We start from the raw sequence: 60948 nt of genomic DNA on the forward strand, positions 1-60948 counted from the left end.
TGCTCCCTTCAGTGTGGTTCAAGGTCCAGCACAGGTGAAACTTGTTAGAAATGCAAATTCTCAGCACCCACCCCAGATCTACCGAATCAGAAATTTCAGGGGTAGACCATAGCCATCTATGGTTTAACAAGCCCTCCAGGTGACTCTGCTGCCAAATAAGATTTGAGAACTGCTGCTGTAGAACCCGCTCCCAATTGCTGGTCCACAGCTGGTCTGTATCAGAATCACCTGGGGAACACTGACAATTTCACCCCCAGAGATTTTGATTCAGTAGGTCTAGGTAGGAATCACATATAAGATACAAGACACCCAGTTTAATTTGAATTTCAGATAAACAATGAATAATTTTCTTTTAGTATAAGGATGTCCCAAATATGAAATTCATGAAATTCAAACTAATTTAACTGTACATCCTGTATTTTTATTTGCCAAATCTGGCAACCCAACCTACTTCTCTTTTTTTTAATAAATTTATTTATTTATTTATTTTTGGCTGTGTTGGGTCTTCGTTGCTGCGTGCGGGCTTTCTCTAGTTGCAGCGAGCGGGGGCTACTCTTTCATTGTGGTGCGCAGGCTTCTCATTGCGGTGGCTTCTCTTGTTGCGGAGCACGGGCTGTAGGCACGCGGGCTTCAGTAGTTGTGGCACACGGGCTCAGTAGTTGTGGCTCATGGGATTAGTTGCTCTGCGGCATGTGGGATCTTCCCGGACCAGGGCTTGAACCCGTGTCCCCTGCATTGGCAGGCGGATTCTTAACCACTGCACCACCAGGGAAGCCCAGCCCAACCTACTTCTAACAAGTTTCCCAACAGATTCAGCCAGGTTTGGCCCAAATCCTCTACAATCCTTCAAGTATCTGAAGATTGGGATTCTGACCGCTTGTATATTCTTATCACCTCACCATTCTAGACATATTTTTGTTGATGTAGCCTAAGATAGCATGTACTTTTGGCAGCCACATCATGATACTGACTCAAATTGAGCCTGTGACCGCTGAAAACCCCTAAATCCTTCCTAAGTATGCTGCTTCTAAAGTATGTCTACCTCATTCCAATTTTAGAAAGTTAATTTGGGACCCAGCTTCAGGATGTGGCATTTCTCACTATCCTGTTTCACCTTCTTAGACTCCTTCCATCTTTTCAGTCTGTTGAGTCCTTTCACATTCTGACTCTGAATTTATGAGCCTTCTCAAGTGGTGTCCTCAGTGAATCTGATCATCAGGTTATCAGAGTTCCATCCAGTCAATGGTGAACATATCGGATCAGATGTGGGTGAGGACAGAGCCCTGTGGTCTTCCACTAGATACCCCCATCTAATGTGACGACCCATTAATCAGCTCCCTTTGAGCATAGGTTAATCTATCCACCAAATAAAACAGTACAGAATGTTAGTTCCCACCAGCACAATGTCTCTTTCTTCTTATGAAATCTCACAAGGATTCTGTAATAGATAATATCAGATACCCCACAGAGAGACTCGGTGCCTGCAGTAACTAACTCCCTGGTCTGCTGGTCCAGCAACCCTGACTTGGAAAGAAGTGGGCTCAGTGTGCAATGACTTGTTCTTAGGGTCCTGGGCTCTCCTCTAGGGGTTCAGGGGTCATTCTTTCAATAACGTGCCTCTGATTCCTGCCTGGCACCCTCCATCACCAGGTGAAGTTGCTAGAATCCACCGTCTGTCCTAGTGAGAATCCAGACAGCATCTGCCCTCTGTCTTCACATTCCTCTCCTTTTCTTCAGTCACTCCTGAAAGATTGCCTTCAGCAGCCTAGCCATTTAACCCAGGCATTCTCCCAGTGTCAGGGATAGGATTTCTCAGGGTCTGGAGATCTGAGTGCATTCAGAACTGCTCCCACCAGCTTCCCCTCCCCTGCCAAGGAGCTCAGGCCAAGTTCTAGGCTGGGCAGCCTCAGAGGGAAAGCATGCAGAGCAGCATTACTCAGAACCTGGCTCCACGGGCTCTCGCTGGGACCCAAGCACTTTGCACCCACACCCTCAGTGCACCTCCTGAGTTGCCAGGTGCTGGGTAGGCTCTGGGGAGCCAGAATGAAGGGATGGTCCCCTCCACTCAAAGGGCTAGAACAGGGGTCAGATGCAAACAATAAATTGAGCCTCAGTATCTAAAGAGGTGAGGACAAAAGCTGTGGGGGCACAAGGAGGGAATGACTCATCCTTCCTCAAAAGCAGGGAAGGCTTCCCAGAGGAGGTGACATTTGAGCTGGGCCCAGAAGGATGTGCCGGAGTTCCCCAGGTGGAGAGAAGAGGAAATGGAATTCCAGCACAGGGGAACCGCATGGGCAAAGGCACAAAGGAGTAAGAGCACATGTTTGGGGACAGATGACCCAGGCTGAGGGGCTGGGTGTTGGCTACAGGATGAGGTGTGGCACAGGATGAAGTTGCAAGATAGCGTAAGGCAAAATGCAAAGGGGTCTTGCAGGCTGTATCAAGGACTGCCCAGCATTCCTCTGTCCCACCTCCCTTTTTGCCTCCTCCTTGTTCCACCCCAGGGCGCTGGGCTCCACATGTTTCAGGCACTTTGCTGGCCCTAGGAGTTGAGGCTAAACTGCCCTCAGCCCTCAGGGGGAGCCAGACCTGTGTGCCCACAGTGACACAGTGAGTGGCTAGAGCTCCAGGAGGGTCGCACCAGCCAGAGAGCGGGGGGGGGCTTCCAGAAAGTGGGGAGGCCTGTGAGCAGTGACTTTGAGGTCATGCAGGAGTCAGGTGCAGAGCATCCCAGGGAAAGGGAGCAGCAGGGGGAAAGGGCTGGATGCAAGAGGGATGGAGAATCTGTGTGGGCGCAGCAGGGGGACAGCTAGTCCAGGAGACAGGCCATGTCACGACTTGAAGCCAGAGTGACAGGAAGCCACTAGAGGCTGTTAATCAGGGCATGATTTGCTGATTTGCTCCTGGACCAATCTCCCAGGTTGCTGATGGAAGATGAACAGAAAGAGGTCGGGGATGGGGGGACAGACAGGATGCTGAGGCCAGAGTGGACCAGAGGGAGAGGCTTGAACTGAGGCGGTAATGAGAGAGGAGGAGATGGATAAATGTGAGCAATGTTGAGAAGAGGGAATGAGGGACCAAACTTGATGTTGGTGAGCTGTGGTGGGCCAGGACAATGGGGTTCTCCAAGCTCCATGCGTGTCCCTGGCTGGAGGCCATAAGCTATGCACCGGAGCCAAGGCAGGTAGCAAGCAGGGATCCCAGAGCTTTGTGTGGCGCTTGGTGAGTGGGTGATGCCTGTGGGGTACCCTAGGAGAAGGCCTGGTGGAGCTGGGGTGCAGGGCTGGGCTAGGGACAGACGGGAAGCAGGGTTAGAAGAACAGCTTTGTTCTGTAAATCCCCAAGAGCCCTCCTCTTCTGAAGAATCTGGATGATGCTCCCAGGCACAGGTTGGGAACAAAGGCTCAGAGAGGAGCAGTGACATCGTCAGGGTCACAAAGCAAGGAGTAGAGAAGCCTGACCTAGAACTCAGACATGTGGGGGGATGGACGTATGAAAGGAGCTTGTGTTCCCATTACCACTGTCACCTCCTGCCACTGTCCCCTTCAGAGCCTTTTTTCTCTCACAGCTCCCCTCTCTTCTCGGCCTTTCAGACTCCATGTCTCTGAACACCCCTCACCCCCCATCACTTTGAGGCCAGTGAGGGGAGTATGTGTTTGGGCGGGGGGGTTGTACCGAAGGAGGGCCCCATCTGGGATGTCCAGACATGCCCAGTTCCTTCTCTTCTCACCTCCCTCCACCCCTTCCCTCCCTCCCATCCCACTCCCTGGGAAGGAGGCCTCCCTGTTGCTTAGCAACTAGCAGAGCCTTGGAGAAAGGAAATGGAAATAGCTCAGGAGGTGCCTCCCCTCTGCTAAGATAAGTCCTCGGCGTGTGTGTATGTGTGTGTGTGTGTGTGTGTGTGTGTGCGTGTACATGCGCAGGGTGCATGCAGGCACATGCTCTACTTTGGGTCTAGCATGAAGCCACAGCTTCTCACCTCCCAAGCCATGCTGACTCCTACCCCATCCCAAGCCGGCAGGAGGATGTGGCTGCCTGGAGAGTTAATGTCAGTGCCACTTTTGGTCACATCCTCAGAAGCAGTGTTCCCAGAACAAAGGAGGGGACAGTCCTGTGGGCTTCAATCAGGCTCCTACCTGGAATGGACTTTGGAAAAGTTAGCCAAATCCAAGTGGGAACTGAAAACTGCATCTGAGGTGGGAATGGAGTTGAGCCTGGAGAAGGTTCCATCTTCCCGTCTCGGCAGGGCTGTCCCAGAGCAGCCTGGGAGGGGGGAGCACATGTGGTCTGTGACTCCAGGGGCCAGAGCCAGGAGAATGGGTACTGGGGAGTGAGAGGGGGGTGTTAAACTGAGCCTGAAGGAAAAACAAGAATAAAACCAACAAATTTTCCCAGAGACCGACTTGGCTGCCTGGGGAGCTGCCAGCAGGCGCGCAGGCAGGGGCCAGGCAGGCAGGCCCAGGCATTGGTACAAGGCAGAGACGGTTGTCCTGAGTGGTTACTAGGTCCCTGGAGATGAGAAGGTTCCTTAGGGGCCATCTAGTCCGGCCTGAATCCACCCACCTTACAGACGGGGAAAGCCCAGTGTCCGATTCCCCCTCATGCCCTGGGGTGTGACCCAAAGGTGCAAACCTGCCACCAGCCCGGCTCTGCAGCATGTGGGGAAGCGGATTAGAGCCGTGAGCGGTCCTTTAAATCTCCAGGATTAACCCGCGCCGAGAGGAGCTTAGCAGGTGGCCGAGAAGTGACCATCCCGCCGGGTGTCTGTGTCTACCCCGCAGGGCCGAGGCCAGCAGCTCCGGGAGCAGCCACCATGTCCTCCACAGTGAACAACGGGGCGGCCAGCATGCCGTCCCCGCCCGACGCGGCGAACGGCTTTCCGCAGCCGGGCGCTTCGTCGGGGGCCTGGCCGCGGGCGGAGGAGGAGCTGCGCGCCGCGGAGCCCGGCCTAGTGAAACGCGCGCACCGCGAGATCCTGGACCACGAGCGCAAGCGGCGCGTGGAGCTCAAGTGCATGGAGCTGCAGGAGATGATGGAGGAGCAGGGGTGAGTCGGCAGGGGGCGGGGCCGGGGTGGGGCACTGGGGGCGTGGAGGGAACCAAGGGCGGTGCCGGGGCGGAGCCAGCGTTGGGACCCGGGAGCCTGTAAGGTCAGAATCTGAACCATTGCAAGCCCAGCCGAACTTTCATTCATTTATTAGTTTATTCTACCAATAAGTCGTCTGGAACTCCTGCTCTATGTCAAGCTCTGACCTGGGCTTAGATTCGCAGAAGCCAAGGAGACACAGTCCATGCCTTCCAGAAATATCCAGCCCAGTGCAGGAGAGAGGCCTGTAAACATCAATGATAAATCAAGGCCTCAGTTTCCCCTTCTATAAAATGGGTGGATCGAGCTGTCTGGTCTCTGCCAAGCAGATGCTGCAGCCAGGCAAGAAAGCACAGTGGGCCCCTACTATGTGTGAGGGCTGCCTGTGGTTTCAGCAAAGGAATCCCACCCAGCAGCCACATCCGGAAGCTTAGGTTTCACCCTATCTAGTTCAGAACCAGTCGCAGGGGCACACAAGTGTGCCAGGCACTGTGCTGGGCAACGCTGGACCCCAGAGCCGAATCGGAGTCACTTCCTCAAAGACCGCCCTCCCAACCTCTATTCCTTCCCCATCTCAGGAGGGAAACAGACATGTTAACAACCAACTCCACCATAAGACAGATTAGAATCATGGTTATAGGACAGGACAGGAGAGGGTCAAGTGCTTCAGGAGCTCAGAGGGGAGATTATGAGAGAAGACATTTGAATGGGCCTTGAAGGACGTGTAGGAGTTCGTCAGGCTGAGAAGGAGGGGGTGTGCATTAATCAGTAAGGATTTAGGGACCTCCCCCTGAAAATCCAGTGGAGACAGGACAGCCCTCACACGTGGAGCTGGAGGCAAAGAAACAGAGAACAAAGCCATTCCCATCTGTGCAGCTCGAAGGAAAGCTGGTACTCCCAAGCCTCCCTTTTGCATCTGCCCTGAGTACTTTGAAACTACTGGGCCGGCTGTTGAGGGAGTCAAAGTGGGGAGCAGGGCCTGCCCATCAGGCTTGCACTGTCAGTGAGCTGAGAAATCAGAAATGCCCAGTGCATTAGGGCCTGGAGCCACATGGGGACAGACAGCCTGTGTACAGCAGTCCTTCCAAACCACATCTTTGTCTGTTCATCCAGGCCTCCTGGGCTCCCTAAGAGGCAGCCAAGACAAGGCTCACTGTCCCGTTGGAGCCCAGAAGACACTGAGGCTCAGAAAGAGATAGTCACCACCACCCAAGGCCCTCAGGAAGGCAGGGCCAAGGCTGCCAGGCAGGGCCACTTGTAGGAAAAGAAAGGGGCACGGGCACTTGGCGTTCACCTCCAGGTGGGGACCAGGTGGGGGTGGGGAGGGTCCCTGCAGAGAGGGACGGATGGGTGGAAGGCTGCTGAAGACAGACAGAAAGGAGGCTTCCAGCTGGCAATGAAAACAGGTTTGAGGAGCTGTGGATGTGGCCAAAGAAAAGAGCTCCCCAGGGGCAGAGTGGAGTAGCGGGTGGGAATGGAGTATCCTTCTGCAGAGAGAGTCCCAGACCTTAATTAAACCTGCAAATCCTGCTGAATTGGAAGACTCGAGGAGTGGAGGGAGTGTGGGCGTGGCTGGGGAACAGGGTGACTGGGACAGTAGAGAACCAGCCTTCTGTGCTTCATTCTAGGAAAACACCCCTTTCCCCTCCCAGAGCCCCGCCCCTTCCCCTCCCAGAGCCCCGCCCCTTCCCCTCCCAGAGCCCCGCCCCTTCCCCGTCACAGGGCCCCGCCCCCTCCCTCTCACAAAGCCCCGACCCTTCCCCTCACAGAGCCCCGCCCCCTTCCTAAGCCCCTTCCTCTTCACTGAACCTTCCCCTTCGGAAAGCCCTCCCCCTCACAGAGCCCCAACCTTTCGGGGGCCTTCCCTCCCCAACCGCCCCACCCCGCCGGTTGAATCTCCCCCTGCACTGGGAGGCTTATTATCCGACGAGGGCAGCCTCAGGTGGAGGGGGACAGCATTTGGCCGTGTCCCTGGTGTCCGTCCCCTGGCATCAAGGACTTACGCCTCTCTAGGAAGCACCCATCAGGCCTCCAGATGTTCCGTCAGGGGCCCTTCCCCCACCCAAGCTCTCACTCCAAGTGGTCCTTAGACTGGAGTCTCCCACAAAGCTCCAGCCCTGGCCTGTGACCTTGGGCAAGTCACAGCTACTGGCCTGTTAAATAGGAAGTTGTTCTGGGAATTCCTTGGCCGTCCAATGGTTAGGACTCCACGCTTTCACTGCTGAGGGCCCGGGTTTCCATCCCTGTTCGGGGAACTAAGATCCCGCAAGCCGGGCCGGGGGGGTGGTGGTGGTGGGGATAAATAAATAAACAAAAATAAGAATAAAAAGTTAAAAAAAAATTTTTTAAAGGTGGGGGGGGGAGTTGTTCCAAGTGTCCTGTGGACTAAGGGACATGCAGGGCTCCCGCACGCGGAGCCAATCCCCAGAAAGTGCTCCACAAACACTAGAGACCTTTGCTCTGTTATAAAATCCAGCCATTAATATCCATTTCTAGAAACGCTGGGTCATTCGCATTTATTTACCAGCTTCTCAGGCATTTGACAAATATTCCCATTAGTCACAGGAACACATATTCTTTGGCCCTGTTAAAAAGAAATCCCTTCCTTAATGTTGATGGATGGCGGCTAATTCACTGGTGATTGACGCTGCCTTCGGAGTCATCTTCCTGGGCAGCCTCCACGTGCAGCCGCAACCACCTTGGGGGTGGGGACAGCGCCCCCAGCCTTTGTGACGTGATGCTCCAGCTCCGGCCCCAAACATCCTCCCACATCCTACCCATGCCCCTTCCCATGAGGACACTGGAGGTGGACAGAGCAAGGCTCTGCCCCTAGCTGGGTCTGGAGCTTTGAATCCTCCCCTCTCCCTGTTCTGTTTCCTCATCTGTAAAATGGGAATAGTAAGGCCACCCACCCCCCCTCAGAGCTGTGGTGAAGATCAAATTAATGACCGAGGAAGTAATTATCTAGGAAATGCCGGATCTGAGCAAAGACAGGCAGAATGAAACATTTTCAACGCTGGGACCCTCTTTTAAAATGCATTGTGTGTCGGGCTTCCCTGGTGGCGCAGTGGTTGAGAATCTGCCTGCCAATGCAGGAGACACGGGTTCGTGCCCTGGTCTGGGAGGATCCCACATGCCGCGGAGCGACTGGGCCCGTGAGCCGCAATTACTGAGCCTGCGCGTCTGGAGCCTGTGCTCCGCAACGAGAGAGGCCGCGATGGTGAGAGGCCCGCGCACCGCGATGAAGAGTGGCCCCCGCTTGCCGCAACTAGAGAGGGCCCTCGCACAGAGGCGAAGACCCAACACAGCCATAAATAAATAAAATAAATAAAAATTAAAAAAAAAAAAAAAAAAAAAAGTGTTAAAATGCATTGTGTGGACTTCCCTGGTGGCGCAGTGGTTAAGCGTCCGCCTGCCAATGCAGGGAACAAGGGTTCGAGTCCTGGTCCGGGAAGATCCCACATGCCGCGGAGCAACTAAGCCCGTGCGCCGCAACTACTGAGCCTGCGCTCTACAGCCCGCGAACCACAACTACTGAGCCCACGCGCCACAACTACTGAAGCCCGCGTGCCTAGAGCCCGTGCTCTGCAACAAGAGAAGCCACCACAATGAGAAGCCCGCGCACCGCAACGAAGAGTAGCCGCCGCTCGCGCGACTGGAGAAAGCCCGTGTGCAGCAGTGAAGACCCGACGCAGCCAAATTAAAAAAAAAAAAGAAATGCATTGTCCCCTCCCCCCGCCCCAGCCCCAGAGGGCAACCCAGGAAGTCCCCAAGCAAAAATGAATTTGGCACATCCTTCCCGAAGAGTGAAGCGGCAATGAGGGAGCCAGACCGGCTTGGGAAGCAGCGGAGCCAGTAGGCTGTGGCGCTGAGACAGGCAGCCTTGCCCTGCCTACCCGCTTCCCCTGTCCAAGCCCTTGACTTTTAGCCAGCCAGGCCTCCTGCGTGGCCTTAAGTTGGCAGGTGCTGCCACATCCGCAGGGAGTGGATGATTTGGATACCAGCCTCCCTCTCCTCAGCCTTTGCCTCCTGGGAGAGCAGAGGGGAGAGGCCCAGGTGACTCCTGACCCGGAACCACGCTGACCTGGGAGGGGTCTAGGGTAGAAAAAGGCAGGGAGCCTGGGACGACTAGACCCTTTGTCCCCACAGCTCTGGGACAAATAATCCTCAATCAACTCCATTTATGGAGCACCTACTACGTGCCACGCACTGCGCAAAGTGCTTTATATGCATCATCTCCCTTAATCCTGTGACGACCTTGAAAGGCAGGTTACTAGCCCGTTTCACAGATGTAGAGGCTCAGGCTAAAAGAAGTATGCAGACTTGTCCAAGGTCACAGAGCTAGAAAGTGGGGGTGCTGGGATTCGAAAACAGGATGGCCTGGCTCTTCTGCCTCTCCTCGTAATGCCTATGGCCTCAGCTGAGAGGTGTGAGGGGAGAGGAGACTCCAGGTGGTGGTCACACTTGAGACCACTTCGCCCAATAACCAGATGTCCGCCCTGGGTCCTAGCTTCTCCCAGCAAGAAACCCCGGCGCGTAGAGGGGTCTTCCTGAGTCAGGTCAGTCCAGCAACAGCGGCCCCCCAACAGCAGGTGCTGGCGTTAGTCACCTCGCCTTACACCTGCCGGCTCTGGGATGAGCCCTAAGTCCCTGCACACGTCCTGCTCCAGGGCTTCATGAAATCCTGGGCTTCGCTCCCACCTCCCAGCCTTCACATGCTCTGTAGATCCCCAGGCATGCGGCTTGGACCCTGGCCTGAAGCCCCTCCCATACAGCTGGGGGTCTGGCCCAGTCTTGCTCTTGGTCCACCTCCTTCCGGACCCTGCCAGGTCCCAGGCCCCCTGCCGATGGCCCGGCCAGCTGGTGTCTCCCTCCCAGGGGTCTCTGAGTTGGGGGCTTGGCAGTGCTGAAGGGCCGATACTGTTTTTCTCTGTGCTGGTGACAATGACAAGCTGGTCTCCTGAGGAGAAGGTGAGATGGAAGCAGTTCCCCTGAGCCTCCACTGCTCAGAAAAGGACCAAGGATGTGACTCAGGGGATGTTTACAGTAGGAGGGATTCCCTCCTTCAGAGCCCGGTGACCGAGGGCTCTGTCCTGCCCAGCAAGCAAGGCCTAGGGACCTCCGGCTGAATGCTAAACAGGGACCAAGGTGGACACTTACAAGCCAAGGCCCAGCGCTGGTGAAGCTGGGTCAGTGGTGTCAGCACAGCAGGACCTGAGACACACACACTCCTGCGGAAACGGTGGGGGGTTGGAAGAGACGGGCTCCTCCCCCTGCCAGGCTGGACTCCATCCTCCCCATGGGGAGGGGTAAATTAGGAGATTGGGATTAACATATACACACTACTATATATAAAATAGATAACCAAGAAGGACCTGCTGTATAGCACAGGGAACTCGACTCAATATTTTGTAATAATCTATAAGGGAAAAGAAGCTGAAAAAGAATATACATGTGTGTACATATAACTGAATCACTTTGCTGTACACCTGAAACTAACACAACATTGTAAATCAACAACACGTCAATTAAAAAAAAGAAAAGAAAAAAATGGTTAAAATGGTGAAAAAAAATCCTCCCTATAGTGGGCCACAGAGGTGGCCAAACCTATAGAGGGTGACACCCCAGCTGGGGGTCAGGGGACACATGGTTAAGAAGTAGGTATTGCTCCCCTCCTAACCGCCCCCCCCCGACATATTCAATCGGTTCCTGAGTCCCAGCCATTCTCCCTACCAGATGGTATTTCGTCCACTTCTCCCCCTCCATCTTCACGCCCACTCTCTAGCTCTGACCTCAGCACCTCCCCCCTGAACCCCTGCCGTAGCCCAGGGCCAGCCTCCCTCTCCTCCAGCCACATGGCCACCAGAGCCATCTTTCCAAAATGAAAATTCCACCTTCGAACTCTTCAATCCTCTCCATCACCATCTACTCATTTATCAAATATTTTTGGATGCCACGTGTGGCAGGCAAGGTGCCAGGTGCTGGGGACACAGCAGCAATTCAGACAGACAAGGTCCCTGCCCTCAGGGAACTCCCAGGCCAGTGCAGGCTGCAGAGGAGTCAACGGATGATGACTAGCACACGAACCACCTGCCGGGAACCGGGAAGCTCAGTTTGCTATGGAAACACAAACGTTGACACCTAACCTGGTGGGGGGGTGGGAATCCATCCTGCTGTAAACATGCCATGAGTCACATCTTTGTGCTTAGCCACGGTTACTTCCGCAGAGTAAACCTGGAAGTTAATTTATGAATCAAAAGCTGTATTCATTTTTCTTTAAGCCTTTTGAAAAGAATTGCCAAATTGCTCTCCAAAAAGGCGGGGTCAATCCCAAATGCTTGCTGAAGGAGAGGAAGGAAGGAGAAAAGAGATGGGGTCCCTGAGAGGGAACAATGTACCATTTTCATGGACAGGCTGAGTGGGGCGGGCTGGGCCTGCTGTGTGCACAGAGGGTGGATGGTCAGATGACAAAGAAGATGGGACCCCGGTTCCTATTTGGTCACCATATTTTCTGTCCAGGACAATGACTTGTAGCCCAGGAAGGGGAGAGGGTGGGAGCCTGGGGCGCCAAGACTCAATCAGCAGCATCCACTGGGCAGCTGTGTGTGCTGGGCACAGGGCCGGGGGCTGGGTGAGCACAGAACCCCCCCACCCCGGGAGCAGCATGGACATGGGCTGAGAGACCAGGGCAGCTGTCACAGTGGTGGTGTGAGAGAGGTTACAACCAAGCCCAGGGTGTGGGAACAAGGATGAGGGGTAGATAATTCTGGGCTTTGGTCCCTAGCCTCAGGGAGGGAGGGAGAGCGGAGTAGAGAAGTCGGGAGCTTCCATCCAAGGCCCAGACTTCATCCACCCCCCATCCCAAGCTGGGAAGCAATGGATCTACCCCTGGGATCCTGGGCCAGCCACCTGGCAGCCTAGACCTTGCAGAGGCGGGGATGCCCTGAGGATCTCCCCAGGCTATTGTGAGGATCAGAGGTCCTTGAGGCCAGGAAAGCAGAAAAGGCCATGTATGTGTCAAGGCCAGGGGTCTCACTTGTCCCCTAAAATGTCTCCAGAGAGTGACTGCAGCCTGGACGTGGGAGGGAGGCCTGCCCTGGGGTGGGGGAGGGCCAGGAGGAAGGGCCCCGTCTCCCCTGGTGGGTCTCCCCACTTCTGGGAACAACACTTCCTTTAGTTTATGTGTTTGTTTGGCTGGTAGTTTGTTTGTTTAGTTGATTGGTTGGCTGAGTTGGTGCAAAACGGGTAGGCCTTGAGCACTGAGAATCTTGGTGGTGGTGTGACCTAGGACAGGTCGTTGCAAGCTGGAAGGTGCCCACATGACTGAGGGCTGGGGGGATGGGCTGGGGGGCGGGCAGGTGGGGAGGAAACCAAAGCCAAGACAGCAGTTCTCATCTTCCCTGTGCCCCACAGGTACTCAGAGGAGGAGACCCGGCAGAAGGTCAGGACTTTCCGGCAGATGCTGATGGAGAAGGAGGGGATGCTCACCAGGGAGGACCGGCCTGGGGGCCACGTGTGAGTGCTGCCTGGGTGGGGGCAGGGCACAGGGAGAGTGCAGGCTCAGGCAGCCGCTGGGGGCCAGAGGGGCCTTTCCCAGGGCTCCCTAAGTTGGTCGGGGCTGGAGCGGGGGAGAAAGAGGAGGAGGAGGAGAGGGCATGGGTCTTGTCCACTGGAAGCTCTGGCCTGGCCCAGGGCGCTAGCAGGAGCTGCTGGGCATCCCCGAGGCCCTCTCCCTGTGCCCTGGGTTCTATCTATCGCCCAGCGGTAGGGGAGGCACCCCAGATCTCAGCTCTGGGAATCCTGGGCTGCGAATCAGGAACTTGAGAAATGTTCTCACCCTGGTGTTGTCAGTGACGGAGAGGCTAGTCCCTCTGCCCCAACTACTACCGCCTAGGAAGCGGCCTCCAGAGCAAGCACAGACTCTGGAGAATAAGAACTAATGCACCAAATGCCATTGCTGGCTTAGCCAAAGGCTTATCGGGTACAGAGAGCATGGGCTCTGCGGCGGTCACATCTCTGCAGCTGTCACAGGACAGGAGGAGCATTGGGGTGCTGTGGCCCCCCGGGTGGGCTTGGGATCAAACAGGGAAGTTATAGGGAGGCCGACTTTGTCTCAGATTACAGGAGAACCGTCAACCACTCAAAACCATATGAAATGGCGCAGCTGCTGTAGGAGGGCGGGGACTGCAAGTGTCCAGGCATGGCTGGCTGATGGCCTCTTGCTGGGTCCCTAAGTCCCTGTGCACCTTTACTGGCACAAAAATAAAACGACAGCAGCATCTTCTGAGCGACTTTCCTGTTGCCGTTGTCTTGAGGGCAAACAGCATGGCAGGAGTAGATGGACCTCGATGGGCAGCGGGGAAGCCCTTTCTGCAGAAATTCTAGACTGCTGGGGGCTCCCGGGGTGGGGGGGTTCCCCTCCTAACCCCACTTAACCTCACCTCTCTGGCTTGAGTAGGAGCAGAAGCTGTCAGGGGGGCTTCCCTGGAGGTCTGGTGGTTAGGACTCTGCGCTTCCACTGCAGGGGGCGGGGGTTCGATCCCTGGTCAGGGAACTAAGGTCCCACGTGCTGCACAGCGCGGCCAAAAAGAAAAAAGAAAAAAAGAAGAAGCAGAGTCACGGCAGCCTCGGGTTTGTGGGGGGCTCATGGGTGATCTGGGGGAGCCTGGCTCAGCGGGGCTGCTCTCTCCTCCCCGGAGGTGGGAAGAAGTCATACCACCACCACCTCCTTCTCTCCAGCTTCCCAGAACCCACAGCACCCCTCAGCAACTGCTGTGCCCACCTCACTGATGCCCGAAGGTCCCCACCACCACCAAACAGGGCGAGCCCCTCCCTCCCTTCCCTTCTCAAACCTCCTGACAACCAGATGCTCCCGCTGCTGCCCGCACCACCTCCAAACCCACCAGGTCCTGCCTTTCTGACCTGTGTCCCCCCAATTCCCCCCAGGGCTCTTCTGGAAAGTCAGCCACGCTTTCCTCTTCCATCCAGTGTGAGGGCGGGAGGCCTCATCCGGAAGCTACCTTTGCCACCTTCTCTGGGCCCTTCCAGCGATAACCGCCCCTCCAGCCCAAACCTGCCATCCTGCCTGCCCTCTCCTGGGCGCCTTCTTAATCTACTCCGTGTCCTTCCTCAATTCTGCCGTCTCCTCCAGCTTCCAGCCCACATGTTTCTCTCCTATTTCCACCACATTTCTGCAGAGCATGTGGTACACGTTGTCTCCACTTCCTTAAGCCATGGAGCTCTGGCTTCTTGCCCCCATGACTCCGGTGACCTGCTTGGGCTGTGGCTGCCTGAGCCCTACTTAGCACGGCCCGGGCTCCTCTGCAGGCCTGGCCTCTCTCTGGCACATGCCACCACTGTACTTCCCCAGTGGAAACCTGCTTTTCCCCCTGGCTTCCAAGATTCAGTTCTTTGGGAGTTTCCTCCTACCCCTCTGATGGCTTCTGCTCCTCCCTGACTCCTGCCCACTTCTCAGATGTTGGCTCCCCGCAAGGATCTGTCATGTCCTCAGGTCTCTTCCCCAGGTCTGCCTTCCCTCTTCTTCCTGGGGAATCTCATCCATCCCCCAGCTGGAACGCTCTCCTGTTAGTGGATGACTCCCAAGTCTTTTCCAGAAGTCCTGATCTTCTCTTTCCTGGAATGAATGAATGAATGATGCAATTAAGAACTGGGACACATTGGGAAGGATGTCATGGAGAGGTTGCAGTGTCCATCATCAGAAGGAATGTCCTTGAGGGTCTGTGCTGTATGCCGAACCCTGCGCTAGTGCTATGAGGGGGGCGGGGGTGGGGGGAGGGAAAGACTGCCCCTGCTCCCTGGGTGGAAACACAAACCTCCAACCTGAAACCAGGAATTACTGGCAGCCACGGACAAGAAGCAACAATGTGGCCACTTGAACAACTTAGTCTCAAGCTCTGTGCGTGTTTGGTGGGGGAAGAGAGACAGGCTAGGGTGGTCGGTCAGGAAGGGTTCCTCGGAAGAGGCAGTGTCAGGAAGACTTGACAGTCAAGGAGGACTCCTGCTCTGGAAGCAGAGGAGAATATAGACTTGGCAGGGTCCTGGGATCCTACTAGAATATTAGAAGACATTGAGGACAAGTTCGTTATCAGTTTTGTTTACTGCTGTATCCCTGGTGCCTAAAATAGTGTGGTTTGCCCAATCTCCCCCAAAGCCTCAGTTTCCTCCTTTACACAGGGAAGGGGTGAGACCAGAAGCCTTCTTCTAGCTCAGGCAGCCAAAATGGTATGAAAATAGCGTTGCAAACAGTGACTGCAGCAGTGACGGTGGCCTGGATTACTCCCGGGCTGGGAAGAGTTGTTTGTGGTGCTGAACCCAAGGCCAGAGGCAGAGAGGTGACAGAGGGCTAGCAACAGATTGGTCATATGCCTTCCTGTGGACCTGCCATCCGACCAGGTCTTCAGTTCTTAGTTCAGAGTACAGGCTAGTGGAGGGAGAGTGTGTGCTCTGGCATCAGACACCCCACCTGTCTTAACCTCTAAGTTCAGTATTAACCCCCTGAGCTCTGTATCCCAGCTCCACCACACCCCAGCTGTGTGACTTGGGTAGGTCCTTGATTTCTGTGGGCCTTCAGTTCTTTATTTATAAAATGCAGATATTAGTACCATCCTCAAAGGATTGTAGAGGAAATTAACTGAAACAGTGACTGTAAGTGTGAGGAGTAGTGGCTGGCACACAGCAGACGTACATCACCACTGGATGATCACCACCACTGTCTTAGGCACCTCGGGCTGCTATAACACAGTACCGTAAACTGGGTGCCTTGATCTACAACAGAAACTTATTTTTCACTGTTCTGGAGGCCGGAAGTCTGAGATCATGGAGTAGTCCCCTCCAGTCTACTCTCCACACTGGACACCAGAACATCATACCGCGGTGTTCTGGGTGTGATCCCATAGATGGTAAGAGCCAGTGGAAGGCTTTTGAGAGGTGTGATGTGGTCAGACAGGTGTTTAGGGGCTTTCTCCTTTGGCAGATGGATCAGATGGGTGAAACTACAAGGAGAACAGTGGGGCAGCTGGCACTCTAATCTGGGAGAGAAGTGATGGAGAGTGTGGTCCCAGAGACACTGAGAGAGGACATGCTTTTGTCTGGAAACTGATTCATGTGGGGAGTCCTATTTTGCCCCAGAAAACTTCTGTGGTTCCCCACCCTCCAGGCAATCAAATTTGGATTCTCTGGCCTGGCACTCAAGGCTCTCCACACTCTAGACCCAGCCTGGCTTCCCACTCCCAGTATCACGCAGTAGCCAGCCCGACCTGCTGGCAGCTCGCAGCCATGTCCTGCACATTCTCACTTCCACGCCTTTGCTCATCCTGGGCCCTCAGCCGGAAACACCCTTGTGCACGGGTTCGAATATACCCCATCATTCAAGGCTGCCTCTAGAAACCACTTTATTCCTGGGATAAAAGTAAAATCTTCTTCTCTTTGGGATATATACAATGTTTTCTTTACTTCTATGTCTGTTATCGGTTCTTTGTTCTTTTTTTCACTTTAATAGACAACCTTTAAGAATAATTGTTTTCATCACTATATAATGCACATCCCGTATATGGACATAAGATTATATTGCATCTTGGTTTGTAAGAGCGCAGAACCATTAAAGTTTACTCTGGATACTTTAAAAAAAGATTAATTGTTTTCATAGTTATGTAATATAACACAATGTTTGGGAGAGAGGGTTTCTGGAAAACGATATTCATATGCTACTTCCTAAAACAATGAGCAAATGCCAGTGTTTTTTTTTTCCCATGTGTCTAATTTTATACATAGTGTGACCTCTCCATGCCTCATATTTTTGCTATGAGGATATCAATGATGATACCCACATCAGAGGCTTGTTGAGTATTAAATGACTGAATGAGATAAATATATGTAAAGTGTTCAGAACAGCACGCGGCACCTGCCTTAGATTAGTGTCATATGCACTTGTCATATTTTTGCCCTGTGCTGTGAGGCGCTACAGGAGAGGCCCCAGGCCTGATGAGGCAGGAGAGGCCCTTGTTCCCGCCACCCCTGCCCCCTCCCCCCAGCCCCGGGGAAGGCCTGGCACACAGGCTGAATGAGTGAACGGAGAGGGCAGCCCCTTTGCCTGGAATCCTCCTCCTCTTCTGTCTGGATTCATTCATCTGTCAATGGGCCATTAGGCTCCTGGCAAATGGGAAACAGAAGCAGTTAATTAGCGAAACTGCTGTCAGGAGGAAGAGCCTGTGACTGGCAGTCTCTTCCCAGGTCAGAGCCCTTCCTGGGAAGCCTGTCCAACAGGCGTTCCATGCGGTGCTGGGTTCAACCTCGATTTGCCCTTGGTCCCTCTGCAGTGGGCTCCAGCTGGGCTTACTTTGGTCAGCTCTGTGGGGTTCAGTTCGTTCCGTCACAGGGGAGGAATGCCTCCCCTGCCTATTCCACAGTCGTGGTGAGGAGTAAACTAACTAACAAACGTGAACTTAAGAGCAGGAAATGCTAAACAAATCTAGAATTCAGTGCGCACACCCACAGCTGTGTCTACAGAGCAGGGAGGGGACTGCTGAGCTAACATCCACAGCAGGGAAGCCCAGCCAGCAGAGTCGAGGGCCGTCCTGTTTGCACATGAATTCTCAAAGCCAATTGCATAGGTGAACTTACATTCTTAATCAAAGGTCCCCCACAATAGGAGATGTTCCTTTCCCTCTCCGGGCCTCAGTTTTCTCATCTATGAAGTGGGGGCGTGCAAATTTCTCTAAATCAGGAACTGGTTCTAAGTGGGATTTGAACTGTGGAGAGCCATCTAAACATTAGAGAACATTCTTATTAGTGATATTATCAACCAGGAAGGTCAGGACAGGAGAACCCAGTGTTCTAGCCCTGGGAGAGCCTGCAAAGTGGACATAATGGTACCAGCCGCATAAAACCAGCAAGAGAGGCCTCAGCATAGGCCCATTTATACCCCTGGAACTGCCAGGGAAAGTCTTACCAGAAGGTTCTGAAACCTTGTGCATCTCCCTGAGCCTGGATCTCCCCACGCCTGTCTTCCAGTGCTCCCAGCAGACAAGATCAACCTCCCAGAAAGGACTGGAAAGTGAGAGAGGTCAAATGATAAGGTCCCAGGGAGGGAGGATGGGGCAGAGGGGAGGGAGCTCTGTCCCTGGGACAGAGGTAGAAAGGAAAGATGTCTCTAGGGGTGCAGCCAGCACAATGAGGAGGGCCCAGTGAGGGCCTGTATTCAGTGGCTAACCCACCTCGGATATTAGGAGGCAAGGAAGGATTCCTGCAGAAGGCAGGGCCCAAACTGAGCTGTTTCATTTTGTAAATAACCTTCATCATTTTTGTGTTAGGATAAACGGAAGCTCCCTCCTCCCACTGGCTCACCCACACGATGTTTGTGGTACCCTTCAGTTTTGCTAAAGACTGCGTTTTATGTGTCAGGCATTTGTGTGGCTGAGGGCTGTGTGGGGGGCAATGGGCCCTGGGACAGGCCCAGGAGTTGGAGATTTCAGGGACAGGAAGTAGGAGGCCACTGGCTTCAGGAAGAGGAGCACGGGGAAGAGTAGAGAGGTTTGAATGAAGGGATGTGCGGGTGTTTGGCTCTGCAGGGGCAGGGGAATGACGTGAGCCTCCATCACCCCAGAAACACCTCCCATCACACCAGGGCCAGGATAGTGTTTGGGATCCAAATGACATTCTTGACACGAGCCTCAAGGCTAGCTAACCCTGTCAGATATGGGTTACATTCTTTTTTTTTCAAATACAAAAATCAGTCTTCAAAGAGCTGCTTAGTGGGTGCTCTGCCGGAGATGTGTCCCTGAAAATTCTTTCACCTTGTGGCTGTGATCTACCTTCCTTGCTCTGTTTCTCTTTCATGTGTCAAAACTGCTTTTCTCCCTGGAAGAGCAGGTGTTGGTGTGTGAGTGTCTGACAGAGGTCCCTCCATCTAGCAATGGTGACCGTGTGTGCAGGACAACAGTCGCGGGCCAGGCCTCATGTCAGGAGCTTCATAGAATCTTACTTAATCCTCTCCTCAAAGCTGGGATATTCTTTTCCTCGTTGTATAGATAAGGAGCTGGAGGCGCAGTGAGCGTGGTCATGCCTGAATTCAGACCTGTCTGTGTGAATCCAAAGCTTATGTCACGTCCTTAATGCTCTGCCATCCAAGCCCTGGACTCCCTCGCTCTGGGCAGGAAAAAGATGAGCCCGGTGAAACCAGGCCTGAGCCTCCATCTGGGAGGGGCACTGTCTGAGCCAGCACGGAGTGAAAAATGGAAGATGGGGTGGGGGCATCACCCTGGAGCTGGGCCTTTGGAGGGTTATTTCCAGGCGTGTTCAATAAAAAACAAAGTTACACAGCATCTGGGACCTCAGTGAACTGTCCCAACAACGCTATGACGTAATTAGCATTCTTATCTTGGAGAAGAGGCTCAGAGAGGGAGCATGACAGGCACTGGGTCACACAGTGACTCAGGGACAGCACATAATGAGGGCACATCTGCAGCTTCAAAGTTCCTGCTCTTGCCTTAAGCCCAGTGGCCTTTAGGAAGAATCTCCACTCTTCCAAGTGCCCGCAGGGAGCAAACATCTGTGGCAGAAGATGGCTGGGGGCTCCTAAGCCGGTAGCAGGGACGAGATGACGCGGTCCCCGCTGAGCGAAGCGGAGAGCTCGGCAAGATGGATGGGGAGCATGGGGGGCGGGCAGAGTGCAGAGGCCTGTGCCGACTGCCACTGGGCAGTGATTGATGACAGCCTGGCAGCGGGAGAAGAGCCGCCAGGCCTCCAGAGGCTGCAGAGAGGAGGGCAAGGAGAGGCTATGAATATTTCAGAGATGCAGAAGGGGCTGGAGGGAGGCACTCCGGCAGGGGAGGGGGCTCAGGGACCGCGGGATTAAGGATGGACAGATATCAGAGAGGGGGCAGCTAAGAAAGGGGGAAGGGGCTCTCTGAGAAAGCGGGGCTCAGTGAGGGAAAAGGGGAGCTGGGGAGGGGACAGGGGCTCTGAAATAGGACGCTGGGGTTAAGGCTGCAGGGATCAGTGAAAGGGGCTCAACGAGGGAAGAGGGGGCTCAGTGGGGGGGACTGGGGCGCATTGGATGGGACTGAGGGACAAAGAATCAGTGTCGGGAGGGGCCTCGGCGAGGGGAGGGGCCTCACTAAGGAGGAGGGGGCTCCCAGAGGGTGAGAACTTAGAAGGAGGAGGGCTAAGTGAGGGGGCAGGGCTCCGTACTCTTCTTTCTCTTTTGCAAAATATGGCATCGTTGAGAATGGGGACAAAATATAGCATCGTTGAGGCTGGGGCCCTGTAAGGGAGGCTCCCGGTCGGGTTACCCAGATCCCCGCCTGACCCTCTAAAGGTCGGGGCCGCAGACCCGGGTGCCGGCGCATTCCGACCTTGCCGCCCGGCCAGGCCCCGGTGCGCCGCGCGGAGAAAGGGGCCGCCGGAAGGCCGGGCCGCGGTGGCGGGTGCTGAGCGTCCCTGTCGCCGGCAGCGTGGCGGAGACCCCGCGGCTGATCGAGGGCACCGAGCCGGGCCTGGAGTACGCGCCCTTCGACGAGGACGACGGCCCGGTGGACTGCGGCTGCCCGGCCGCCTGCTACCGGGGGCACCGGGGGTACAGGTCAGCGCCCGCCGCGGCGGGGGGGGGGCAGATGGGGCCACCCCTCTCCCCTCACCTCTGCCCCACCCCCACCCCCCGCCCCTTCTCACCCAGGACCAAGCACTGGTCCAGCAGCTCGGCGTCGCCCCCTCCCAAGAAGAAGAAGAAAAAGAAAGGCGGCCACCGGAGAAGCCGGTGAGAGCTGCCACCGGCCAGCGGGGACGGGAGGAGAACGGTGGGGCCCCCAGGTGCCCATCCCTCGGCTGGCAAGGCGCCAACGCCTCACTGTGGGCCCCGCCCCTCGCTGAACCCCTCTGCCCTTACTGAATCCCTCCCCCTCACTGCGCTGCCCCCCCAAGAGCCCCTCCCCTTCACCAGGCCCCTCCCCCCACTGAGTACCCACCCCCACCACTGGCACTCACCTGCCCCAGAACTGGACACACTGACCCAGCCCCCCCCGCCTCGGTCCACCTGCTCTTCATCCCCCAGCGCCCTCTCCAGGGCTCCTGCCTCCACCACCAGCTTGAGTGGCCAGGGGAGGAGGGGTTTGGCTGGTGTCCTCTGGTTCCCCGTCTCTATGTGCCTTCTCCCCTGTGCTAAGTGAGACCCTGGCCAATGTCTGGGGCCCCAGCTAACCCCGCCCAATTGTCTGTCTCCCCTTCTTTCTCCCCCCGCCCTCAGCAAAAAGAGGAGACTAGACTCCGAGTGCAGGTCAGTAATGAAGGCGGGTCAGGGATGGACGGGCTGGGCCTGGAGAGGATGTCTGTGGGTGGGAGAGAGTCCAAGGCCATCCCCCAGAGGCTGGAGACCTGCCACCTCAGGGCCTGGACCCTGGACACGGCCAACATGCCAGCTTTTCCCCACAGAGGCCAGAAATTCCATCATTGGAGCCTCTAACCTTTGGGTTTGAAACAGTCCTCGCTCACAATGCCCAGAAGGCTGGAAAGGTGATGAGGGGACAACACAGGCAGCTCCATCAACTACCCTTAGGGACCTTGTGGACCTTCAGGGCCTCGGTTCATTCTGTACAATGGCAGTTGGCTTCAAGCCCTGGAATCCCCTTTCCAGCTTTGAGGCCCCAGGCACCCAGGGTTCCCCAGCCATTTCCACCGCCCCTCATCCCAGGGCCCCAGTTCACTAGACCCCCACCTCCACTGTGTCCGCAGCTGTGGGAGCTCCTCACCCCTGCGCAAGAGGAAGAAGAATGTGAAGAAACACCGCCGAGACAGGTACCCTCCCTCCCCGGGGGCCTCCTCTCACTTCCGCCGCCCCCGCCGTGACCAAGGCTGTGCAGATCCTGTCCTCAGGCCACCCCAGGCATGCTCAAGAGAACACTTTTATGGCCCTACAGGTCTGATTCTGGGTCCCGGAGGAAGAGACGGCACAGGTGAGTGGCGCCCTTTGGAGGCGGGACAGGAGGATGTGGACAGAGGCCAGTGCCCCCCTGCAGGGACCAAGGAAGCCATGATGGGAGGGGTGTTGCCAGGGTCCCGTCCTGCTCCCTCTTCCCACTCCAGGGACTCCTCCCCAGAGCCAGACAGGGGACTGGAGGGTGGGGGGCGGAGGGGGAAGGCCAACTGCAACCCTTGCCTGCCCCATGAGTCAGCCTTGCCTTGGGGGCCCCAAGAATTTCCAGACAACACAGTATACTGGTCCAGTGTGCAAGGGGTGCAGCCGTGGAGGTGCCAGTCGGGAAGGCAGAAGCATCAGGACCCCAAGTTTGCAGGGAAAGGGCATGACAGGCAGAAGGACGTTCTCGAGCTAGGAGGGCTCAGCGGACAGGAGACGGGGTGAGCGGGCTGTGCCTGCAGGTGGCGTTTCTGGGGGGCAGGTATCAGCCCCCAACAAGCCTGGCTGCCAGGCTATGAAGCCTCCACTCAGGTGGGGCTGGGAGCCAGCAGGGGTCTCTGAGCAGGACAGCGGCTTGCTCAGGATGGATTGCAGAGGGGAGAGGAGGTGTAAGGCCGGAACCGGGCAGAGGTAGGGGTGTGGAAAGGAGTGGAAAACTCAGCATGGAGGAAAGGACGATGTGGGGCAGTCACATCCCCACTGTTGGCGCTGGAGCCAGACCCCCTCCCAGCAGCCCTGGGGAGGGGCAGAGTCCCTGGTCCCATTCCCGCAGTGAGAATTTGCCCACGGCCACTTGCAAGGTGGGGGAGGAGCCTAAACAAACACCTCCTCCTGTCCCTCCAATTTCCCGTCTCTCCCCCTTGTGCCCCCGCTCCGGTCCTTCAGGGTCAGTGTGGGCCCCTTACCGCCCCCCAGTGGTCACCAACCGCTTGCACAGATCCTCTGTCCCGCTCCCATCGGTCCTGGGAAAGACCTAGAGGTGAGCTAGGGCCAGACCAGCTCCAGAGGGGGAGACTGAGGCCCGAAGCAGGCAGCACGAGTTCTAGAACCCAAACCTCTGGACTCTTAGGCCTGCCCCCCACCCAACTCTGCTCTTGTGTGAAACACATTCTGGCGTTTCTTAGCATCACCTCATTGTTTGGTCAGAAGGAGGCATCGGTTCAGGACTAGAGGGACTGAGCAGGAATCTGGTGGCATCAGGGAGGGTGAGGCTGAGAGACCTACAGGGTGAGACCTTAGAAGCCTGATCAGAAACTTCTCAGTCCATTTGTCAAAGGCAGAAGGAGGTGGGCTGTGGGGCTAACCCCAGAGAGCTGGATGAGATGAGATGGGGTTTGAGTAGCCCCAAAGCAGGAAGATCATCATGTCCAAGGGAAATCATTTCTTTCCTAAACCCCGAGGCTGGGCCACAGTCTGAGGGGACAGAGAGGCAGGAGGCCTGGACCCTACCCTAGAGAGCCCCATCTGAGGGAACCTGGGGCACGGGGGACGCAAATGAGGTGTGGAGGGGCCACCCCCACCATGGCAACACATCAGAGGGGCCTATCCCAAGACCAATGCCAGAAGGAAAGGGCAGGTCACCCCTCCTTCTGGGGCCATAGCCACATCTCCTATGGCACTGCCAGAGGGAACAGCAGTTGGGGCCCAGGCAGGAGGTGATCCAAGCCAGGACTTACAGGAGAAGGAGGGAATAAGGCCTGGCACAGTAAAAGGGACAAAAGCAGTGGGGTGGGGTGGGCAAGCCCACGCCAGCCAGGGAGTCTCAGGTACGGGAGAGGAACACATCTCAGATCCACACCTGGACACAGCCAGCTCCAGAGCTCGAAGGCCCCGCCCTCCCCCGGCCAGCTCAGGGCTCAGGCTGTGCTGTCACGGTAGCCTCTGCTTTCTGTAGATCTCGAAGCCCCAAGAGCAAAAGAAAAGAAAAGAACAAAGAAAGGAAGAGGTGAGTACCCTCCACCCCTCTCCAGCCCCTCAGCCCGCTCCCCTCCCCGACCCGCACAGAAAACCTGGCCTTCTACAATCACAGAATCAGGCCCTTGAAGATAGCTCATGTTGTCCCCGCTGCCCAGAAGGAAAAATTCAGACCCAGAGAGGAAGCCAAGAGCCCCCATGAGTCGGTGGCAGAGCTGGAAGTGGAACCCAGACCTGTGGCCTCCCAGGCCAGGGTCCTTTCAAGTTCAGTCCTTGTGACTCCCCTGCATCCCCCCCCCATCCCAGTCACAAGAACACCAACTGAGGGGCGAGTGAGGTCTTGGGGGGCCGGGACTGTCTACAGAAAAGGATGCCTTTTTCCTAATTCTGACAAATGACCACATGGACTAGCTCGCAGGGTTTGTGTTATTTTCGTATGAGGCTATTTTTGTAAGAGACTATTGTGGGGGGCTGGGGGGGAGACTATGGGGGCAGCAGCGGGGGGCAGGGAGGTCAGCAGAGGCTTCCATCAGGCCTTCACAGGGATCCCCCCTGGGGAGGTGGGGCAGAACTCGAGTACAGCCTGATTTCTTTCCCAGGCCACATGCAGAGTCCCCAGGCCGGAGGTCCCATCGCCACAGCAGCGGCAGCCCCCACAGTCCCTCACTGTCCTCCCATTACAGTGATTCCAGATCACCCAGCAGGTAGGCCGCGGGCCACTGGGAGCGCTCAGGTGTGGCTGAGCTCCCTTTCCGCTGGAGGGAGGGGACCTGCAGTTTAAACACTCCCCCATCCCCAGGGCTGGGGAGCGGGGCTGACAGACTGCAGCCCAGCAGTGGGTAGAAATTTACCAGGGCTGAGCTGCGGCCCACGCCCAAGGGCGCCCCAGACCCTGAATGGAAACCGAGGCAGTGTGCGGGCTGGGGCCTTGCTCTCTCCATGCCAGGGTTTCCCGGCGCAGTGAGGGGACGGGGGTGGGGGTAGGGCTGCCTTTCGAGCCTGGCACCGGCCGCTTGCACACGGGGCGTCCCAAGCCGGCTCCCCCCATGTAGGCTGAGTCCCAAGCACCGAGACGACGGGCGGAAGACGGGCAGCCAGCGGTCCAGCGGGAGCCGGTCTCCTTCCCCGTCCGGCGGCAGCGGATGGGGGTCACCGCAGCAGAACGGCGGCAGCAGGCAGCGGAGCGGAGCTCACGGGGGCCGCCCCGGCTCGGCGCACAGCTCGCTCGATGTACGTACGCTTGGCTTTGCAGAGGGTTCCCGCGCCGCGCGGGCTGCGCCGAGCTGGGTCGGGGCGGAGCTGGGTCGGGCCGGGTCGCCGCGGGGCAGGGGCCAGTGAGTGCGTCACGGGGGCGGGGCCGGCCGCTCCCCCCTCCCAGGCGCCCTCCCCGCACCCGAGCGGCCAGGAATGCTGGTGTCAGGGTGAGGGGGGCCTGCACCCTTGACCTTGGCCAACTGAAGGCCAGAGAAGGTTGACCACAGGGGCGCTCAGCCAGTTGGGTAAAGAGCTGGAAAGGAAACAAGGCCTCCTGCCTCCCTTCCCCCAGGCATATTGGGGTGGGAGGGAGCATGGACATTGGTAGGGATCGCAATCGGGAACAGGATTCAAGAGTCAGGACCTCCCTGGGGCATCACTTGGGCCCTGAGCCTCCCTCTCCCCACAAAGTCCTTTACCCCCGTGGAAAGCCCGCCCTCCCTCAAGCCCCTTATAGCCCCTCTCCTCCTCCCAGATCCCTCCCCCATCTCAGTCCCCTTGCTGCCACAGAGCTGCATTTCTAAAGTCCCTGCTCCAAGAAAAATCTGTCCTTTCCCGGGCACTGCCCACACGTGGACAGGTGTCTCAAACCTGTGGGCTCCACTTCCCATGGCCCATCCTTCCTAAGGCATCTCCCAGCGCACTCACTGCTGCCTCAGAGATACTGTCCCCACCCCCCCACCCCCCCAGGAGGCGAACAAACTCCTGGAGAGCCACAGGCAGGTGTGGTGACGGTAGGAGCTGGCGGAGCCTTTCCCAGGTAGATGAGCTGGGCCAGGGTGAGAGGCGGGGGAGGCCCACATCCCCTTTTGTCTGTCAGTCTTAGAGTCCAGGGTAGAGTCCCCTCAGGGAGAGGGGACTGCAGTGCTGGCAGGGACACTGGATGGGCACAGGGGAATGGGGGTGAGCAGGCCTGCAGGTCCCCCCCCAGACCTCCAGGCTGCCCCAGGAGCCTCAGCAGGAAGGGGGGAGTCTGCCCCTCCCCAGACCTCAGGTCTCAGCAGCAAACATGTACGTGTTGGTCAGTTTCATTTTGATTTCTGGCTGTTTCCTTTCACTCCCTTTCTTTTCTCAAACACCCTTACTCTCAAGGCCTCAGGGAGGAAAGTCAAGGGCAGCTGACAAAAAGCTCTGAGTCTCGAGATCAATTTTTGTTTAAGGACATTACCTGTCTTGAGACTGCCCCACCTGGACAGGGCGCCAGGCACCTGAGCTCCAAGGGACCTCGTTGGGCCACATGGGGAGGATCCTTCCCATATCCCTGGACCTGTCCTGGGAGTGGGAGAGGGCTCACAGAGGTAGCTGAAGGCGGCCCGGACAGGGACTGGTGCCACAGGCCACAGAGTGGGCAAACCTAGAAGACATCGTCCCCAACCCCAACCCCATGGGCACAGAGCCGGAAGAGCACAATGCCCCAAACACCTTCTCATGGGAACTCCACATCCTCTGAGAGGCACAGAAATGCAGGTTCTCTCGATCAGGGCCCTCCCCCCACAACCCCGCCTCTGCCCTGGAGGCCTGAGCAGTACCTCCCAAGGGCCCAGGGCCTGCAGGCAGAACGGCATAGCGACTAAGTAAACCGCAGTAGAGAGCAGCCAGGGAAGGCGGCCTAGCTTCCGGCCTCGGGGAGGAAGCCTCGGCAGCCATCTTGTCTCCCTCCCAAAAATGGGACCAAATTGGGCATCGCCCTGGGAGTTTTCTAGAAGACAGCACTTTGTCCCTCTTCTCACAAAGCATGCTCCCCAAATCCTCTCCCTACCCTTTGGGCCCTTAGAGGTCTGGGACTTCAGAACATCCCAGGCCTCTCACCCGCACCTGATCCCCTCTTGGCCTGCAGGTCCTTTCTGAGGAGCAAAATGAGACTAGTTCTCATTCCAGGGAGGTGAGATAGGGGCTGGGGTCACAGACTTGGCCGTTAACCAAAAATGTCTTTGGGAAAAAGTACTGGAGGGTGGGGTGCTATTCTTGGACGCTACCATTAAAAAAAGAAAAAGAGAGAGAGAAACAAACGGGAAAAGAAAAAGCTCACCGTTTTTTAACCCCGTCTATGTTTTTGTTTGTTTTTTTTAGCCTCCCATTTGAAACGTGGTAATATTGTGATTCCATTTCTTGTTTAGCCGGAAGGGAAGAGGGTGGGGAAGTTTATGTAACTTTTCCTGTTATTTTGTTTCTGTTTGTATTTCCTTTTTTTGGTTTCTTTTCTTTTTTTATTCCCTTTTGTAACGTACAGAAATGCAAAGTATCTCTCTGTTTTTTGTCTTTTCTATCTTCTATGTTGTTCTAGAATTTTGCTTTTGTGCGTGTTACTGTGGGAACTTCTCCTAATGCAGAGATGGTTTTTGAATCTCAAGTGAACATTAGTCATATACATGTCTCTCTATATTTTTTTTCCTTTGTAATCAGAATTTAAAAGGGAAGATAACTTTAAAAACACGACTCCCACACCAATAGCTCCTGCCAAATCTTCGGCAGCAGCCAGCCCTCTCCTCAACACTGGGGCATGAGCTGGGACTGCTTCAGCCTTTAAATTAACAGGAGTGGTGCAGATGGTGCGTCTGTGTCTCAGTCTATGAGGAACCTTGGAGAGAAGCTGAGAGACCCAGGGAAGGGGAGAGACTTGTCCCAGGTCACCCAGGTTGCTTCCCAGAGCCCTGAGCTTCCTCAGTTCCAGCTAGAATAAGATGGCTGCTCAGCCCCTTCCTGCCAGGCCTCAGATCCTTGGGAGGCCCCAGAGGAGGGAGCTGAAGGCACCTGATAGAGTTTAACTCACTTGAGGGCTTCAAAGCCAGATACCCCCCGGGCAAGAGAAAAAGTCCATCCTGGGCTTGAGACTGAGGCCAGCGGGGTGCTAGCTCCCAACACATCTCTTAGATGTCCCATCCCAGGCCAGGGCTGAGCCCCAAAGGGATTTCTGGGTTCTGCTGCTTACTGCTGTCTGTGGCTCAGAGAGGTCAAGTGACAAGCTCAAGGTCACACAGCTTTTTAGAGGTAGATCCCAAGATGTGGGAGGGTTGTCAATAGAAAACACACTCCAGGAGCCCTGAGCAAGGGGAGGAGGACGTGGGAGGTGGCTGCTGGTTGTCTCAGCTCCTAGGTTCCCCCTGAGGACACCGCCAGATGTCAAGGGCATGCTCCCAACTCTCCCAATTCTACACGATTGCTGCCTCAGAGACCCAGGGAGCCCTGCGCCCTCACAGTTCACACACATGTAGGGAAATAAATAGTGAGGCACAGAGAGGAAAGGGAGTGGCTCAAAGTCACACAACGTGGGACGGAAGAGTAAGATGACCTCACGGGACAAGCCCTTCCATCCCGTCTCACCTGCCTCCCCCCACCCCCAAGAACACAGACTGGTGCTAGCTTTGCCCTCCCAGCACATAGGCCAGAAAGGCTGTGCAGGGTTTGCACCTGCTTGGCTGCACCTGCCCCTAGCATCCGAAGTGTTGAAGGAAGCCTCATTGTTTGGTGAGGATGGCCCCCGAGCAAGGCCCCCGGGCTCTCTCTGGCGGCTGCCTTGGGCTCAAATCTCATCACTTAATGGGGAGCCTAGAATGACCCCAAGAAGAGGTGCCTGTGACTCTCCCTGACCTGCCTCATCCCAGCCTCCCCCTTCCCGACCCCCAGGAAAGAGCAGTGACCACGGCTGCGGTGGGGCAGTCAGGATAGGAAGGGACATCTTGGCATTTCTTCCAGGATGAAGCCAGAAGACAGGAGGGATAAATTTTGCTAAAATGATGCTGAAGCCAGGGGGAAAGGGGAGTTGACTTGAGGCTGAGCCAATCCTCCAAATTCAATCTGTGGTTGCCTTCCCTTTTAAATGCATGATTCCCTTTCACCCCATCTGTCCACTCTGATGGCCCTTGTTTAAACAGCTTTTCTCTCTTCTGTCTGGGTCCACCTTCCCCTCTGTCTTCCTGCCTCTCTCTTTGTTTCCTTCTGCCTCTGTTTCTTTGTTTCTCTGTCGTCTGTCTGTCTCTCTCCCCGTGTCTCTCTGTCTCTTTCTGGCCATCTCTCTCCCCTGACTTGGGCCTCTCTCCCCCTGCTGCCAGCCCCTCCTTCACCCATGCTGTGGTTCTGTTTCCATCAGCTGCTTCCTGCATGCCCTCTGGAGGTTTTCTGTTGTTTGAAGGTTAAGGAAAGGTTGGCTCTTGGAGCCTGTGGGTTTAAAAAAAAAAAAAAGAAGCAAACAGAAATGGCTGGGCAGGAGCCCCCTCCCATCCCGGGGACTAGACCGAAAGCCGCATGGCTGCCCTGTGCTGATTCAGAGGGGGAGCGCAGCTTAGAGACACTGTCTTCCCCCGATTCTGCATTCCCAATGCGGAGACCTTCTTTTCTTTTTTATTATCGCATTCCCGTCCCTGACCACTGAGAAGGTAGGTATCCCGGCTCCGCTGTGCGCCGCTCCCATCTCCAGATAAGCCCCGCCACTCTGCTTGGTTTGAATGTGGTTTTCTTTCAATCTCAATCTCTCAATCTCGCTCTGGTTGGTTTTCTCCCCCTCCCTTTTTCTTTCTTTATTTTAATGACTACTCATTTGTAACTTGCATTTTCTCCAAATGAGCTACAAAGCTGTGTTTCCTGGTTTGTCGTTTAGTTTTCTTGACTTTTCCTGACAACTTTTCTGGTTCATTCTTCCCCCCTTCCCCACCTTCCCCTTCTCCTTCTTCTTCCTCTCCATCCCCGCCCCCATCCCCCAGGCCTCCCTCACGCCCTCTCTTTCTCATTTTGTTGTCCGAATGCATTTCTGTGTGGTTTAGCATTCCGAGTTTGTGTTCCCTTCCTGACCTGTATGCTGCGGTGAAGCCAATTTGATTTCTGTCGTCTGGAGTAGCTGCTAAGCCCCTCACCCTCACGCCTGCCGGTCCCCGGGGCCACCTTGGGCAATAAGCAATGGTGGAAGGGCCTGTGCTGGGCCTCTTGGCCTCCAGATCTTGGAAGAAGTTCTGGCTGAGGTCAGACCTGAGGAAAGAGCTCTGTCCCACCTCCAGGGCCTGCTGGGCTCCCACGGTGCTGCCCTGGTGGCAGGTGCAGCAGCTGGCACCAGGACTGAACCTCACCGCTCCATCTTTTGGGCGTAATCGTAGTTGAACTTCAGGGGTGACGTGAGCTGGCCAGGAACAGGTACTGGATGTAGATGACCTACTTAGGAAAGTCTCTGTGGGGGCAATTTGAGAGATGGAGGGGATGCTTAGCTCTCCCTCCCCCTGCCTGGACCACAACCCAACCCAGTCAGGGGCTCCCTCAGTCCCCCCAGCATCCTTCCATCTTCCAAATGTGGGCTAAATGTGGTCCCTCAGTGCAGATGGTCCAGAAGGGACAGTCAGTAGGGGCCAGGGTCCCTCAAGATGTTGATGGAGAACCAGACCTAGATCCTGAGACTTGTGACTCCCAGCCCAGAGCTCATCCAGCCACACTGAGGATACACATCAGGAGTAGGTCCTCAGGGACCCCATCTCCCCATGCTTGCCCTTTAAACCATTTCCTGTCCCACTTGGGAGCCGCTGCAGAAGTTTGACACCCCAACCCTCGTGAGGCCTCAGTGGGCCTCCATCCTCAGCTTTGAAAAGAGAAAACCTGGCTATTCATCCTCTCTTCTCCCCAATGCTGGTCCCAGGAGCAGGTCCTGGGGAGCTCACCCACCAGAGCATCCCTCATCCCTGGGTGGTGCTGGAGGGCAGACAAGAAAATTGTTCAGGGAGGGAGAAAGTGCTGCCGGTCTGATGGAGGAGACTCCGTCCCAGCCTGATGCGGGAGTGGAGGCCTCGCCTTCAAGGAGTACCTGATGTGACCAGGGCCCCCAAAATAGGATTTTCAGATGCTGAGTTAGAGGGCGTAGCTGTTCCAGATGCTCACTTGTTCTTGTCCTTAAGGATACCAGGACTGGGCAAGCACCCCGTCCCTTGCTACTCTTATCTTTCCCCTCAAAAATGTCTTACATAAGCAGAAGATGTCAGGTAGCAGGTGGTACCAAGGAGCAGAGGGGCTCCTGGGAGCAGGGCTCAGAGGCAGGCGAGGTCCTTCATTCACTCACTCACTCATTCATTCATACATGCACACACTAGGCCAGCACATGCTGGCACTCCTCCGTACCAGGCCCCATCTTGGTGTCCATGCCAGGGGAGAGGCAGGCAGACCTGGGTTCACAGCCCCCGCCTGTCAGGCTGGAGGACTGATGAAGATCACTCAGAACGATGAGAGGGAAGAGCTGAACCATGGATGGGGAGCTCCTGCTGGTCACGGTAGCCCCAGCCCTGGCACAGCCTGGCACAGTCCATACTAAGGGAAGGAACCATATGGCACAGTCCATACTAGGGGAAGGAACCATATGGCACAGTCCATACTAAGGGAAGGAACAAGGGTCTGTGGGATCATAGAGGAGAGCACCCAACTCAGGGTGAGGATCAGGAGAGGCTTCCTGGAGGTGGTGACCTCTTGCTAGGGCAGGGGGGTGATAGGCATTAGCCAGGGGAAAGAGGCAAGAGGGACAAGAGTCACAAAGAGCAGGCTTCTGGGGATGTTTGGAGGTCCCTGGCCACCACAGTCCTGTCCGTCCATGAAGTTCCATGGTGTCTGGACTTGGATCTCCCTCAATTCCTGGGAAGAATGAGACCCAAGCTGGGGAAGAGGCTCACCCTCTGGCAGGATCACGGCGACTCTTTCTCCAGGGCTTCTGGAGGGATGGGTGGATAAGGGTGAGATTGGCTCTAGAAGTCTCCCCAGGGAGGTGCTATCTGCCACCCTACCCAGCATAGCCTTCCTCCCATCCTCCTCCATCCTGGCACTTGGGAGATACCCATGGGGCCCCAGGCCTTCCTGCCTTGCTCTGACCCTATTCATCTGTAAGGGGACCATGAGTAAGAGTTGTTCTCTGAAACGAACCTCTCAGGCCCTATACAGGCCCACCTAGCAGAGACCCAGCTATCCCCCACTTTACCAGTGGGGAAACTGAGCTTCCCAGAGTTGGTCACTTCCTTAAGGTTTCACAGCAAGTTCATATCAGAGCTAATCCCAGGGTGTTCCACTTTGCCAATTACTATCATCTGGGGCTCTAGCAGCCATTTGGCTTGAAGGAGGTGAGAGGGAAGTGGGGAAGAGCTTGGACTTCAAGACATGCTAGGCAGGAAGCACCCGGCTCAGCACAAGGAGTCTGGCCCAGGGGCTTGGATCTCAGTGCTTAGGATCCTGGAGACTTCTTTCTCATTTGCCTCCTCTGGAGGGAAAAGGATGCTGGATGACAGAACCTAGTTCTGGGGGCTTGGGCACTGTGAGGCACTGGCCACCTGCTGGGGTGGAGGGGGTTATGTGTTAGGGAGGACAAGCGTCTCCTGGTCTACTGAGAATGGATTGCCATTTCAGAGGGGCCATGGCGGAACAGCCCAGCGTCCATCTCTCCTAGCAGAGGTGAGCTGGTGATCAGGAAGGTCAGAGGGCTCAAGGGGCACCTCGGTACCCAGTCATATCCATTCTGCCTGCCTGTGTCTCCCTCTGCCCCTGCCCTAAACAGAAGGCTCTCCCAGTTCTTCATGGCCCATTTGGCTCTGGACAGCTGCTCTCCCTGCTATGGCTGGTGTTCATTGGCTGCTGCAGCCACCAATCGCGAGCTAGCTGTGCCCTGCCGCGGAGGGAGCTGACTTCTTCGTCTAGGGATTGAGGCTTAGCACGGAGAGGTCTTAACGCCACACCCCCACCCCCTCCAGGAAGCACCCAGGGCCATGCCAAGGAAGCCACACTCTTTCCAGTCCCTGGCAGCAAGGTGCCCTGAGGCGTGGCAGCTGGTTTTGCTCTCTCCTCCAAAAAGGCTGCCAAAAGAGCTTGACCCAGACCCTGCCCCTTTCCTAGGACTCCCTGGTTTGGCCCTGGCCCTTGTAAGGGCATTTCTTCCTTCCTCAGCAAACCGCACTGAGGCCCTACTAGATGCCAAGTTCTGTGATAAAAACTGAGGTTACAAAGCTGAATCCAACACCACCTTGGCCCTGGAGGTGCTCAAAGTCAAGCCGCTGCTGGTGATTGGGGGGTGGGGAGGGATGGGGGACAGACTTACAGACAGACAAGTGCAGTTAACTGTTACTGGATGGAAGCCCAAGGACAGGAGGAAGGGTCAGTTCTGTGGAGGGAGGGGGATGGAGAGGGTGGTCAGGGAATCCTGGAATATTTGCTCTGGAAGGGACATCCAGAAGCAAAGCCTGACCATCTCATTTTGTGGATGGGGAAACTAAGGCCCAGACTAGGGAAGTGGCTTGGCCAGGGTCACTCAGTGAGATTGTGGCAGACTCTCAGACCCCTGCTTCCCAGCCAGGGCCCTTTTGACGGTACCAGGTGCCCTTTCTGGTTTTCTGTAGCCCGATGCTTGTGTCCTGACTCCACTTTTGGAAAAACATTCGACATCTCTATCCAGTGGTCACCCAAGAGGTGCCTGCTCAGGCCCAAGGAGCCGGGCACTGCTAATCCTTCCTCCAGAGGTGGCATGGCCTCCTCTCGGCCTAGAATGGGGTGGTTGCGTTTTTCTCTCTCTCTCTCTATCTCTCTTGCATTTTTGTGAATCTAATGATGAACTTACGCTACCACACTTTTCCCTTCTCTTACACATCTTACCTACTAAAGGAGGAAGTGCCACTTTATTGGTAAGTGGACGTTAACCAAGAGGGACTTAAAAAATCAGAACTTAAAAAAAAAAAAAAGAAAAAGAAAAAGAAAGAAAAAGAAAAGAGAGAAACAGAAAGACAGTCGGGTGCTACTGACAGCTCCACAGATCTCTGCAGGGCCGGAAAACAAAGAAAAAATGTTAACAGAAAAATGTCAGTTCCCCAGGAGTTCAGACATTGTTTTTGATTTCGGTATCTAATGACATTTGTGGATTTTGTTTTTTATTTCGTTTTTCCCCCTTTCTTCGGTTCAGTTTTGAGTTCAGTTGTCCCGCCTCGCCCCCACCCCCATCTGTGTGCCGTGTGCCCCCTCCATCCCCTCACCCACCCCCAAGCGCTGGGCGGCCTGGCCTGGTGGGCTGGCCCTGGCCCGGCCTCCCGGTGCCCACCCTCTCTCTTCTCTCTGCCGGGATCCTCCGTCCCGTCGAGGGGGGGGCAATGCCAGCCCCCGTGCCCGTCCTGGATTCCCCCTCCCTGACAGCCCACCCCCCCCCCCCACCGCTCCGTCCCTCTTGTGTTTTGCATGCCGAGAACCTTGCATGAGCTGCACTGTTGAGGCCAGAAGGTGGACACTCAGGAGAGGCAGAGGCAGGGCAGGCGCGGGGAACCGTGTGTGCGATGCTCCGGGACTGGCAGCCCCCGGCCTGGGCCCGGTGAAAGCCCCCTCTCCTTCTCTCCCCCCACCCCGCCCGCCCGCTCTCTCCCCCTCGGCCTCTCGCTCCTTCTCTGGATCTGTCCTCTCTCTCTGTCTCTCCTCCTTTCCTGTCTCCGCTCTGTCTCTCTGCTTCTCTAACCTCTCCCCGTCTCTTTCCTCTCGGCTCTGCCTCTGCCTCTCCCCCTCTGGATTCTCCGTCTCCTCTGTCTCCCCGTCTCTGCCCGCCTCTGTCGCCCTCTCCGTCCCCTCTCCACCCCCTACGTGCCCTCTCTGCCTCTCTCCCCGTCAGAAGCCCAGCTCGCCCTCGCCCAGGGCCCGCGACCAGGCGGAGGCCGGCGTAGGCACGCCGCCCGCGCGTGGGAAGGAGAGCCCGAGCCCGCGCTCGGCGCCGTCGTCGCAGGGCAGAGGAGGCCGCGCGGCCGGCGGGGCGGCCAGGCGGCGGCGGCGGCGGCGGCGGCGGCGGAGGCGGAGGCGGCGGCGCTCGCGGTCCTCGGCGTCCGCGCCCCGCCGCAGGGGCCGCCGGCGCGCCCGGCCCGCGCCGCCCCGGGGCTCGTCGCGCTCGCTCAGCAGGGCCCGCTCCAGCAGCGACTCGGGCGGCGGCGACCCCGGCCCCGGGCCCGAGCCCGGCTCCGAGCGAGGTCACGGCGGGCACGGGAAACGGTGAGCGGGCTCGGCCCCTGGGACCCGCACCGGGCTCCCCTCCCCGCCCCCCCGCCCCACCGAGCCCTCTCCCCTCCCCGGTCATACCCCCTCCCCGCGCACTGAGCGCCCCACCACTGACCCCTCTCCCCGCAGCGGACCTGTCCACCCGCCCCCGCGCTAAGATCCAGATCCTCCTCCCACAACAGAGCGCCCTCCTCCCGTACTCGCCCGCCCCCCATGATCACTCTCCCTCGACAGCACGGAACAGCGTCTTCCTCACCGATTCCTCTCCCCCCACCAGGGCCCCCTTCCCTCCTCCGGGAACTTCTCGCCGACCCCCAACACAACACCTCCTCCTCCGCACTAACCCCATAGAACCCTTTCCCCTCCTGAGTCCTTTCCCCCCCGGGGCGCCCACTCACTCACTCCCTCAGTGAGCCCTTCCCTGTCACCGGGCCCTCCATCCCCCCCTCCCCTGCCCGGGGCCCACTGTCTCCCAGCTGAGCCCCCCCTGTCGCCGTGCCTCTCCTCCAGGGCCAAGGAGCGGCCCCCGCGCGCCCGGCCCGCCAGCACCTCCCCGTCCCCGGGCGCGCACGGCAGGCACGGCGGCCCGGAGGGGAAGAGCTCGTCGCGCAGCCCGGGCCCGCACCCTCGCTCGTGGAGCTCCAGCCGCTCGCCCTCCAAATCCCGCTCGCGCTCCGCGGAGAAGAGGGCCCGCAGCCCCAGCCGCTCGCCGTCGCCCAAGAAAACCCTGGGCCGGTAAGTGCGGGCCCAGGGGTGGCGGCGGGACCGGCCGGGGCTGCCGGGCCGCGTCGCTCATCTCGGGCCGGGCCCCGCAGGGACAAGGACGGCGAGGGCCGCGCGAGGCACGCCGAGGCCGAGGCCGCCCGCGCCCGGCGCCGCTCCCGCAGCTACTCGCCCATCCGCAAGCGGCGCCGGGACTCGCCCAGCTTCATGGAGCCGCGGCGCATCACCAGGTACGGAGGGGCCGGGGCCGGGCCGCGGGGACCTTGGGGGTCCTCGACCAAGCGCACCTGGTGCGGGGAGGGGAGGGGAGGGCGCCGAAGGAGAGAAGGTGAGGGTTGGGAAGAGGGCGCTCAGGCTAGGACTGAGGTGCTGGGGAGGGGTTGGGACCCGAGAGACAGAGGTGCAGGCTCACTGCGGGGAGGGAGGCCTCCAGAAGGGAAGCGTCCTGAGGGCCATGGAGGGGAGGGGCCCGGTTCTGGGGTCTGGGTACAGCAGCAGGCAAGGAGTTCAGCTCTGGAAGATTCCAGCCATCCCTCTCGGAGCCCCTCCCTCCTCCTTCCCTCCCCACATTCATCTCCGGGCAATGATGTGTCCTTTTCTCCTTCATCTCAAGGTCCAGCCTGCTGAGTGGCCTGTGGCCAGCCTGGGGGCCGGGTGGACCCCCTCTCCACAGGCTGCAGGGGAGATGCCCATGTGAGCTGACTGGCTCTGTTCGGCTGTCTGTCTGCCTCTCCTTTTCTCACTAAGCTCTCTGCTCACTTCCCAGCCCCCTGGGGGATTTGGAGGAGGGGACACCGGCAGTCTGGTCTCTGGGGCAGCTGTGAGGGGAACCGGTCCCTCCCACTCTGCCCACACAGTCTGCCGGGACTGGAGGGTCTGGGCCTGGGTCTCCAGGTGAGATGATGGTCTGCATTTGTGGAAATCACCCTGCAGCCGTAGATCCCCGACATGGGGTAGAGGGCCACAGGCAAAATTCTGAGCCCAGCTCTGCCCTGGCCTTGCTGGGCAGCCACGGGAGATCAGCGTGCCTCTCCGGGCCTCAGTTCTCACATCAGAGCTAGAGGCCAGGCTGCCAGGCTTGGGACACTCCCCCCACAGATACCCCTGTAAGCAGGGGGTCCTAAGACAGCCTCCACACCTTCCACCTGGCACCCCCTTCAGCCCCCTCCCAGGCTGCCTCCTCCTCCTCCCACTAACATACACCTGTTTTCTTCCTCAGAATTAACCCCACGCAATGGGGCATTGTCGCCCCCTTAACTCTCTTTTCTTTTCTCTGGGTCACAGTCTCCTGGCTTCAAACTAACTCCGGGCCAGCGGGAGGTAGCTGAGTAAGGAGTGGGGGCCGGCAAGCCTGGGCCAGGGCCTTGGGCATGGGCAGCAGCGGCCAGGGGGCTCCTCTTGTTCCCTCTGAGTGACCTGAGAACCAAAATCCTCCATCCTGTGGGGAACAAAGAAGCAGGAGTGGGCCATATTCACAAACCCTCCCATGCACAGAAGCCACTGCTTAGCTTGGCTGATGTGAGTTGTCTACACTTAAAAGTTGCATTTATTCAACAGATTTTTATTGAGCACCTACTCCAGTCAAGCAAAGACTTGGTCCCCTTTCCCGGCAGACAAGTGAGGAAAAACAAAGTGATCAACATGAAATTGGACCACTGCATGTCCAGTCTTGCTGGGGCAGGGGTGGAGGCGGGGAGAATTCCAAGGTCAAGGCTCAGGGGAAACTGAGGCAGGGAAGCCCTGGCCACTGCTGGGGAGGGGCTCAGGGCCTGAGTGAGGGCCCAGGACTGGCAGAGCTCAGGACCTTGGATGGCCTGTAATCAGCTCTTCCCTCCCGGCAGTGCCCGAAAGCGTCCCATCCCCTACTACCGGCCCAGCCCCTCGTCCTCCTCCAGCTGCCTGAGCAGCGACTACTCAAGCCGGAGCCCCAGCCCGGGCCACAGCCATGGAAGCTACAGCAGCCGCAGTCGGACCCGCAGCCGCACTCGCAGCCCCTCCCGGACCCCCAGTCCCAGCTACCACAGCCGGAGCAGCTCAGAGAGCGGGGGCTTCTGAGCCCAGCAGACCCAGTTTCGTGCCCCCTGGCACAGGGAGAGGCGAGGGGTCAGGACCCAGGAGCTGCAGGGGGCCTGCAAAGAGGTCCCGGGTCCAGGGAAGACCTTGAGGGCGGGGGCCCTGAAGACAAAGAGGAGCTGGATTCTGCTGCTTCTGGAGGGCCCCCGCCCTCACCTCCTGCTCACCCACCACGTCCAGGGAACAAAGAGCCGTTTCGAACACAGGGATCACCCTGCCCCGCTTCCTGCTTGATGCCAGCTCACCAGGCTGGGGACCTCAGCTCAGTGGACCCAGGGACACCTTTGACGGTGCCAGACCTGGGAGCCTCCCCTGCCACTCCATAGGACCCTCAGCTCCTCTCTACCACTGGGCGGACACGGAGATGGGACAGCAAGCCGGAGCTAAGTTAGACAGGAGGAAGAATGGCCTAACCCTTGGTGCACCACCATCCAGGCTGAGGAACCACTTCCTTCGAGCCGGCTGCAGGAGGACCCTGGCTGAGGGCTGGAGGCTGGCCCCAGAGCCTCCCCAGACCCCTCCCCTGGCCCAGGAGTGCCCAGACTGGGTGGGCCCCTAAGCCCCAGCCTGAGGGGCCAGGGAGCTCACCCTTGGTCGCACCTCTCCAGGCCAGGCTCTCCCCTCCAGCCCTCTCCCCATGCCCTGGGCTAAGGCCATGCCAGCCAGGCCTTCTGCATGACAACAGGTGGGATATACAGACCACAGCTGCATCTGACCCTGAGATCAAAAGGGGTTCGGGTCAGGAGGTGGAAGAGAGACGCGGTAGATGGAGGAGGAGCCTGGGAGGGGAAGAGCAATGCAGTCGGCGGACTGAGCAGGCCTCGGGGTCCCGGTGTGCCCAGTGGCTGGGACCTGGGCCGGATGGCAGCAGGCCTAGGATGACGCGCCCTTTGGGGCTGCCCAAGGGAGCAGGGAGCCAAAGGGAGCACTTCCTCCTCCTCTTCCAGAGAGGGGTGCTACACCCCTTCGAAGAAAGGGTAGAATCTAGACTGAGGGCCTTGGCCTGGGGCGTGGATGGGGGAGCGGCGGCCCCCAGCCCCCTGCTGCTGCTCCCAGCCCCCTCCTCCCGGGGCCCTCAGGGATCTCACGACGTCTTCCTTGGCCCAACAGGGCAGATGCCCTGGGCTCCGGTGGGGGGAGGGGTCTGGGGTCTGGTCCGGGTTCCCCCTCTCTGTTTCCCCCTCCTTCTCCGCGGTGCGGATAAAAATTGGACTCTAATAAAACACTTGGTGCCCGGATGGCAGGTGGTGAGACCAGGCCTCTGTGGATTTGGGTACCTGGGGAGTGTGGGGAAGGCAGAGGGTCCTGGGGTCCTTGCCTCTGAGAAACGAGAGGGACTCAGACTCCTCGGGATCAGGAGAAGAGCCGGCACCGAGGGACCAGGACCCAGCACGTCCTCCTCGTGTCTCCACCATGAGTCTGTGGAGCCTGCAGCTTGATGGGGAGAAAAACAGGGACCCAAAAAGGCCTTCTTCCTAGCCGGGAGGCCCCGTGGGCTTTGAATACCCCCATTCCGCCCAACGCCCACACACCCGGCCTTGCTTCAGCAGTGAACGGGGGGTAGGACAGGCCCGTGTGCAGGACCCTCCATAGCGGTGGCGTGTTCAGAACAGCAGGAACACGGTGCAGAGCAACGCTGGCTGCGAATCCAGGCTCCACGCGGGGCGGTGAGGAAGGCGAAAGGGGATGTTGTCCTGAGAGCGCTCGGCACAGGGCCTGCCATAGAGCGAGTCACAAGTGGCCACTTAAAACACCGTGTGTCCAGCACCGGATGGGTGCTAGGATGGGGAGTGGAAAGGGAGAGCTTGGTGTGGCTTTTTACTTTTAATAGCTACTCACGCTGTATTTGTTTCTTTTTTAGAGATCTAAACAAAGGCACACATTCTCCTCTTCCTCCTCATCTTCCTTCTTCCACGTTTCTTTCAGAGTGAGTGGTAGATTTTAACCTTGCTTTGAATCAGCTGCTCGTTGGGAATCCGATGAAGGTTGGGAACCCTTTCCTCGGAAGAACGTGCACACGCCCACCATCTGCAGGCAACTTCAGACCTCGCAGACACTCTGCAATCCTTTAGGGCTCCACAGGTCAGGAACCCTGGCCCACCTCTACTGAGAGGGCAGCGGACGTGACCACGGCTCTGGGCTGCGCGTGCCACGACACAGGAGATGTCCTTGGCCTGGTCTGGGCTGCAGAGCAGGGGTGCCGTGCTCTGAAGGCTAGGGCTGTGTCAGCACATGACCCCTCTCTACTTTCTATTCCCTCAGACCGGAAGGGGCACCTGAGGAGGCCTTTGGCCGGTGGCTCTGTTTCTGATCTGAGGAAGCTGGTCAAAGAAGTGTCAGTGATCTCTTTAACGCTTTACACAGGTTCAGCAAAACTAGGCCTCAGGCTGGGAGTTCCCTGGTGGTCCAGTGGTTAAGACTTCACGCTTCCGATGCAGGTGGCACGGGTTCAATCCCTGGTCGGGGAACTAAGATCCTGCATGCCATGTGGCACGGCCAAAAAGAAAAAACATCTGGGCCTCAGGCAGGGGTTGGGGCTATAGGGAAAGCAGACTTGGCCCTGCTCTGGAGATGCCACCTCTTGGAGGGTATGGGGGCATGAAACATACCCCAAGGTGGGCATGAAAGTTCAGCCTATCTCACACGAGCCCAAAGCTGCCCCTTCCCCTTCCCCCCTTCCATTCCCTCACTGCCCAGCGGGACCGCCTTCCTCATCTGCACCCCACAGCCAGGCTGCAGCCAGGTGACCAGGCAGTGCCACTTCCTTTTCTGCCCCACCCCCGCTCCTGGCCTCTAACCACGACCCCTCCTAGGCCCACCTGCTCACCAGCTGGCCTGCTTGGGTCTGGCCCCCTCCAGTCCATCCCACCATATCTACAATTCAAATCTGACCATTCCCTCCCTCTTTCCATACATGCTTACTCAACACCTACTATGTGCCATGCCCAGTTCCTGGCTCTGAGGACACAGTATTGAATTAAGGAAACAGAACTCCCCACCATGAGGATCCCGTGACCATGTCCTCCAGCTCGTAGCACTTGGACCAACCTCCGCTCCCATCACTGTCCTTGACTCCAGCGGACCCTCCTCCCGGGCCCCCATCGGCCCCAATGCATGCCCTCTCCACCTCCACAGGTTCCCGAGAGCTCGTGGTTCCAGGCCCAGCTCAGCTGCCTCCTACTCCTAGGAGCCTTCCCGATCCCCAGCTGCAGTGGCCACTCCCGCCTCTGGATTCCTCCAGCCCTAGGTCTGTTCCTGCCTTTAGGGTATCAAGCTCTTGGTCCAGTTATTTGTTGGCGGGTCTCTCTCTCCCTAAATCTGTGAGCTTCTGGAGCCCAGGCCATGCCTTCTTATCTCTGCATTCCCCAAACAGGCACCCTTGAGATGTTTTTTGAATGAGTGAAGGAGTGAACGAGGCAACTATGGCGTGAGGGGTTCCAGCAACCGTGGGGGGAGGGTGGAGACCAAAGGCATGGTGGCAGCAGGAAGACACTAGAGGGCGACAGAGAGAGAGGGAGGAAAAAAAACTGCTGGTTGGCGGCGCGCCAGAAGGGATACAAAACAGGCCTGGACAGAGAGGAGAGATCCCTGGGGGAGGATCCATGGCAGCCTGGAAGCCCGCAGCTCTTGTCCTCAGCACCTCCCTGGCTACTTGGCGCCCGTTCCGCTGAGAAGGACAGGGAGGGTACCAGGCCCCTGTCCCTCCCGCAGACGTAGGGTTCAGACTGAACTCTTCTGCTCTTACCTTGGGAAAAGGGAAAAACACTGGAAGGCAGGCAGGAAAACAGGAAATTCCAATTCTATGTCGGGTAACAAGGAGGGGGAGACGGGGGCAGGGGTGGGGGAACCTTAGCAAGATGCGGCATTTGGGGTGTAGGACGTCCTCTCCTCACCTCTCTCTCTGCACTTGGGGCCTCAGGGACCCCTCCATCCTTCCCCTCCCCGCACACACAGCAACCAGGAGGCTGGACAAGGCTTTCCTGTGTCCTGGCAAATTCGCCCCTTTTTCTTAGTCCGTTTCCTACAGCCCCAGACCCAGGGTAGCAAGTCACAAATGCACATGCCCAATTTGGGGGTCCCAGCTGACTACCCCCCTCCCCTGCCTCTCTGAGGTGCTCTTGGAAGCCCCCTGGCCTACTCCCCCGACCCTCCCACCCCCGCCTCTTTCAGCCGAGGGCATATTCAGCAAACCGGCCTTATCACCAGGCACCTGCCCTTCCTTTGCCAAGCCCCCCTCCACCTGAGAAAGGCTCTCAGGACACCCAGCACCGGAGTGCTCCAGCCACAGGGCCTCCCACCTCCACGACCACCATAGGGGATGCCCCATCTCCACGTCCCCCCTCATCCTCTGCGTTGACTCACCATATACACATCCCTGGGGTGGGGTGGGGGGTCGTGGGAGGATGGGGGAGAGTAGAGAGTGGAGGAGAAACTGTTTATTCACCAGTGCTGGAAGGAGCCTTCGAGAACATCCAGTCCGATGGTCTCATCGTACAGATGAAGAAAATGAGTCACGGAGGCCAGCTGTTGGCCAAGGTCACAGAGTTAGAGACATATACGTCCCCAGACTCCCAAGCTAGACAGATTCTTTCTACTGGACAGCAGGGCGGGAGGGGTAGGAGGATGGGTCTCCAGCCCTCCCACCTGGCCCCTCCTTGGCACCCCTTCAGCAGTGATGGGGGCGAGGTGACCCCAAGGCCAGCCAGAAGCCGAAGGCCTAGGAGATGGGTTTTTGGAAATGGACTCCTGGAGGGGCAGTGTCTAGACACTTCCAGAAAGACCCAGAGCCCCCTGACCCCCATGCGCCCTAATTACAGCTGCCCACATTCTTAGTTCCCAGCAGGCCCAGCGGCTGGCACTTCATCAGCTGTCAGGTCTCTCCCGGGAGCTCGGGCAGCTGCCTGAACACTCGCACTTTTTGAGGCTGGGCCAGGGAGGGAAGGGCTGTGGCAGCTGGAGTTGGCAAAAGCCTGCCAAGGGAGTGGCTAGTGTGGCCAAGTACTCAGGCGCAGGGCCAGGCCAGGAAGCTGGGAGGCTGGTCTCAGAGCTGCGGCAGAGTAACCCAGACTCTGGGGCTAGGGATGGGGGCACGGGCCCCTCTGATTAAGAAATCCCTGCAGTGTCCCCCTGCTCCCCAACCCCTTGGCTTCTGGGAAATCCCTGCGGGTGGAGTTGTCCTCTTAATCCCAGAAAAACTACCCCTGGGAGCTCAGTTCCCTAGAGGAAGGGTGCTTGGTCAGGGCTGGAAGTGAACCCAGAGAGGCTGGCCCAACCCTCCCTGTCCTACAGCTAACCCTGGGCTGCACACCTCACCCTGGGCCTGCAAGCCACAGCCCATGGCCCTCCCTGGACTGCCTGGGAAGTCTCCCCCCCTGCCGGATAGAGAGGCAGGAGGCCTGTGTTCCAATCCCTCCATCCTTCACCAGCTTTGTGACCTTGGGGCAGTTGTGACTCTCAGTTTTCTCATCTCCAGAATGGGACTCTGATAAGATACTTGAACGTGCTATAAAGCACATACAACCAGGTAATTCTCATTAATCTAAGTCTCAATATCCAAAATTAAAGGCCCTCTTTCCTTAAAAACAATGAACACTTCTGAGCACCAGGCACTTCACGGGAGTTATTGTGTTATAGATTCACCGAGCCCTGCAAGCTGGGTGTGTTATTAGCTATGTCTTGCAGATGGGGACGTGCCAGCTCAGAGAGGTCACCAGGCCAGTGAACAGCAGCAGGTTCAAGCCCAGCCTGTCTGACCCCAAAACCCAGTTTCTCCTCCACCCCTACCCCCTCTTACTACCACCCAGAGCTACCCAGGTCCCCTCCCTTGTGATTGGCAGCTCTGATCTGAGAGTCCCTCGAGAAGTGACCCATTGAAGATGGATGTGGGGAATTCCCTGGCAGTCCAGTGGCTAGGACTCCACACTTCTGTTGTAGCAAAAATAGAAATGAGACTTTTCTGATAAACAGGAAAATAAGGAAACAATGAACAGGCTGGGGAAACAACATAAACAGACCTGAAAGAGTTAAGCAATCTTGGTTATTCTTTAGCTGTTACTACTAACAAACACTTGTAGCTAGACTTGTCCTTCACAAAGATGATTACTCTCTGACTCCATACAAATTACCCTTTGCAACTGGCATTTCTTCTCCCCCTACACTCCCCTGTAGCACTCTTCATTTCAGAAAGAAGGTCACAGGCCCATAACTTCAGGGACATCAGACCTGGTTGCTGAGCCACCTGACGCCAACTTTGGCCATGAATTTGCAGAAGAAAAGAAATGCAAGGCCTCCACTAATTTTGATCCTTATCATATACCCCGGACTGCGAGCCCCACATATAAAATCTTCTCCGATTCCCCAAGGAGGGGGCCCAGTTCTTGAGGCATTAGCCTACTGTCTTCCCTTTGCCTGGCAAAGAAAATAAAAAGCCTATTTCTTATCTTCCATTTCTCTGTCTCCGTATTTTTATCCAGCATCGGTGCACAGGGAGCCAGATTTGGCCACACTTTCACTGCAGAGGGCCCGGGGTTCAATCCCTGGTTGGGGAACTAAGATCCCATGAGCCCCCAGGCGTGGTCAAAAAAAAAAAAAAAAAAAAAAAGATGGATGTGAATTCTCAGTTCTGCTGCCTCCACCTCCGTGGGCTGGGTGCTGGGGGTGGAGCCCTGGGTTACACAACCTCCCCTAGCCGGGGCAGCAGGGATGGATCCTCCCCACCTTGGTTTCGGGCAAAATGAAGGGAGCTCTGAAGGTAGCTTCTGTCTACAAGGTGCTGGCGGCCAGGCAGGCAGCCCCCACCCAGAGCATGGCTGGGTCACACTTGAAGGCACCTATGATTATGTCTGACAGCTCCCGCTAGGGTGGGGCACTTGGGCTCCAGTCTGGGCCAAGGTGGGCAGGCAGGGACGGATGAGGGCCCTCCCTGGCTCCTGACCTCACTCTGACTTTAAGAGCTGGGGATACGTGGGGCTGGGAGTGCCAGGGAGTGAAGGCCTGGGGCTTCCTGAAACTGAGACCCTTGCGGGTGGCGAGTAGCTCCCCATGGAGACTGGGCTCCTGACGTGATCCAGCAAGAGGGGCGGGGCAGAGGGCAGGCATCCTGTCTGCCTCCTCTCCTTGGCCCATGAGAGCTCCAGGTGCTTAGAGGCCTTTCCAGAGGTGACCTCAGATTTGTGGCCCAACCCCAGCTCTTTCCCGATGGGGAGCAGGTGGGTAAGAAAGAAAGACATCTAGGAGTGCTCGCTCCTGAAGAGGAAATCGAGGCTCAGAGAGGGCGTGAGACTTGTTGCTACCCCAGCTCATTATTTTTTTAAATTAATTAATTTATTTATTTTTGGCTGCGTTGGGTCTTTGTTGCTGTGCACGGGCTTTCTCTAGTTGCGGCGAGTGGGGGCTACCATTCCTTGCGGTGCGTGGGCTTCTCACTGCGGTGGCTTCTCTTGCTGCGGAGCATGGGCTCTAGGCGCGCAGTCTTCAGTAGTTGCAGCACGTGGGCTCAGTAGCTGTGGCTCGTGGGCTCAGTGGTTGTGGCTCGCGGGCTCTAGAGCGCAGGCTCAGTAGTTGTGGCGCACGGGCTTAGTTGTTCCACAGCACGTGGGATCTTCCAGGACCAGGGATCAAACCCGTGTCCCCTCCATTGGCAGGTGGATTCTTAACCACTGCGCCACCAGGGAAGCCCTACCCCAGCTCATTGAGGCGACTGGACTGGAGTCTGGCTTTCAGCCCCTCAGGTGTCCTGGGCGGGGCAGGGCAAATCCTGCGTGGAACTGGCAACAGAGTGGGTCTCGGAAGCAGAGGAAGTAAGGTACTCCAAGGTGGGAGCCCCATGAGGGTAAGAGCCCTGAGCACTAGAGAGGCTCAGAGCCTCTAGCCTTACTCTGCTAGTGTTTTACAGGAGGCCGTAGGCCAGTCACCTAATCTCTCTGAACCTCAGTTTCCCCATCTAAAAAGGAGGGATAACAAGACAGAAGTCAGGAGAAGGAAGGCTGGACTGGGGTCATGCCAATGAAGGCAGGAGAGAGAGGGAACGTTAGGATTATGGCAGGACCCTAGGGGCAGCATCCTCTCCCAGAGGTGGGAGCGGGGGCGTGGATCCCATAGGTGGTCAGATAGGAGGTGGGGCAGGCCTCAGGCTTCAAGCAAGTTTGAAGGAGCTGTACTACCTGGAGCCCTCTCTCCCTTTGTGCTGTGGGAATATTAAACAAAAGGGGCTTTGAGATCATAATCTGCAAAGAGGAAAAGGAGGGGCCTTGGCCCAAATCACACAAAACATCAGTGGCAAAACCCCGATGAGACTCAAGGCTATTGCATTTCAAGTTCCCTGTCCAGGGCTCCTCAAGAAAAATAGATATAATGGGGAGCTTTGACAGTAACCTTTCTCCTGACCCCCCCTCAGCACGGGGCCTCAGGGTTTGTGATCTGGGTCTGCCCCACTGGGAAGTCAAGGGGAAAACAGCCAAACCTACACACGCCACCGCCTCTGCAACAGGGAGACATACACGCTCTCTTTCCTCCCCCCTCTTTCCACTCCAAGGAGCTAATAATAACAATAATTCATTGTCATGTACCAGGCCCTGGACTAAAATGTTTACTTGCATTAAGTGGGTGAATCCTCACACCAACCCAGTGATGGAAGCATTTTCATCATCATCATCATCATCATCATCATCCCCATTTCCCCGATGGGGAAACTGAGACACAAAGACACTCATTTGCACAAGTTCATCCAGTGAGTGGCAGGACCTGCATGTGAACTCAGGCGGTCTGGCTCCGGAGCCCACACTCCTAACCATGCTGCTTCTTAAGACATTATTTCACAGACACCCTGGGGTCCAAATCCCGGCTCTGCCAATCCCTAGGTGTGTGGCCTGGGACAAGCAGCCTGACCTCTCTTTCGGCTTTACCCTCCTGGACTGTCCACAGATCGCGGCCTAGCGCTTTAGCACCCAGGCCTGCGAGCGTCCGGCAGTGGGCACTGCACCAGCACCGGGGCTCTAGTCATTTGTTTTCTAAAGCAAGAGAAGGTTCCAGATGTGGGTAGGGCCTTCCTCGCCCCGCCCCGCGCCCCGGTATGCAGTGGGGGGAATGCAGGGGGAGGGGCTGCTCCGGCCCGTCACTGCCATTAATAGCGACCTGAAACACGCCTGCTAAAAATACCCGGCTGGAGGCCCATAAAAGCGCTGCTGGGGCGGGGGCCCGACACTTTTCGCATTACTCCGAGCCTCAGCCGGACGCGCGCAGACCAGCCAGCATGGCCGAGCGCCGAGTGCCCTTCTCGCTCCTGCGGGGCCCCAGCTGGGACCCTTTCCGCGATTGGTACCCGGCCCACAGCCGCCTCTTCGACCAGGCCTTCGGGCTGCCCCGCCTGCCCGAGGAGTGGTCGCAGTGGCTGAGCCACAGCGGATGGCCGGGCTACGTGCGCCCGCTGTCCGCCGCCGCGATCGAGGGTCCCTCCTACAGCCGCGCGCTCAGCCGGCAGCTCAGCAGCGGCTTCTCGGAGATCCAGCAGACTGCCGACCGCTGGCGCGTGTCCCTGGACGTCAACCACTTCGCCCCCGAGGAACTGACGGTCAAGACCAAGGACGGCGTGGTGGAGATCACTGGTGAGACCCCCCGGGGACTGGGGGCGCCGGCCTCCGGCCTCTCGCCGGTCCTGGGGAGGAGCCCTGGGCAGGGACCTGGGTTGAAATGCGGGGCGGGGGGCGGCGGGGCGGGGGCTGGAAAGTGAAAACTTAGCCGAGGAGCCGGGGGCAGAGCCGGGGGAGCGGGGCGGGCCTCCTTGCCCTGCCCCTGGCCTGTATCCACTTCTCTGGAGTTGGGGGGTGCTGGTAGCTCCTAATGGATCTTTTAGCCCTAAAAAGTCTCCGCTAAGGGAAGAAACGCCCCCTTCCAGCGGAGACCCCCACGGCCCCAGCCCCACCCCCAAGGGACCAGGTCTCCCCGCGCCCACCCGCGCCTACCCACCCCGGCCTGCGGTTGGTATGAAGAGGGCGTCGCCGCCCGCCCCGCGCCGTCTCCGCCCATAGCCCGTGTCCGCGGAGGGGGCGTGTGCGCGTGCCCGGCGCTGCGGCCCCCCTCACCGCTCCCAAAGCCCCTGAACCGAAATTTCCAGAAGCTTCTGAGATCCCGGGACAGCCTGGGGCACCCAAATCCCTTAGTCAGTCTTGCCTGCCCTGAGTCCTGGCCGCCAGGTGGGACGCGTTTGGATGTGCGCCAGCTGGAGAGGCCGCCCCTCCCTGCCTGCTCTGACCTCCTTCCCCCTGCCCCTCCACTCCCCTCTCCCTCAGGCAAGCACGAAGAGCGACAGGACGAGCACGGCTACATTTCCCGGTGCTTCACTCGAAAATACACGTGAGTCCTGGCTCCAGAACTGGGGGGGCGGGAGGAGGGCGCAGGGACACACAGGTGTGTAACGCTTCTCCCTTTCTGCGTGTCCAGGCTGCCCCCCGGTGTGGACCCCACCCAGGTCTCCTCCTCCCTGTCCCCCGAGGGCACGCTCACCGTGGAGGCCCCATTGCCCAAGCCAGCCACCCAGTCGGCAGAGATCACCATCCCTGTCACCTTCGAGGCACGCGCCCAGCTTGGGGGCCCAGAAGCTGGGAAGTCTGAACAGCCTGGAAACAAATAAAGGCCCTAGCCCAGTTGCCCACCCCACAGTAGCCATCACTGACCGTCCCCACGCACCAAACCTCTGTACTCTTTTGATATCTTTACCTTCTGTTTTTCTCAAAGTTCAAAACAACTGCCCGCCCCTGCCTCGGACCCTGGTGTGTTTGTGGAGACATAGGGGTTGTGGGTGGTTCACACGCTCATCACCTTTGCTGAGGGCCTGCTGTGTGCCAAGACCCACGCTGGGCCCTGTGGGTACAGTGGTGTCCATCACAGGGCACAGCCCTGCCCTCCAGTCCCTTGTTTATTAAGAGAGAAACAGTCATTGTTTACGGCAGTTAAAACCCCCCAGGGCTGGGCTTCCCTGGTGCCGCAGTGGTTAAGAATCCACCTGCCAATGCAGGAGACACGGGTTCGAGCCCTGGTCTGGGAAGATCCCACATGCCGCGGAGAAACTAAGCTCGTGCGCCACAACTACTGAGCCTACGCTGTAGAACCTGCTCACCGCAACTAGAGAAAAGCCCGCACATCAAAGACCCGATGCAGCCAAAAATAAATAAATAAATAAATTCATGAAAAAAAAAAACCAAACCCAGGGCCAGGTGTGGGATCAGGGGAAACCAGGAGATGCACCTGGCCCAGGCTTAGGCACTCAGGAACACCTGGGCAGGGGGGGAGGTGAGGGGGGGACGGGGCAGGGTCTGGGGAGGGGAGCTTCCTGGGAGCTCAGAGTTCCTTCCTGCCCTCATCATAACTTCATTAATCCTGGGGAAGAGGGGCAGGACCAGGTAGATGGTATGGGGGGGTGTGGCCACCCCAGGTGGCATTCTGAGGGGAGATTGGCCTCGTCAAAGGACCTTTCCCGCCAGGCCAGGCCGTGCAGGTAGCAGGGGGCCTGGGCCCTCAGGCCTGAGGGTGCCCTGCAGAGAGCGAGGGCAGGTGTGGCCTAGGTTTTGGTGGAAGAGAGGCAAAGACCTGCCAGGGGAAGCAGTGGCTGCAGGAGGGCCTGCCTTGACTGTCGCCGGCAGGAACACCCACACCTACCTCGGCCTTTGTCCTTGTCCTCCCCCCACCCTCTCCCCTGCCCGAGGAGGGTTCGGGGCAACCTAGGGGGGGGAGAAAGTAGATGGGGGCTTTGGAGCCCAGTCTGAAAGTAGATGGGGGATTTTGAGACCCCACATTCTCTCCACCAGCAAGGTCCCAGAGCCGGGGGCTATGGCCAGACGCTTCTGGGTGCACAGCCCTACTTTGTCATTCTGGGTGCACAGCCCTACTTTGTCATTCTGGGTGCACAGCCCTACTTTGTCAGGGTTCCTGAGCGGAGCAGCACCCGCAGGGAGGGGCCTGGGGCACCCACACACCACCTCTCACGCCGTCCAACTTCTCAGTTTCTCCTCCCTGGTGCGGGCTCCCTGTTGGGACACCACAATCTGGAGCAGGCGTAAAGCCAAAGGGGGTCCCGGCCCTCGAGGGCCCCGCCGAACCTGGAAGGAGGCCAACAGGGAACTAAACACCTGGAACAAGGACGGCGCTGGCCCAGCTGGCAGCACAGGTCTGGGCCTGTCAGCCAGGACGCCGCCCAGTCTACCCACCCTCCCACCCGGTTTCCTGAGCTCTGATCGCCTAAATCTTCCACCCTCTCCCTGAGACGCACACCCCCCACGTCTCAGATGTCTGCTGGACGCCTCCACGCTCCCGTGGCCACGACCCAGAGTCAGCCTGTCCAGTTCTCACCCTCGCTCTGCTGGCCAGTGCCCTTGTGGCTGGCAACAGGATGGCCCTGACCTCCACGGGGGTGGCTGGGTGCCCCTATCTGGTCGGAGAGAGTGATTGCAAGGCTGCCGGGCTGCCAGCTCCTCCACTGGTGCCCTGGACGTGTGGGAGAGCTAGTTCCAAGCCTTTGACCAGGTAATCCTCACATCAGCTCCAAGAAGAGGTACGGTTACTGCTGCTTGACAACTGGGCAGTGAGCCTCAAAGAAGTGAAGAGACTTGCCCAGGTTCACACAGCTCATCCTGGAGGGGGCAGAGGGCCATCTGCGTCGCCCCAGACACGGGAGGTCAGATTAACTCAGACACAAGGCTGGCGGGGGGCGGGGGGGCTCCACAGCTGGAAGTGCTGCCGCATAAGGCTCCGTGGGGCCTCAGGAGGAGAAGGACAGCGATGCAGCTGAGCCTGGGGGCCTGGGCCACTCGAGGGGCCGAGGCTGCAAAATGGCCCGGAGAGAGCTGCCGGGTCTCAGGCCCGGAGTCCAGGGCCATGGCCTGGGGTAGGCAGGGGTCAGCGCCTGGGTGCCGTCGGTGCTATAGGAATGGAATATAGGTCCGGGGGCTCAGGCCATCACTGGGGTCACAGCTGGGGCACGAGGGAGGTAGGAAGTGAAGAATTCAGTCCCTGCAAAGGAAAGAGGCCGCAGTCTCCATGGGAAACCAAAGTAGGAGGTGAGGAAGCTGAGGCAGATGCCCTGTAGGCAGCCTGGGCCACACAGTGGGGGGCGGGGCAGAGGCAGGAGGGGAGCCTGGGGCTGGGCTGGCCCTATGACCAGAGCTCATCTCAGAAGACGTGGGTTCTGGGCAGCACCTCTGGGCAGAGTGGTGGGTGGGGCAGGCTGGCTCAGATCTGGGAGTCTCCACAGGGAGAGGCCGGTTCTGAGTACTGAGATGCCTGGTGAGTCGCTGCCCTACTGCTGTCCCCGGCCTTGCCAAGCCTTTCCCTGATTTTCAGTGGGTCCCTCTCTAAACGCCTCTGATGACATTCAGGTCTGCAGACTCAGACACTGGCCTTGGTTCAGTGAATGCTAGCATCTGGGTCTCTCTGCTCAGCCGACGGGTGTCTGAGGGGCAATGCCCCCTGCTCCAGGCCAGTGACAAAGGCACCCTCAAGGACCTCAAATCCCTGTGGCTGCGGCTCACCTCTCACCAGCTCCAGCTCCCCTAGGGATCCATGGGGTGCACAAGCCGCTCTCAGTTCCAGGCCAATCCCTGGGTCTCTCCTTTTCTCTCTCCCTCCCAGTTATGAAATCTGCCCTCCCTGTTGGCTCCTTCTCTGGGCCCAGCACCCAGCCCCTAAGTCCAAGTCCCTGCTTGAGCTCAAGGGGGCAAGCGGAGGACACAGCCCAGTGACGAGCAGTATTCTACCATTAGAGAGGGCCCAGGACAGCCTGCGGAGTCTCAGTGGAGTGGGAAAGAGGGATTTCCAGAAGTGACCCTTGTGTGACAGGCAAGGGGGAGTTGCATGGTTGAGGCTGGAAGGCTGGTGTGGTCAGGCTGGAGGAGGGGCTGCAAGCAGAGAGGGCAAGTGAAGGAGGTGCGGGGGCCCCATCTTGGAGGGCATCGAAGGCCACGCTAAGTGCAGGCTAAGCAAAGGGTTTAAGCATCCCTGCTTTAGAAACAGGGTTCCAGACCTTAGAGGAGAGTGGTTGGGAGGGGCAGCCGTGAGGCGGGGGCAGTGTGCTGCTGAGACGTAGTGGGCATGGGTCCTGCCAGGGAGAGGGGGAGGCGGGATCGCACGCCAGGACGTGGCAGCAGCAGGCTCTGCAGTGTGGGGTGACACACCGGATGTCAGGGTGCTGGGGGGTGGGGGAAGGAGGGGACCTCTAAAGTCCTGAGCTCCCTGCCTGGGGCTTGCTGACTTCGCAGTCTCTGTAAGGTCAAGCAGCCACCAGACCTTGGCTGCTGGGGGAGTGAACTGTTTCCAGCTGCCCTCATCTTCCCTGCTACTGAATCAACCTAGGGTTTGCCAGGGAGACTGCTCTGTGGAGAGGGTGGGGTGGGGAATAAAAGCTGCCCAGAGAATGGCTGCAGAGGACCCCAGTGCTGGATCCAAAGGGTGCGGCCAGAGCACCTTTGTGAAGGGGGAGGGGCAACCAAGCGAAGGAAGAAGAGGAGGGTAGGGTTGGACTGGAGCCCCCGCCCAGGGTTGACCAGGAGGTTGACCATTAGAGACCCCAGACCCCTGGCCGGCTGGCAGCCACACAAGCCCTACAGGGCAGGGCAGGGCAGAGATCAGCCTGGAGGGGTTTCTATCTGCTGGCCTTACCCCAGACCCCCTGCACCTCTACACTACACCCAATCCCCACATGCACACAGTGGCACCTGGGGGTTTGGGACAGCCCTGCAGCCAGGACTTGGCGCCGGGTCCAGACGTGCACAGCAGTGACTGAGCTCCAGCTCAGGACCAAAGCAGGGAAGAAGGATGCAGCATGGGTGAGGGCAGCTGGGCGAGCCTGGGCTGGTCTTAGCCAGAGTCTGCCACTGGGCCCTGCAGCTCAGACCCTGATGAAATGGGGGCTAAGCCCTGCCCTCAGGCTGCTGTCCTAGGGAAGTGGGCCCTGGGAATGTGTGCCCCCCCCACCCCAAAGTGTGTACTGTCTGTCCATCTACCATGCCCCTGTGTTCCAGCCCTAAAGAGCACAGGAGCCTGGGGGCGGGAATTACTCCATCCCTGGCAAAGATCCTCTTAGTCAAGGGCTCTGGGTCCTCCCCTCCCTCCTCCACCTGCCCAGGTGACTTTGACTTCATTATATGCATCTAACTCTGCCTCCTAAGTATGAACCATATTCTCATGGGCCTCTGATGAGACAGCTCTGCCAATAGCTAGTTGTGCAGGGAAAGCTGGAAGCATGAAAAATACCAGGAATCCCAGGCCTGGCTAAGAAGGGATGGCTCCAGATCAATAACAAAATCTCTGGATGGTCTCGGGTAGGAGCGTGGAGGGGCGGAAGAGCCTCACTGGCCAGTCGGCCACTTCCATCTCTTCTGAAGGGCAGACTGAGGGCAAGGGAAAGTCAAGTGCCCAGACAGGGCTCCCAGCTTGCAACCCAGGGGGAAAAGGTAATGTGCGGGGACCCTGGGGAAAACTGACCTGCCCTAGGAGAGGTCCCTGCAGTTTAATAACCCCCTCCTACCCTTCCTTCCAGCCTTGCACGCCTACCAGCTTGGAACACCTCCCTGCCCAGCCTAAGTGGCAATGGTTGGGTCAAGATGCAGCACTGGTGGTCCAGGGGCTGTCTCAGTGGAAGGAAGTCTACCCTCACCCCCATCTCGGGGCTGAACAGGGCAGAGCCTGCCAGGAAGGTTTAAAGAATAGATAGGGGTTGGGACTTCCCTGGTGGCGCAGTGCTTAAGAACCCGCCTGCCAATGCAGGGGACACGGGTTCGAGCCCTGGTCCAGGAAGATCCCACATGCCGCGGAGCAACTAAGCCTGTGAGCCACAACTACTGAGCCCGCACTCTAGAGCCCGCGAGCCACAACTACTGAAGCCCACGTGCCTAGAGCCTGTGCTCCGCAACAAAGAGAAGCCACTGCAATGAGAAGCCCGTGCACCGTGAGGAAGAGTAGTCCCCGCTCGCCACAACTAGAGAAAGCCCGCACGCAGCAATGAAGACCCAACGCAGTCATAAATAAATAAATTTATAAAAAAAAAAAAAAAGAACAATAGCTAGGGATGCAGGAGCAGCTCTGTGTTCAGGAAAAAGCACTGGGCTAAGGCCAGCTCTAGGTTTGCGCCAGCTCTGTCCCTTTTGTAGGCATGGCCTGGGGTCCAGCCCCACTCTGGGCTCAGTTTCCATTCTGAGGGGTCTGGGTGGCCCCTGAGGCCCCTCCTGCCTTGATTGTCTGTCAGTGTTGTCAGCTCTGTGCAGACCAGAAATCAAGGGGGAATTGCCAAGACTGGCAGCTACCCAGGGTACCCTAAAAATAATAGGAAGGCCAAAGTCCCAGAGGTGCCCAAGGGTATAAGCCAACTTTCTGCAGGACCAACAAGGGCCTGGCATGAGGAAGGCCTTCAGTCTTGGCTCTGACCCCAGGGCAGGTCTGGACAACCCTTTTCTTCCCATGTCATTCCCCCCTCATCAAGATGGGTTCATGAAAGTCCTTTGGAAAGTCCCTTACCAAAAACAAAACAAAACAAACAAACAAAAACTGCAAATTCCCTGGTGGTTTGGTGGTTAGGACTCCGCACTGCCACTGCTGGGGGCCCAGGTTTGATCCCTGGTCGGGGAACTAAGATCCCACAAGTCCCAAAGCGCAGCCAAAAAAAAAGTCCTTTAGGGGTAGCTGTTTTCAGGCTGGGGAGACAATGGGACAGCGGCAGGACAGGGGGATTGAGAATTTAGGTGAATGGATGACCAGAGTGGTCCCTGAGCCCTCCCCTCTCCTCACCCAGCCCTCCCCCGCCCCAGTCCCTTCTGAGCTCCCATCCTCCTTGCTGGGTCTCCCTGTCCCTCTCTGATCTGGCATCTCCCTTACTTCACCCCACTCCCTCACATCACTGCACCCCTCCCAACACCAAGCCCCTTCTCCCACACTGAAACCCCCTCCTTTCTGGGAGTTCTCCCATCTTCACTGAACCCCCAAATCCATCACTGCATCTTCTCACTTCACCAAGCCCCCTTCCCTTTTGGGAGCCCCTCCCCTACCTCTCTCTGGGCCCTGGTGGCTGAGCTATCCTTGCACAATGCCCTTGGTGGCCCTGTTGATGATCCCGAAAACCCCCTTCTCCAGGACTTACCAGCCGGAAAGCCTTGAACCCTAGGAGTGGTCCCACGGGCCAATCCCTCAGCAGGGGTCATGGAGCCCCAAGGCTCTGCATGGGAGGAAGAATGGCTCTGGAGGAGTGACCAATCCCCACCAAGCAGGCAGCAGGCCCCGCCAGCTCAGGCCTCAGACTGTACCGACTCCAGAAAGGAAGTCTTGACCCCACCTGTAAGGAGGATGGAGCAGGGCCAAGGTAAGTCCCGAGGCACCCCCTCTAGGACACCCTGTTGCTGGGCCTCCCCATCCTCTCTCCTTTCCCCGAGGCCCAGATAGGACAGTGAGTGCCCCCTGGTGCTCTCCCAGAGACACCTAGATACCTGACACCACCCACCCCAGAAACTTTGGGAATCTCTGCCCAGGTTCTGGGTCCTGCCAGGCCCAGAGCAGAAATGGGGGCAGAAAATCCAGTCTTGGAAAACACTGACGCCCCCTAGCCCTGCACCCACCATACCTTTGGTCATACTCTCTGCTCTGGGCCTCAGTCGCTGAATGCCCTCAAGCCTCCTGGAAGTTCCCTCGTGGAGGACCCAGCTCACTTTCTCAGTCTGCCTTTGCGGGGTCTGGGAGCCAAGGCCTGGAGCCCAGGGGGTGAGGGAGACCTGCCACACCCTCTGCGCCTTTCCTGCATAGGTGTGCTGTTACTAATCACACTGGCGTATACTGGGCACCTGCTAGCTGCCAATCACTCCTTAGTTTATTAAATCCTCACAGCAACCCCATGCCACTGAGAGGCAGCAGAGGATTACAGCTGTGCTTGTGGCCACTGGTCAAACTGCCTGGGTTCAAATCCCCACTGGGGCACTTACTAGCTGTGGGACCATGGGCAAGTTACTAAGTCTGTTTTTTCCTCCGCAAAATGAAGCTGATCATATGAACTAATACATGTGAAGCCTTTATTTTTCAAGTAAGAAACACTCATGGGAATTAATTATGGGAAGATAACTTTGATCTTATTAAGATAATAATATGGAGATCACCCTAATTAGAGAGTGAAATCACTGGTGACCTTCCCAAAGTTGAGGGAGGAATTCCCTAGTGCTCCAGTGGGTTAGGACTGCACGCTTCCACTGTAGAGGGCAAGGGTTGGGGAACTAAGATCCCACACGCTGTGGGGCGTGGCCAAAAAAAAAGGTTGAGGGAAATATGAGGAAATGGTACAGTTTTGTTACAAAAGGGAAGGAAATGGGACTTGAGCTTTAGAAAATAAGTGTAGAGAAGATTTCCTTTCAAGACTAAAGACACTTAATGAGTTTAAATGATGTGAGGATGGATGGAGAGAAGCAATGGAGAAGTTGATAATGGAGATTTAATTTATAATCAGGAATATAAAGTTCTGAGAAAGATAGAAAAGAACACTGTTAGGGAATTCCCTGGCGGTCCAGTGGTTAGGACTCCGCGCTCCTACTGCAGGAGGCACGGGCTCAATCCCTAGCTGGGGAACTAAGAGCCCGCATGCCACACAGCACAGCCAGAAAAATAAAGAAAAGACTTAAAAATTTAAAAAAAAGAAAGAAAGAAAAGAAAACGGAGTTAGAGTAGATGTGACCATTCAGTATTAACAAGAAGAAAAGGAGTGTTAAAAAACAAAATTCAGCTGAGTAATTTGAAGCTCTAGCTGGCTGTAGTCAATTATTCATGAATTGGGCAGCCTCGCATCTAGGATAGAAAGGAGCTCCCGTAAGTGAAGCCTTGGAGCAGTGTCTGGGGCACCCAGGAAGCATCCAGTCAATGCCAGGCATCTTTATGAGGTAGTCTGTAATATTCTCATTTTACAGATAAGCAAACTGACCTCTGAAGGACGAAGGAACTTGAGAAGTTACGCCTCACAACTAGGACAGGATGGGTTGAGAATTCAAATCCTAAACTCTTAAGCTTTCTACCACTGTGAGCCCTTCATTTGGAAAATGACACACGTTTCTGAGTGACGGAAATCTCACTTTTCTAAACAGTAGCCACACTGAAGTTGGTCTTCAATTCCTAAATCCAGGTTTGACTGTGCCTTGGGCAACCCATCTCCCCTCCAGGCCTCAGATTACACAGCTCTATGTTGGGAGACGAGAAGGGCAGAGATTGGGGTGTCTGCGCTCCCTATCATTCCTGAAATCTGATTCTGGGGGAGAGCTCCGGCCGGCCACCACTCAATTCCCAGTGAGGAGCGTCTATCCGGGGAGTGTGGGGGAAAGAAGGGTGTTCAGCGGGGACGGGAGCTGGGCTGACACCGGGGGCAGGCGAGGCTGGAGAGGGGCTGGGGCCTGGCCGTGGAGGGCCTTGAGTGCCAAAGACAGGCAGGAGCTGGCCTCAGTGTCCCTCTGGACCTTGGGGCCCGCGTGTGAGGTGATGGAACCTGACAGACCCCAGTCGCCATCCCCCTTTGAGCCCCTCCAAGTGCTCTGTGGGCCGGGCAAGCTGTAGAGAGACCCGGCTTCCTCTGCAATGTGGGAATAAAGTAGACCTCCAGGGGCTGGCTCCAGAAAAAGCGATACGTAGGGAAGAAAGCATGACGAACCCGCAGTGGACTTTAGAGGCTGCGTCGTTGTTCAGACGGGGAATCTGAGGGGCAGGTACGCGGTCAAGGGCCCCGAAGGAGCCTGAGTTCCGCCCTCCCACACCAGCTCCTTCCACCGACCGCGGCAATGGACAAGGCCCACAGATGTCGCTAACGCCCTATAAGGCGTTGTAATGCCCTACAGAACCCAAGCCAGGTTACTCCGGGTGACAAAGGCCCACACGGAGGGCGGAGACCAAGGAAAGAGGAGAAGATGGAGAACGGGTGCGGGGGGGGAAGGGGAATTATTAAAGCCCGCGGTGGGAGGAGGGCTAGGGCACCGCCGGGCAGATTACGGCGCAGAGCCCTAGCAACAGGCCGACCATTGGAGGAGCGGGGCAGGCTAGCTGTGATTGGCTCTCGCCGCTGCCCGCGATTGGAAGGCGGCCGCGTCCCCGCCCTGCTCACATCCGGGTGTCTGGCCTGGCCTGGAACCTTAGCGATCCCGGGTTGTCAGATTTCTTTGGCCTACAGGGCAAGCGCCCAAGACGTAGCTGGCGGGCGCGCAGAGCGGTGAGGCTCACCCACGCGGAATCGCAGGTGCGGGTGCGCGCAGGCGTGCCCGCGCAGAACCGAGGTCCTAGGCACACGGAGACAGTGAAATCCTGCACCTGGGGCCCAGGTGTTTGCGGACAGGTGACCGGAGAGAAGGCCGAGGATGGAGTTCCCGTATGGGTTGGAGCTAGGCGCGGGCCGAGCTTGAGGGCCCTACTGCCGTCCCAGGGTCTGTGCCCAACCCGTGTAACGCGAAGGCTTGCAGGAAGCCGAACCCAGCCGACACCCGTGGGCCCGGGCCTGCTGCAGAGCCGGGCGGCGCCCAGCGGGGGGCAGCAGAGGACGGCGCCACTGGAGCCGGCACATGCGTGGGGGCGGGGGGGCCGGGGCCCGGAGGGCTGCTGAATCCTCCCAACTCCGGGACCCTGCAAATCATTTGGTAACCCAAGTAAATGGGGCAGAGACGGCCAGACCAGTCGCTGGTGCATTCTTGGGTCCTGAAGCCCTGAGGAATGGACCAAGGCTGTTTTGTTATCTAGGTTCGTTTTGGCTCTATCACCACTGGGCTAAATAAATTTTAAATCCTTAACATTTAGGATATTAGGGGAGTATTGCTCCTTTTGCTTTTGCCCAGCAGTGTAATGAAGTGTCTGTTTGATCTTGGGATCTGGACAGCATTTAGGGAAATTACATGGAAAGGAACTCGCCCAAAATGCTTGCAGTCAGCCAAAAGCTGCTCCTCCTTTATACGGGTTACCCAGCCATTACTTCCCAAATCTATCTTGTGTATTTGAATGTAATGCCTAATTTTGGTCAAGAGAATATTTTTCACTCAGTCCACCCACTACCCTCTCCAACCTAGTACTCATCATTGAGGAACCACAACATTCCCCAAAAGGAATGTCTGTTTGAAAACTGAGCAGTTTCCAAACTGGGCAGGCAAAACCACTTATAAACCGTAATAACGTAACACCTCCATATTTTGGGAGGCAAGGACGTTTGGAAGGCAAAATGCTTTCATAACAAACCTAAGGGAATCCAAAATGAGCTTTCAGTCAGGCTTTAAAGAACTGACCAACCATCAAAACCCCGGCCCTAAAATCTGGCTTCAGGAGGCTAAGAGAATGAAGAGATGGAAGGTTTGATGTCTCGTGTTGGCCCCTTATCTGAGAGCCAGTAAGTAGTAGGGTAATTTGTCCATCGTGGTGGGACTAACCAGTTAACACCAAGACTGTGTTAAAAGTCTAGATTCATTCTCCCAAGGTAGATCCAATATGAAGGCAGCCTCTCAGACATGATTGCAGCTTCCTGAAAACTCTGGGAGTGGTGGGCTGCACTATTTTGCCACCTCTGCCAGGCATAGGGGCAAACAGCTGCAGACCACCAGGACTCACCAAGTCAAGTGAGCACATGTATGAGATGGCTTGCTGAGTCAAAGCACGTGCTGAGTGGGCACCTACCTAGTTCTTTTCCCATCCAAGGGAAACAGGAGAGGATTTTGAGGCGGCAAGACACCCTAACCTAAAAGACTACTCAGAAAACAAGATGGTTCCTCTGGGTGACAGGCAGGCAGCTTTGTCCTCATGGGCTCAGGTCACAGGCCCCTGGTGCTGACCGCTGCTTAAGGCCACCTGATTCTGGTGGAAGAGCCCTGGGCCGGCCACCACTCAATTCAAATTCAGTTCCACCTGAACCAATGAAAAGGCTGGATGGAGGGACAAAGAAAAATCTTTATGCAAGACGAAAAAAAGTGCCCCAACAGGAATAGAAAGAAATCATATGACACAGGAGGAAACAAACAGACAAAACCCAGAATGTGTTAAGACCACCAAGTAGCCTGGTCTCTGGAAAAGTCAATGTTATAAAAAAGAAGTGGAAGGAGTAGAGGCTAAAGAAAACTATTATGAAATCCAATTCATCGATTTCATTGGATCAGAGGAGAGGGGGTTAGAAAGTGCTATCAAAGGCATTCTGGGTAAAATTTGGGGAGATCTGAATATGGGCTGGTATTAAGAGAATTATTGTGATTTCCTTAGGTGATGACAGTGTGGCCGTCATAAGAGAATGTCCTTGTTTTTAGGAGAAATATCAACATAGGGAGTGCAATGTCATTACTTTCAAGGTTCCACAAGACAAATATAAAATGTCACAAAGCAATGGATATTTGGTTTATCCCTGTACCATTCTTTTCAACTTTTGTGTTTGAAATTTTTCAAAATATATAAAAGGTTGGGGGAGATCAAGTCCCCCGATACCACCTAGCTATCCTTTAAACAGGGTTAAATCTGACGCAAGAGGCAATTACTGGGACCACCGGTTTCAAATATCCACATTTAAAAACCACAAGCCAGGGAATTCTCCCATGGTCCAGTGGTTAGGACTCCACGCTTTCACTGCCAAAGTCCTGGGTTCAATCCTTGGTGGGGGAACCAAACTCCTGCAAGCTGCGCAGCGCAGCCAAAAAACAAAATCACAGGGCAAAAAAAACCTTATATGACCCACGGGTCACTTAATGCTCAAAAGCAGCAAAAATCCTTCCATCTCAAACTGAGGCAGGTTAGGAAACACAGAGGACAGTTGCTCTCGTTACCTCTAGAAAGGAAAATGGGTGGCTGGGAAACAACCATGGGAGACTTACTGTTACCCGATGTCACCATATTACTGTCCAGATAGTAAATATTTTAAGTTTCACGGGCAACATACTGTCTCTTTGCACTTTTTTTTTCCTTTACAGCCCTTTAAAAATATAAACCCAGGTATGGATTAAGTATGAAGATGAAATACCAAAAATCCTATGAGCTGGTGCTGAGGACTCCGTCAGTGT

At 57.0% G+C, this 60948-nt stretch overlaps 2 protein-coding genes across 2 annotated transcripts; both read left to right on the forward strand.

The window, feature by feature from the left end:
• Nucleotides 1-4813: 4813 nt before the first annotated feature.
• On the forward strand, nucleotides 4814-38004 carry SRRM3 (serine/arginine repetitive matrix 3). Its single transcript, XM_061208376.1, has 14 exons — nucleotides 4814-5046; nucleotides 12499-12600; nucleotides 20555-20683; nucleotides 20777-20857; nucleotides 21344-21373; nucleotides 21829-21891; nucleotides 22014-22049; nucleotides 23907-23957; nucleotides 24526-24630; nucleotides 24979-25156; nucleotides 34767-35137; nucleotides 35654-35878; nucleotides 35959-36096; nucleotides 37708-38004. Exons 1-14 carry the CDS (start codon nucleotides 4814-4816, stop codon nucleotides 37919-37921), a joined length of 1956 nt encoding a protein of 651 aa, XP_061064359.1. The 3' UTR covers nucleotides 37922-38004.
• A 9043-nt stretch (nucleotides 38005-47047) lies between these two features.
• HSPB1 (heat shock protein family B (small) member 1) lies at nucleotides 47048-48700 on the forward strand. Its single transcript, XM_061209208.1, has 3 exons — nucleotides 47048-47541; nucleotides 48226-48289; nucleotides 48377-48700. The coding sequence occupies exons 1-3, from the start codon at nucleotides 47190-47192 to the stop codon at nucleotides 48564-48566; spliced, it is 606 nt and encodes a 201-aa protein (XP_061065191.1). The 5' UTR covers nucleotides 47048-47189; the 3' UTR covers nucleotides 48567-48700.
• The last annotated feature ends 12248 nt before the right edge of the window (nucleotides 48701-60948 follow it).

Source organism: Eubalaena glacialis, chromosome 13 (genome assembly GCF_028564815.1).
Source record: "Eubalaena glacialis isolate mEubGla1 chromosome 13, mEubGla1.1.hap2.+ XY, whole genome shotgun sequence".
In the NCBI taxonomy this organism is placed as follows: domain Eukaryota; kingdom Metazoa; phylum Chordata; class Mammalia; order Artiodactyla; family Balaenidae; genus Eubalaena; species Eubalaena glacialis.

What these genes read in the sequence shown, in the direction of transcription:
- SRRM3 (XM_061208376.1), top strand. Translation starts at nt 4,814, where the DNA reads ATGTCCTCCACAGTGAACAACGGGGCGGCCAGCATGCCGTCCCCGCCC. An exon ending in GACCGGCCTGGGGGCCACGT is followed by an intron (nt 12,601 to 20,554) that starts GTGAGTGCTGCC and finishes TGTCGCCGGCAG; the next exon opens with CGTGGCGGAGACCCCGCGGC. An exon ending in GATTCCAGATCACCCAGCAG is followed by an intron (nt 24,631 to 24,978) that starts GTAGGCCGCGGG and finishes CCCCCCATGTAG; the next exon opens with GCTGAGTCCCAAGCACCGAG.
- HSPB1 (XM_061209208.1), top strand. Translation starts at nt 47,190, where the DNA reads ATGGCCGAGCGCCGAGTGCCCTTCTCGCTCCTGCGGGGCCCCAGCTGG. An exon ending in CGGCGTGGTGGAGATCACTG is followed by an intron (nt 47,542 to 48,225) that starts GTGAGACCCCCC and finishes CCTCTCCCTCAG; the next exon opens with GCAAGCACGAAGAGCGACAG. An exon ending in TGCTTCACTCGAAAATACAC is followed by an intron (nt 48,290 to 48,376) that starts GTGAGTCCTGGC and finishes CTGCGTGTCCAG; the next exon opens with GCTGCCCCCCGGTGTGGACC.